At 38.2% G+C, this 72089-nt stretch overlaps 1 protein-coding gene and 2 long non-coding RNA genes across 4 annotated transcripts; 1 reads left to right on the forward strand and 2 right to left on the reverse strand.

The window, feature by feature from the left end:
- The first annotated feature begins 10430 nt into the window (after positions 1-10430).
- On the forward strand, positions 10431-41717 carry LOC140847922 (uncharacterized). Its single transcript, XR_012128199.1, has 3 exons — positions 10431-10610; positions 38199-40254; positions 41291-41717. It is a non-coding gene; the product is annotated as an uncharacterized lncRNA (long non-coding RNA).
- On the reverse strand, positions 21069-36688 carry LOC140847923 (uncharacterized). The gene is made up of 3 exons (XR_012128200.1): positions 36352-36688; positions 29158-29227; positions 21069-26987 (listed from the first exon to the last, which is right to left on the reverse strand). It is a non-coding gene; the product is annotated as an uncharacterized lncRNA (long non-coding RNA).
- On the reverse strand, positions 37149-46231 carry LOC140847921 (ankyrin repeat domain-containing protein 26-like). Of its 2 annotated transcripts, XR_012128198.1 has the most exons (3): positions 46153-46231; positions 43233-45467; positions 37149-37284 (listed from the first exon to the last, which is right to left on the reverse strand). XR_012128198.1 is itself a non-coding variant. In XM_073229553.1 (2 exons), the coding sequence occupies exons 1-2, from the start codon at positions 46201-46203 to the stop codon at positions 44601-44603; spliced, it is 918 nt and encodes a 305-aa protein (XP_073085654.1). In that variant the 5' UTR covers positions 46204-46231; the 3' UTR covers positions 41831-44600. The 2 variants fall into 2 exon arrangements, 1 of the variants encoding a protein (XP_073085654.1); XM_073229553.1 differs by lacking the exon at positions 37149-37284 and having other exon boundaries at positions 41831-45467.
- Between the last annotated feature and the right edge of the window lie 25858 nt (positions 46232-72089).

Below are 72089 nucleotides of genomic sequence, written 5' to 3' on the forward strand. Positions count from 1 at the left end.
GAGATCAACCACTGCTGTTAGATGGGAGTAAACGTGGCCCCACCCACAGCCCACCAACAGGAATTGCAGCTCCACCACAAATGAGAACCAAGCAGAAGTGAGCACAAAGCTTGAGCTCTGGGAACCACAGGATGCGTTCTTCATAAACTATTATTTTCTAGACCAGGAAGCATAGCAGATCTATCTGATACAAAGGAAAAAACACAGAAACCCAGATAAAATGAGGAGGCAGAGGAAGAAGCTCTAAACAAAAGAACAGAATAAGACACCAGAAAGAGGGTAAATGAAAAGGAAATCACCAATCTTCTGAAGAAAGATTTCAAAGTAACAGTTAGAAATATGCTCACTGATCTGTGGAAGAGTACTGACAGTGCTGAGGAGGACTTCAAAATAGAGATGGAAGAGTTGAAAAAGAGTCACTCAGAGCTGAAGAATACAGTAACTGAAATTAAAAATACAATGGAGGGAATGAATAATAGATGGAAGGAGAGGAGACAATCAATGAGATGGAAGTTAGACAAGAGGAACACTGAGAAGCTGAGGAACAGAAAGAAAAAAAGATCTCCAGAAATGAGAGGATGATAACAGAGCTGTGTGACAACTCCAAATGAAACAATATCCACAAAATATGGGTCCCAGAGAGAGAAGAGAGAGAGAGAGACAAAGGAATAGAAAGTCTCTTTAAAGAAATAATTGCTGAAAACTTCCCCAGTCTGGGGAAGAAAATAGATACCCAGACCTGAAAGTACAGAAAACCCCTAACAAAAGGAACCCCAAGAAAACAACAAGACATGTAATAACTAAAATGACAAAGATTAAAGATAAGGAGAGTACTGAAGGCAGCCAGAGAGAGGAAAAAAATTACATACAAGAGAAACCCGTCAGGCTACTAGCAGACTTTTCAGGATAAACTTTACAGGCAGAGGGAATGGCATGGAATAATTAATGTATTGAAAGGGAAGCACCTACACCCAAGAATCTTATCCCAGCATGGTTATCATTCAGAATTGAAGGAGAGGTTAAAGGTTTTCCAGATAAACAAAAGTTAAATGAATTCCCCACCACTGTACTGGACTTATGGGATAAATTAAAGGGGCTTTCTGTAAATGGAAATATTCATAAGGCTAAATATTTTTCATCAGTGAAAATAAACTCATAGTAAAGGTGGTAGGCCAATTACTTACAAGGAAGTATGAAGTTAAAAACGAAAGTAGTAAAATTAACTATACAAAAAGTACAGATTATGACATCTAATACATAAAGTGTAGAGGAGGAAGAAAAATATAAAAGAAGTACTTTCAGTTTGTGTTCGAAAAAGAGCAACCAAATATAGACTGTTGTATATTTAGGAAACTATAAACAAATCTTAAGGTAACCACAAGCCTCAAGCTTATAATAGATACCAAAAAAGTTTAACAAAAAAGAAATCCAATCACAACACTAAAGAAAACCATCAAATAACAAAAGAAGAGTGTAAGAGAAGAAGAAAAGAACAGAGAGGAACTAGGGAAACAACCAGTAAAATAGCAATAAAAACATATCTGTCAATAGCTACCTTAAATGTAAATGGACTGAATGCACCAATCAAAAGACACAGGATTACAGAATGGATAAAGAAGCAAGACCCATCTATATGCTGCCTACAAGAGACTCATTTCAGACCTAAAGACAAACACAGACTGAAAGTGAAGGGATGCTTCACTTGTGAACCTCAAGTGTAGAAAGTGCCATGAATCGTGGGTTCTTTTTAAGACAATTATTGTCACTGGACCTGGGCACCTGCATGCACAATATGCTACCAAAGGTCTATTTAGAAAAAAGTTGTGTGCTAGCATTGCGTTTTCACACTGCACATAGTGGTAGCCACAACCCAAAATGCTGTTCATTGAGCCAGACAGAACTTGGGAAGTGATATTAAACTTCAGGAAAGCATTATTTAACACATCAATCTGAATTTTATTTGTTTGATCATTTTACTTGTATTCTAGTTATAAAATAATAGTTTTGCTGTTATGGTTGTATAAAATTGGCAAGCATGAGGAGTTGTACACCACCTCTTTGATATCTGCTGACACTTTCATAAAACAGACATAAAGTTTGCTCAGCATATAGTTCAGGACTGATGTGGTTATCAAATATGATTGTCCAATAAAAAAAGGCATGCAAAGTATTTTGAAAACTGTATGTCACATGCAAATATAAGGTATCTTTCAATGATTATTGTTTCAACCAATACCTAATCTATAGCCTCACATAATTATCCCTTGATGCTGGGTCATTTCCTTAAACTTGACATGCCATTTCTGTGTTAATAAGAAACCAGCAAGTGTGTAGGTATTAAAGGAAGAAAAAGTAACAAGAAAACTGAGATCATATATATGTAAATATTCTTTCAGACAAATTCTAAAGTGTACAAATAGCATATAAGTTGTTCACAGATTCTTAAAAGCACATTAAATGTAACATGTTAACAGAAAATGTTTTTGGTAATATTAACTCTCACTTTTATGTCATGGTAATTTTGACTTCTTTAATGTTTCGTAGTTTTAGGGTAAATTAAGCTAACCTTTTTTATTATTCATTTGGTTTCAGTATTGTTTTATTTGATTTGGTACAAACAGGAAGATTTCCATAATTACTGGTCTGTGGCTCTGTTCTTGTGCAGTACCAAACTGTCTTGATTACTGTGGCTTTGTAGTAGAGCTTGAAGTTGGGGAGCAAGATCCACCCCATGTTATTCTTCCTTCTCAGGATTGCTTTGGCTATTTGGGGGTCTTTGGTGGTTCCATATGAATTTTAGAACTATTTGTTCCAGTTCGTTGAAGAATGCTGTTGGTAATTTGATAGGGATTGCATTGAATTGCTTTGGGCAGGGTGGCCATTTTGACTGTATTAATTCTTCGTAGCCATAGCATGGGATGAGTTTCCATTTGTTAGCGTCTTCTTTAATTTCTCTTGAGTGTCTTGTAGTTTTCAGGGTATAGGTCTTTCACTTCCTTGGTTAGGTTTATTCCTAAGTATTTTATTTTGTTTGATGCTATTGTGAATGGAATTGTTTTCCTGATTTCTCTTTCTTTAGTTCATTGTTAATGTATAGGAAAGCCACAGATTTCTGTGTATTAATTGTGTATCCTGCAAATTTGCTATATTCAGATATGAGTTCTCGTCGTTTTGGATTGGAGTCCTCAGAGTTTTTTTATGTACAATATCATATCATCTTCAAATAGTGACAGTTTGACGTCTTTTTTAACAATCTGGATGCCTTGTATTTCTCTGTTTTGTCTAATTACCGTGGCTGGGACATCCCGTACTATGTTGAATAACAGTGGGGAGAGTGGACATCCCTGTTTTGTACCCGATCTCAGAGGAAAAGCTTTCAACTTCTCGCTGTTAAGTATGATGTTGGCTGTGGGTTTATCAAACATGGCCTTTATTATGTTGAGGTACTTGCCCTCTATATCCATTTTGTTGAGAGTTGTTATCATGAATGGATGCTGAATTTTGTCAAATGCTTTTTCAGCATCTATGGAGATGAACATGTGGTTTTTGTCTTTCTTTTTGTTTATGTGGTGGATGATGTTGATGGATTTTCGAATGTTGTACCATCCTTGCATCCCTGGGATAAATCCCACTCGGTCATGGTGTATGGTCCTTTTGATGTATTTTTGAAATCAGTTGGCTAATATTTTGTTGAGTATTTTTGTATCTACATTCATCAGGGATATTTATTTTTGAATTCGGTTGGCTAATATTTTGTTGAGTATTTTTGTATCTACATTCATCAGGGATATTTTTCTGTAATTTTCTTTTTCAGTGGGGTCTTTGCCTGGTTTCGGTATTAAGGTGAAGTTGGCTTAATAGAATGAGTTTGGGAGTATTCCCTCCTCTTCTACTCTCTGGAAAACTTTAAGGATCATAGGTATTATGTCTTCTCTGTATGTCTGATAAAACTCTGAGGCAAATCCATCTGGCCCAGGGGTTTTGTTCTTGGGTAGTTTTTTGATTACAGATTCAATTTCTTTGGTGGTAATTGGTGTGTTTAGATTTTGTGTTTCTTCCTTGGTCAGTCTTGGATGGTTGTATTTTTCTCGGAAGTTGTCCTTTTCTTCTAGGTTTTCCAGCTTGGTAGCATATAGGTTTTCATAGTATTCTTTAATAATTCTTTGTATTTCTGTGGGGTCCATTGTAATTTTTCCTTTCTCGTTTCTGATTCTGTTGATGTGTGTTGATTCTCTTTTTCTCTTAATAAGTCTGGCTAGGGGCTTGTATATTTTGTTTATTTTCTCAAAGAACCAGCTCTTGGTTTCATTGATATTTTTTGTTGTTTTTTTCTTCTCAATTTTATTTATTTCTTCTCTGGTCTTTATTATGGCCCTCCTTCTGCCGACTTCAGGCCTCATTTGTTCTTCTTTTTCCAAGTTTGATAATTGTGTCTTTAGACTATTCATTTGGGATTGATCTTCCTTCTTTAAATATTCCTGGATTGCTATATACTGTCCTCTTAAGGCTGCTTTCGCTGTATCCCAGAGAAGTTGGGGCTTTGTATTTTTGTTCTCATTTGTTTCCATCTACTGCTTGATCTCTATTTTGATTTGTTCATCGATACATTGATTATTTCGGAGCAGGTTGTTAAGCCTCCATGTGTTTATGAGCCTTTTTCCTTTTTTGTACAATTTATTTCTAGTTTTATACCTTTGTGATGTGAGATGTTGGTTGATAGAATGTCAATCTTTTTGAACTTACTGAGGCTCTTTTTGTGGCCTAGTACATGGTCTATTCTGGAGAATGTTCCATGTGCACTTGAGAAGAATGTGCATCCTCTTGCTTTTGGGTATAGAGTTCTATAGATGTCTATTAGATCCATCTGTTCTAGTGCCTCTGTGTCCTTACTTATTTTCTGTCTGCTGGATCTGTCCTTTGGAGTGAGTTGTGTGTTGAAGTCTCCTAAAATGAATGCATTGCATTCTATTTCCTCCTTTAATTCTGTTAGTATTTGTTTCACATATGTTGTTGCTCCTGTATTGGGTGCATATATATTTATAATGGTTATATCCTCTTGTTGGATTGACCCCTTTATCATTATGTAATGTCCTTCTTTATCTCTTGTGACTTTCTTTGTTTGAAGTCTATTTTTTCTGATACTAGTACGGCAACACCTGTTTTTTTGTCCATGTTGTTTGCATGAAATATCTTTTTCTATCCATTGACTTTTAGTCTGTGCATGTCTTTGCATTTGAGGTGAGTCTCTTGTAAGCAGCATATAGATGGGTCTTGCTTTTTTATCCATTCCATTACTCTGTGTCTTTTGATTGGTGCCTTTAGTTCATTTACCTTTAGGGTGATTATTGAAAGATATGTACTTTTTGCCATTGCAGGCTTTAGGTTCGTGGTTAACAAAGGTTCAAGTTTAGTGTCTTAGTGTCTAACTTCACTCACTTATTGAGCTATTATAAACACCATCTGATGATTCTTTATTTGAGTCTCTTTTTGTGTGTATCCCTTCTTATTCCTCCTCCTTCATTCTTTGTATGTTAGGTGGTTGTGTGTGTGTGTGTGTGTGTGTGTGTGTGTGTGTGTGTGCTCTTTTAAGTTTCCTTTGACTGCTTTTGTGAGTAGTTGATTTCATTTTTTGCCTTTAGTTAGTATTGGATTGTTCCACTTTGTTTGCTGTGATTTTATTTTCTGTAGTGACATCTATTTAGCCTTAGGAGTGCTTCCATCTAGAGCAGTCCCTCTAAAATACCTTGTAGAGGTAGTTTGCGGGAGGCAAATTCCCTCAACTTTTACCTGTCTGTGGATTATTTAATTGCTCCTTCATATTTAAATGAAAATTTTGCTGTACTCAGTATCCTTTGTTCAAGGCCCTTCTGTTTCATTGCATTAGAGTATGCCATTCTCTTCTGTCCTGTTAGGTTTCTGTTAAGTCTGATGATAACCTGATGGATGTTCCTTTGTAGGTGACCTTTTTTCTCTCTTTGGCTGCCTTTAATACTCTGTCCCTGTCTTTGATTTTTGCCATTTTAATTATTATGTGTCTTGGTGTTGTCATCCTTGGGTCCCTTGTGTTGGGAGTTCTTTGTGCTTCTGTGGTCTGAGACGCTATTTCTTCCCCCAGTTTGGGGAAGTTTCAGCAATAATTTCTTCAAAGACACTCTCTATCCCTTTTTCTCTCTCTTCTTCTTCTGGTACCCCTATAATGTGGATATTGTTCCGTTTGGATTGGAGACACCAAGTTCTCTTAATGTTCTTTCATTCCTGGAGATCCTTTTATCTGTGTCTGCATCAGCTTGTCTGCATTCCTGTTCTCTGATTTCTATTCCATTAATGGCCTCTTGCACCTTGTCCATTCTGCTTTTACATCCTTCCAGAGATTGTTTTATTTCTGTATTCTCCCTCCTGAACTCTTGCATATTTCTCTGCTGCTCCATCAGCATGGTTATGACCTTTATTTTGAATATTTTTTCAGGAAAAGTGGCTTAATGTATCTCCTCTGATTCCCTCTCACGGGAGGATGTCTGGGTTAGTCTGGTCTGTATCAAATTCTTCTGCCTTTTCATGGCAATGGAGGTAGTCGTAGGCAGTTGGTGCATGTGTGGGCTGGGAAAACTGAGTCCCTTTACACTTGCTCCTGGCCTTCCTTTCCTGGGAGAATGGCAACCCGTAGCGGCTTGTGCTGGGCAGCTGCATACAGATGGGGTCTGATTCTTTCCCGGCCACTGTTGAGTAAGCTCTGTGGTTGCTGTGGGCATGGCTGCCTTCAGGCTGCTGCTCCGCTCTGGTGGTGCCGCGCCAGAGAGGAATGGTCAGAAGGCTGTTTATCGCCATTAGGGGCCTAAGAGCTGTGCTGCCGCCCAGGGTGTTAGGGCACCTGGAGTTCCCCGGGATTCCCAGCTGCTGGTCTGACTGTGCTGGGATGCTGCCATCCAGCTGTGAGGTCCCTGTCCCTTTAAGACTTTCAAAAAGCATTCATTTTTCTTTTTTCTGAGGTGCCCCAGCTGCGGGGACCTGCTCGCAGGTTTTACTGTCTTGTTCCCCTAGTATCCAGCAACCTACGCACTGTGTGTCTGCGCTCTGGTGCGGATGGCTGGGGCTGGGTATTTAGCAGCCCTGGACTCCCTCTCCCTCCCTGCTCCAACTCCTCTCCTCCTGCCGGGAGCTGGAGTGAGGGGCACTTAGGTCCTGCCGGGCCGCAGCTTGTATCTTACTCCCTTCATGAGGTCCTGAGTTCTCACATGTGTAGATGTAGCCTGGCTGTTGTCCTGTATCTTCTGGTCTCTCTTTTAGGAATAGTTGAATTTTTTGTATTTTCAAAAATATATATGTTTTTGGGAGGAGATTTCTTCTGTCCTACTCATGCTGCCATCTTGGCTCCTCCCCTCCCATACATAACCTTTTAACTGACATCCTTTGACACTGTTGTTACCTTTATTACAGCCAACAATCCTATTTTACTTTCCTTTTCTTCCCATTTATTCTTTTTTCATTCTTGCTACTTTAAATATGCAATGTTTATATACTGTTCTTCTACTCATGCTGTCATCTTGTTTTCACATCAAATCTAAAATTAAATATGTTAGATATTTGTCATTAGTTCTTTTGCTGATATTTCCCCATTGATCTCCCATTTGCATAAAACTCATCCACCTGTATATTCCTCAAGAAAGGCTCAGGTGTACAGTACAGGCACAGATCTTGCACATTCTAAGAAGTTTTTCTATAGTCTGGCCCCTTGAATGACAGCTTGACTGGATGCAAAATCCTTGGCTTACAGTTTTTTTTTTCCTTGACTTTCTTGAAAATATTATTCTGCTCTCGATATCTCTGGTGCAAGGCTATTTTCTTACCCTCATTTTTTTGCCTTGAAGCATTGACATATTTTCCATTGTTCGAGTTTTACTAGGATAATTCTCAAGGTTGATCATTTCTGGCTAATTTTTCTAGGTTTCTTCATATGTACACTTAACTTTTCTCATTTCTAGCAATAATTTTCTTGGATTGTGGTATTGGTTCTGTTCCATTGTTTTGTTTTCTTCAAGGATTCTAATTATATATTTAAATTCTGGTATATGTATAATCTTTCTTTGCTTATCTTCTGTTTCAGTTCCTTTCTCTCTCTCTCTTTGCTATTGTACCTACTTTGTTTTTATTCCTTCAGTTTTCTTGGTTTTACTCAGTATTTCTTATTAAATTTTCATTCAAATATATTTTCCTTGGACTCCTAATCATTTATTCTTCATTTATGAAATCTTTTCCCTTCCATTTCTGTTTTTATTTTTTAAATATCTGATTCTAGATTTTCTTTTTTAAAATTTATCCTAAGTGAGGTTAATGCTCGCAGTCCAGTGACTACCAGGAAGAAGAGTGCATTGAAAGTCATTGACTTGAAAGACAGGCGGCCAATGAACAAGGCCTTCTTCATCTGATGAAAAATCTAGATATTTCCCCATGTATTTACTGAATGTGGTTCGGCAACTTATGAATGATTGGTTAGGTGTTCATAAACCCAGAGAGATGGACACTCTGCAGGTTTGTAGGGGGGCAGAAATTTATTCATCTCACAGTGTAAGAATAACAAAGAGACAATGTTTTTCTTAATTTTGGTTCCAGATATTAGGTTGTGTATTTTAGGGCTGGAGCTGGACAGTAGGACTAATAATACCTTGTTCAGCCTTAGGTAGATAATTAAATAAGTGGTGATAAATCTTTTAGTAAAAAAGGGTTACACATGTTTATAACTTTAAGTGGGATGCTTTCTGTTAAAGTTGAATAGCAAAAGAACTCTAGAGCCATAGCTGTGGGTTTTTTCTCTGCACAGAGGTCTCATTTATGTTTCTTATATTGCATAATGTTTGAGAGTGATGACCTACTTGTCCTTGTGGTTAGGCAACACAGCCTGACCATTTAAAGTGTTAAAAGCAACTGTTATTAATAGCTTGTTTAGCCCATCAATGTTTTGTAGAATACAGTTGCTGCTTTCCAGAAATATTGGCAGGCCCATCGCTCTTACGTTCTCATCAATAACACAACAGGTTCTAATAAAAGCCTTTTCCTTTCTTTTTTAGGCTATTCTGCATAAAACTTGCAACTAAAACTGCTATACTTCACAGGCTAATAATTTTATTTAACCTGAGTATAAACACAGTTAATGTGCTATTGTCATACTTTTGAGGATTCAGTTGACATACAACATGAACTAGGAAATGCCCCCCACCTAGGGCAACCCATAAGTGAGGCTACTTGTACTTTAGCAGATGTGCGGGAGGTTGAAACAATAAGGGCATGGAGCAAAGTATGGGCTACGACTGAAAGGAGAAGTGCACAAGGCCCTGTGAAGGTCTCCAGGACCTGAAAGAAAAATTCAATGGGCAGCCCAATAGAATCTTGTTAGAACTGTGGCAATATTACAAGAGTTTTGGGGTCTTTTGGGCTACTGGAAAGGGTTTATCCAGCACTTGGTGCAAATTCTGAGGCCCTTATACCAGTTGGTACGGAAGGACATCAGGTGGGACTGGGATGAGACACATGCAGCTGCTTTTAGTGCTGCCAAGTGGGCAGTCAAGGTCGTACAGAACTTGAATGTAATGGACTCACCAAGGCCCTGTGAACTAGATGTTCATGTAACCGAAGATGGTTATGGATGGGTTCTTTGGCAGCAGCTTGAACGGACACGCCAACCTGTTGGATATGGTCACAACTATGGAAAGAAGCAGAGGTCCGGTACACCTCAGGGGAGGAAGAAGGGGACTGAGGGGTATTATGATTAGTACACATGGTGTGGGGGGATCATGGGGAAGACAGTGTAGCACAGAGAAGACAAGTAGTGACTGTGGCATCTTACTACACTGATGGACAGTGACTGCAATGGGGTATGAGGGGGACTTGATAGTATGGGTGAATGTTGAAACTAGGTTTTTCATGTGAAACCTTCATAAGAGTGTATATCAGTGACACCTGAATAATAATAATAAAAAAGGCTGCAGGCTTATGATGGGGATTATGTTGAATCTACAGCTGATCTAGGGAGAACCGAAATCCAGTCGAATTTTGGAATCCCTGAACATGCCACCTCTCTTCATTTATTCTTCTTTAATTTTTCTCAGGAATTAAAAAAATGTTTGTTATTAATAACAATGTTATGAAGGATTCACATAAGCAACATTGCGGTTACTACATTCACCCATGTTATCAAGTCCCCACAACAGACACACACACACCCCTTTACAGTCACTGTCCATCAGAGTAGTTAGATGCTGCAGTGTCACTACTTGTCTTCTCTGTGCTATGCTGTCTTCCCCGTAACCTCACTACATTATGTTGTGTTAATCGTGTTGCCCTTTAATTCCCTTCTCCCACCCTCCCCATCCACGCTTCCTCAGTAATGTTTTATGGTTGGTTCAAACCACCCTCTCCCTAGCAACAAGGTTCCGCCATAGAGCGAGCGGCTCTGGGTGTAAGGAAGGTGGTGCTGTAAAGCCGTGAGTGTCATTAGCCTGGGTTGGTGCGGAGAGAAGCGGAGGAAGTGGCTCGAACATTCGGGCGGCCGCAGGAGGAGCAGACGGATTCCCCCAGGTGTGAGCGCAGACTGCAGGCGAGCCCGCGGCGCAGTAACGGTGAGTAGCGGGAGGGACCGGGTAGCGGCGGAGTCCGGCAGCCGGGGCGACCCGGGGGTCATGGGGGCGAGGCGGCCGGAGCCGGGACGGCCAAGTGGGTCGTAGCGCTCTCTGCCCGCCTCCGCCGCCGCAGCTGCCCGACCCGCGCCGCGGCCCCTCCGCTCGTCCTGACCCGTTAAGTCTGACCTGGTTTCTCTCCCGCCGGCCGCTCCTGCCGCCGCTGCCGCCCGCCCCCTCACCCCCGGGACGGTTCGCCGCCGCCGCCGCATCCCCGGCGCTGGGCGGGCGGCCGGGACGCGGCCGGCCAGTTTTCTGGTCTGGGTGGAGCGGCTTGTTGCTTCTCTCCGCGCGTTTCCCCACTCTGCTGCCCCTCGGCGCCTCCTCGTCTCCTCATCCCCGTCCGTGTTAGCCTCCCTCAGCGCGGAGGCCCCCGGGAGCCGGGGAAGTAACTTGTGCTGGCGCGGACCCTGCAAAGTGCTTGCCGCGCGCCGCGGCCCCGGCCGTCGTGGTCGCTGTCACTCGGCCCCGCGTCTTGGGCCTGCCGGGGCTGCGGGCGCGCGGCGTGTGGCGGCGGATTGCGGGCTGCGTTTCGTCCGTGCGCGCGTGTGCGCGGGTCCCGGCCGAGTGTCAGTTAGGAACTGTAGCTATTGGTAGGAGACCGTAGAGTATGGAGGCGTGGGAAAAGCTTCAACGTCTGTTTTGCAGTACCAACTACATGTGTGCTGGAATTACTAGTTACAGATGCTTGTGACCACTTAATTCCCTCTCCCCGCCCTCTTTCCCCATCCATACTTAAAATTAAATGTGAATGGAAGATAAACGTGGGAATTAGGTCAATTTCCTATTTTTATTGCTGTATTCTAAGACTGTTCAAAGATCTTTGTCTTTTAAAGTATTCTAATTTCAAATTTTCAGATAAGTTTATTCCAATTTTGGTTTTTAGATATCTTAAATAATCCAGTTTCAAATTTCTTTTTGTAAAATGTGATACTGTTGTTATTTAGATAGCTCAGTTACTATTCGTGGTCATCAATGGACAATATATCCTAATTTTCCTAATCTAAGATCTTTATATCTATTCAGTCTACATTCTAATTGAATGTTTGGGTTTTTTGTTAAATGCTCAGTGTGAAGAGTTTTGATTAGAAAATTCATGATTCTCTTGGAATCTTACATTTTTAATATGGAAGGCATCCTCAGAGGTCCGTCCCTTTTTATCTGAAAACTGATACAGATAAGCTCAAATTTAGGGTCTTTCAAGTTAGAAGCTGCTTAAGAGGCTTTCACATGGCTTTGAGGAGGAGTCATAGTCACGTGTGGGACAGGGCACAGTGATACTCTTCAAAGAATAGATGGTGCTAACTTGGGCTCAGGATAAACTTACTCTGCCTTAGATCTTGAAAAGGCTGTACAAAATCACTGTTTCTCTTTAATCTTTTCTCCTTTCCACCCTAAAAAACTAAGTCGGAATTAGTTTTGTAATAAAGTTGCTATTACTGATGTAATAAACATTCGTTTTTTAACCTCCATCAAGGTTAAAATCTAGACATGCTCATACCATACTGAAGTTTCTTGTCAAAACTGATGTCCCGATAATGCTTCCTGTAGGAACTAAGTTCCTATTCCTTCATTTCTTTTTTAGCCCTCTTTTGATACTCTTGCTTTTTGCTTCTTTTTTTTGTGGGGGTTGCTGGGGGGATAGTTGGAGGAGAGAAAGTAATTGCATATTAATAAATATTGATTAAGAAAATTAATGAAATAATTTTGGAGCTGTAAGAATTTGGAGAATAAACCAAATCCATTTTTGCAGATAAGAAAACAGATTGAAGACATAAAAGGACTGCTCAAGTGCTAGTACTACTTAGTATATATAGTAAGTACTAGGTTATAGCTTTTCATACTCGGAGCTCAGTATTCCTCTTATTAGACTGTTTGTAACAGCTGAGAACTGGATGCCATGAATTTTCAAATTTATCATAGTTCAGACCAAGATGTTTAGAATGCTTAGTCATTTCAGGTAGAAGTATTTCTAACCACTTGCCAAAATTGTATAAAAATTTAGTAGTTGGTGTGACTAACAAAATATTTGAGTTGTAGAGAGTATTGCTTATAGGCATATTTCTATTTGGATTACAATTTTTACTTTTCCCATTCTCAACTGCCATTCACTCTGCCCATCCCAATCCTCACTTGTACCCCATCTAATGTGTTTTATATATGTTCTTGGTTATGTCTCTGTCCTTGTAAAATTATCTAGTTCTTTTGTGTGTTTTGCATCTGCAAAGCTGCCATTTTGCTATATATTTTACTTTGTTCACTCAGCATTCTTTGAGATCTGGTCATGTATGTACATCTAGGTCATTGCTACTAACTGCAATATTTCATGGTTTACTTTATCATAAATGCACAAATGGTCACAGTGACCTCTTTTTCCAAAGGTGAATTGATAGAATCATAAAATAAAGTCAAAGTTTAACAGTAGCAAGTAGAAGTTTTGGAAAGCAATCTTTGATTCAGGGATGTTGACATGACACTTTGGGGAAATTCTATAGACTGTGAGGAGAATGTTGGATAATTTTAAGTGATTTATGAAGAAGGTAGTAGTACTATTTAAGAGTAGGCACCAGGGGTAAAGAGAGAAGACTTAGATCCTTCAGAGCAGTTGTTCTTCATCCCCTGAGGACCACATTCTTTTGAGACTCTGATGTTAGCTTACAGAAATTTCCATATAAATTCTACAGTTTTACAACTACATGAAAGTCTTTCTATGTATGGGTCAACGCCTAACCCTATTCCCACTTAGAACCTGTACTTTAGAGGTTCTTGAGAGGTTTTATCCTGTAGCTGTATGCTCATGATAAATGTCTCTAAGATAATTTCAGCTGTTGTTTTATTAGCTACTTCAAGTAGTTTAACTTTCAGTGGCACTTGGTTTTATCAGGCAAAACAGAGGACTGTTACTGATTTTTACTTTAGAGCTGAAACTATGTATATGGCCTAATTTACTTTCAGGGATCCTTCAAAGAGACAGTATTCCGTCCTTAATTTACTTGAGTGGCCTGTTTTTCTTTTGTAAGACTAATAAGTACGTATGTTACTTGTTTTGTTTGTTTTGTGGTTGTTTTTGCACTTCTTAAAAATTTTGGTATCATTAATATAGAATTACATGAGCAACATTGTGGCTACTAGATTCTGCCCATTATCAAGTCCCCACCACATACCCCATTACAGTCACTGTCCGTCAACATAGTAAGATGTTATGGAGTCACTAGTTGTCTTCTCTGTGTTATGCTGCCTTCCTCATGCACCACCCTACGTTATGTGTGCTAATCGTAATGCCCCTTATTCCTCTTCTCCCTCCCTCCCTTCCCACCCACTCTCCCCAGTCCCTTTCCCTTTGGTAACTGTTAGTCCATTCTTGGGTTCTGTGAGTCTGCTGCTGTTTTGTTCCTTCATTTTTTTGCTTTCTTCTTATGGTCCACAGATGAGTGAAATCATTTGGTGCTTGTCTTTCTCCACCTGGCTTATTTCATGTATGTTACTTTTAAATAAGAAAAGCTCTTGCAGCTGAATAAAGACATTTATTTTTTAAGAATATGTATAAATGTATAGCAGTTTACAGCTTTGACCATCAGATAATTTGGGATGTTAACGAAGAATTCTGGGTAATTATGACAGGTCCCACCCACTTCTCTGCTAGGGAGACTAGGTCATGTAATATATGGTATTTTAAGTTGTTCTGGATTAATCCATCTCAACAGCACAGGAGAGTAAAGTATACTGTGGTAGATATTGTGGTATAACCTTCATAAAGTGTTTCACAGAAAATAAGTATTTCTTGATTATATTTTTGAAAATAATGCAAAATTGCTGTGTTACTATGTATTTCACTTGTGTGTGTTAGTGTGAGGACCGTAAGAATCTGAACTTTTTCCACTTCAAAATTGGGCCAAATGAGTCCTCTCGGGTGATTACATTATTTTATCTGTGTCTTGAAGTCTCCAAGTTGTTCCTCCCTTCCCCTACCAAGCATATCTTTCTTTCAGAAGTCAAAACAGGGGGATTCATTTTATGAATTATTAACTTATTCTTTTGGTACACACAGGAAACCATTTGTATGATAAACTATAGCAATTTAATGTTTGGTTTTTGTCGATGGAGCTGCAGCTAATCTTTAAGACCCACTGATAATGTTTTAGTAATAGCAGTTAACATTCCGAAAGGAACAGTAAATCACCTTACTTTTCATTTTCAGATTTGTATAATTTTACAATTTGGTACTCGATGACATTCTTTGTAGAAGATGAGATAGTATAATGTATCAAACATTAAATGATTGCCTAATGTGTTGTAGGACTCCTAATTGCTAGGGATACAATGGTGGAAAAAACTGGTTTTGCACATATGGAGCTCATGGTCAAATGGTGGATAGAGACATAGAGACAGATACTGTTAATACAGTACAGTCACTAAAATATAGAGAAATGGAAAGAATGGTCAAAGAAAGCATTACCTGGAGAGATAATGTCCAAACTGAACATTAAAGGATCAGAGAGAGAGAAGGTGTGTGTGTATGTGTATGTAAGAATCGAAGTGAGGGGCACAGGGGGATGGAAGCAGAGGACCAACCGAGAGGAGAACAGGAGCAAAAGCACATTGCAAATAAGGGGCAGAGAGTGATGGAGAGGTATGGAGGCAGATTGTGGAGGGTACTTTATGCCATGTTTAGGAACTTAGACTTCATCTCTGATTCTATGTTTTGGGAAGCCATCAAAGAGTTTTAAGCAGGAGCCTGATCTGATTGTAGTTAGGTTTAACAGATTACTCTGGTAGCTATTGTGGATTATAAATTTGAAGGGAAAAAGATTTGAGGCAGGGAAGCCATTTGGAAGATAGTGGACTTAATGAGAGCTGATGAGGGTTTAGATTGAGGCTCAGTTCATAGAAATGGAGAAGAGGGACAGACTTCAGATTCTTTACCTTTGTTGTTGGTAAGTAAGAAATTCAGTAGGACTTGATGCTTGCAAGTAGTCAGTGGAGAAGTAAACAAGCTTAACTCCAAACTGGGTTCTAGCTGGGGTGACCGCATGGAAGGTAATGACACCAAACTAAGAGAGAATTTGTAGGGATCAATTTAGAAGCTCAGGAAGTCAGTTTGGGATGTTGTGAGTTTGAGATGGTAGTGAAATATCCAGTGCAGGGTGTCTAACAGGGCAGTTGGCCTTTTGAATTTGATACTGTGGGATGTGACGGGCTCTGGGCTGGAAAAATCAGTGTCTGAAACCATGGGACCATATAGGGCGTGTATGTGGGCTCAGGAGAAAAAAGAGAGCAGAAGACAGCGTCTTGGGGACCATCAGTGTTTCAGAGTCAAGCAGAGGAAGGGAAGTCCCACAAAGGACAGAAAGTGCTAACCAAGGACAAGTGAAGTAATGAGTGATCACTATTGGATCAAAGTGAGAAGAGAAACTATGCATTGTTAATGAAACAGGTTGGTACAGTTGTGATTTCTTTAGTTGCCCTCTGTAGCCTAAATGAGTGATGGAGATCAGGAGGTAGCATTCATCTAAGGACTGAGGTTTTACCAGGCTGGTACAGTGAAAAATGATGTGTAGGGAAGCTAAGGTATTGATTTAGAGCAGTTTAGATGATCCATTGTAGCAAATGTTGCATATTATGTTCTGTGTATTATTCTGTATAAATATTAACCTATTTAATCCTCGCAACAACTGTAGTTGTCACAGAAGATTGTAGAATGTAAATTCCATGAGGGCAAGGAGGTATTTTTTTATTTGTGTATTCCCAGTGCCTGGCATAAAGAATGGGCTCAAATACTTGTTCAGTTAATGAGTAGATACGAAGTGTACATATTATCCCATTTTACAGGTGTGGAAGATGTAACTTATGCTACTTAATGGCAGAGCTAGTAGGGGGAAGGAAGTGAGTCTAGGAGAGGGAGCTGGGATTCTAGGACTGGAGATCTCTACGAGGTGTCCTAGAAATGGAAGGCAAGAGAGATAAGAGGAGGAAGTATGGTCAGAGAGTGCAGTGTTGGATTCTACCTTTTTGAGGTGGAGTTGTTCTGGGTGATGACAAAGGGACGAGTTTTAGGACTGGAGTAGAACAGAGGATATTTCATTGCTGAAGCTCAATGGGACAATACGTAGATGTTGAGAGATTCCTAGGGTTTAAAATAAAAGTTTAGGTAGAGAGGAAGATTATGAGCAGTCCTCAGTAAGTGGGGAGCTATTACATGGAAATGTATAGGTGAGGAACAATAGAGAATAGTTGTGGGATTTGCATATAAATCAAGTATAAAAATCAAATGAATAATTATATCTGACTTGATTGTTTATAGTTCATGATGCGTGATCAAAACCAAAAGATTCTATGATATGACTGCCCTTGCATTGTTCACCATGTAAGAACTCGTTCGTTATACTTCAGAAGATTGGAGACTGTTGAGAGTTAAGGTTTAGGGTTGATTAATGATTGTGTATTGAGTCCCCTATACAGAATTTTGTTGTTGTTAACAACCATTTGATCAATAAATATGAGAGGTGCACTCTCAGCACCACTCTTGCACAGTTAAGCCTCGAGTCCCCTGGTTTGTCCTTTCAGATCTTCGATATCTCGAGTCTCTTCCATTATCTGCGGGTCAGAGGCAGGGAGGGATTCAACAAATAGAATAGATGAATGTCTATTTCTTTGAATCCAGGTTTTTAACATAGGTTGGGCTTAGATCTGGTTTGCTGAAAAGACTGGAATAATCTGAGCTTGCTGAATATGATTTATTTTTCCCTCCTGGATATGGATTATCCTTTTGGAAGACTTCAAAACTACTCAGAATATAAATATGAAAGTTTATAAGTTTGCCTGATACTCCAGCCATACTTAAGGTATGAATTCTAAATGTTACATTTTCCCCTTCAAAAATCCTACCTCACTCTTTTTATATAGTAGTAGAGAGAATTTTGTGTCTGTAGCAGCAGCATGGCCCACCTCTGTGTTCGGAAACGGTTGGGTACACATCCCAAGGATAGTAAAAACAGAATACATGTGCTCTTCTAAATCTTCAGCCACTGCCCAGTGGATCCTCATTTGTTCCCTTGCTGACCCTTTTACCCTCCTTCTCCTCCAAGTATCTTTTTGAATCCTTTTGTTTCAAGAAGCTCTTGAGAGCTCTCTTTCTACATACATTGTGTGACAGAAGAAAAGTAAAAATTCAATTCAACAGTAACTGATACTTACACTTTCAGAATGTTTCAGTAAACCTAAGCAATTAATCCTGGTTCATTTTTAAGATTACTGAATCTCATATTTCATTTGCTCGGAAAGGCTCTCGTGTAATTTCATAGATTTCAATAGCATTGTAATTTCTGTCCTGATTTATTTCCTTTCAGAAAAATATGAAAACCCAGTGATTTATTATAGGTTTATATTAAACCTAATTTCACTATTTATTGTATTGATTTAAAGCACTGATTAAAGTACCTGATTTATGGAATTTATCATTTTGTGGTTGAATACTTATGCCTGCTTGTCCTTTTGTTTGTGTATGTATGTGTGTCTTTCCCACAAATGAGTGAGTGCTCTTAGGAAATCACAAGTTAATCAAATATGGTATGAAATATGTTTGTATAATTAAAAGTTTGGAGGAGATGATTTTCAAAGATGCCTTTTAGAGCAGATATACCATCATTTTGTGGTTCTCTGTGCTCTGTCCACTTTACTCTTCGTATGCAGCAGCTGCAATACTGCTAAAGGACCTTTGACACAGAGCCCATGAATACCCCAAGTATGATTTTACTTTCACCTCCCTCTTTGGAGACCTAAATGTTTGTCAAATCAGATGTGTGTTGAGGAGGAGAACAAATCATGGGGTCAACTTGGCATAATCCCCACATTTATCTTTATTATAGAGGTTTATTGGGGGATGGGGTGACAGTTCTTTCTGAGGAAAAAGTGCAAGTGAATGTAGGTGGACTTGCTGTCATCTTCATAATTTTCCCTGCAGCCTCGCCAGCCCGGTGATTTCCATACATTAACATAGAGTAGAGTAGGTGGTATCTGTAGTCTCCATTTGATCCAAGTACTGTTACAGGAATATTACTTGACAAATTAAGGCACTGTATTTGGAAGTATTTAGCTTTCCCCCTATCAGTAGACTAGATTAGATTATTTTTTTTATTTGTTCAGGTATGTGTATAGTATGTATTAAAATATTTTCTGTGTAAATTTTTGTGAGTCTGGTAACTTTACCAATTCTGAAGTATAAAATATTTAAATATAAACATACTTCAATAAGTACTTAATACCTAATGGGAATTAAATTTTATACTAATAAAAATGGAAAATTCTTGAACTTTCTTTTATCCTTTAAACTTTCTGAATTAGGTTCTGATAATCTGTTTGAAAATTAGGAATATGCTTAGACTCACATGACTTTTACTGGCAGAAGCTACTGTGTCTTTACTGATTATAATCGATTAGAAGCTGCAAACAACAATTGCTAATTGTTAAACTGTAAGAACATTGCAGAGAACCATATGACCAAAGTAGTTAGCTTTACAGTTTGTTCACTGTACCGTGTACTCTTTCTTTCAGAAGAAAGGCTCTATTCAGTGTCTTATGAGAAGAACCTTCTCCCTTTAGACAAGGATTGTGGGAAATTGGAACTAATTCATTTTTTTCTTGTTTTGCTGAATCAATAGTCTTGTGACTAAAACTTTTGCTGTTTTAACAGATTTAATAAAGAAATATTAATTTGAAACTCAATAAGTATTACATAGAGTCCAGTACTTTTGACTTTGGAGATCATAGAAATCAAGGTATTTAAATATTTGTTCAGATAGTAAGTTTGGACTAGAAGGAAATGTTTTCTACCAGAGGAACTGGTTTTGATATTAACAACTTGGGGTCGAGAGGAGTAAATTGGGGAGGTGGTTTAGCCCAGATTAACCACTAACATGCTAAAAACCCAAATTCATAGGCATTATACTATTTATATTTTCTACATTTTCATTGACTAGTCTTTTTTATTTCAGGCCTCCCAAGTTTATCCGTAACTCCATTTACAGCTTTATCCGTAACTACATTTAGCTGAAGATGAAGGCATAGATTTTGGGGGAGTTGTTTTATACAATGTAAAAATTCTTTCACAGCTATTTAAAATAGAAACATTAATTTCAGCTTCAGAATTTACTTAAAGGTCAACTGATAACCTAAAACTCATATTTTTTCCTCTAAGTTTGTCACATTTTTCAGTAAATGTGGTGACTGGAGATCCTATGTGCTATTGTCCAGCTGTACAAAACTACTTTCCAGAAGTCTTGATGTTTCCCATAAAGGTATATAGACAAATCAAAATCTTAACACTTTTTATGGGTTATGAGACTCATCTTGACTAAGCAGAATATCTTTGGGACCACGAGTCTAAAGGGAGAATGTTAGCAGAAAATGGAAGCTGTTACCACAGACAGTGTCATTAACTTTTAGGAATCATCATGCTACAAGGGAAATCACCTCCTCTATATTGTAAGGAGGGTTTTGAACATGCTGGAAGAGCTCAGAAATCTTTGCTGTGCGGGCTGTCAGAAAAAGACAGGCACATATTCTTTCACTCTTTAGTGCCCTAATCACTTTAGAAAGGGATTTGAAAAAGTCTGAGGGAAATGAAATAATAGATTTTTAGGTTGGAAACAAATTTTAAGGAATCAATCTGATCTGGTCATTTTATAGGTAGGAACTGAGAGCCTTAAAAAGTTGTGTGATTTGGTGAAGATTATAGAGCTAGTTTGAACTAAAAGCTGTAACTCCCCTACTATATTTGGTTGGTTAAAAGTGTGAAGTCACTTTTAAAATGTAAGGTTATGTGGGACCATATGACAGAACTACTAGCCAATTTTACAGTTTGTTCACTGTACCTCCTCATCTACTTTGTTTCAGAAGAAAAACTGTTCAGTGACTTGGGTGAAAGACTGTGACCTTCCCACAAACTAAAATTGCTGGAGAGTTCTTGCTAACTTGATATTTCAATTACTTCAGGGTTATTTCTAGGACCTAGATAGTTATACTTCAGAATCCTGGTTGAGGGGAGATGTAATAGCAAATGAGTTTAAGAGTCATTGATATATGGAGGCCATAGACCCAAATTAAAGAAATGTGAGTTTAGTACAATACTTTTTTGAGATGTTTTATCAGTTGCCCTTACCAATTTATCTTAAAACTAGATTGGTTTGAGGGTAATGATAATTCTTTTGGCAAGAAGTACATAAATGGATCTTATATAGGTATCCATTTTTTCTTTTTTTCATGTGGATAAGGCATTCTGATGTTCTTAGCAAGTATGTCTTGATAAGTCAGGCATAGACCACTTGTTGAAGAGAATAATGAGATGATAACTAAAGTAGAAAAAATCCCATTAGAAAAAATAAACATTCTTTTCACTGTGTTTTTATCTGGTTATTCTTTATTGTATAAAGGCAACTTAAACAATCTTGTCAACCTTCACATTTCTTCCTGCCTTAGAGATATAACCATACATGTTCAGTGATATCAGTTATCAGGTCTTCTGTCACTATCTGGCGGGAGCCATGCTACTCAGCTGTGTAGCAAAGCTCAGGCTGGAGGAAGACCCCTGCAAAGCAGGGGCCTTCGCAGCCGGCTCCCCCTATTACCACCTTGATTTTGTTACTCTCCATTATACTATTGGCTTTGCTTTTGCTCGCATTTTTGCCAAAGACGAAGCTAACCTTTGATAAGCAGCATGGAAAGGAGGAGAACATAAACTTCCCCAAAGCTTTTCAGGACAGTGCTCCTTTCAGGACAGATGGCTATCTTGGCATAGAATACCAAAACCTGCAGTTAGTCAGTCAAACATTGACTACCCCATCTCCACTTAAGTGGGAATGCCTCCCTCATTTGCAATGCTAGTGAAATTAGTGATGAAGAGTTTTATAGGAAAATTAGAGAAATAGAGTTATGAGAGATTACTGAATAGAATAACCCTGTCTGACACTTAATCCATCTTCTCATGTTTTCTTCTATTTGCTACTTCTACAACTTTTCTTCCTTTGTCATTACAGCCATTTACTAAAATTCATGCCTTATATATGAAATTACCAAGTACCATAATTTTCCAAGAAGTAAAGATACCTCAAGACAAGTGCAGGGCCGGGAAGCCACAGGGCATAAATCTTCAAAGAAGTAAAAAGCTAACATTTTCAAAGAACATTACTTCTCTCTCAGTCACCAGCTTTACATCTCCCTGTATGGCCCCGGAAGATGGCTGGTTAGCCAGAGACGGGTAAGATTCCTCAAGGGAGGAACAACCTAAGACACGCACAGTCGCAGGGGGCCATCAGGTGAGAAAATGGGGGCCAACAGAGGTGAGGCTTAGAGCCACACACCCCCAGTTTTGAGAGAAATTGTCTACACCCGTGGATGTTTTGTTGCCCTTGTCTGGCTTGGATTAATACCTAGTCTATAGGCACAGACCTGATCATCTACACTTGCCGTCTTACAGCACTAAATCATGCTTTCCATCTATATCTTGCATCTACCTACATCAACATTTTATTAGAAATGTAAAGGAGAAAATGTGAGATTCACATATAAAGTATAAAAATCAAATGAATAATGATACATGATATTTGACTTGATTGTTTATAGTTTAAGATTTGTAGTTAAAACAGAAACAGTTTCTATGACATGAATGCCCTTGCATTGTTCACCATGTAAAAACTTGTTTAGACCCTGCAGTAGTGGAGTCATGGAGACCTGTATATTATATGTCAGGGAGATTTTGGTATCCACACAGAAGAAAGAGAAATGTAGATAAGAAGGGGAAATTTAGTTTGCTGCTTACTGTGCCCTATAAAGGGGTGTATAATGAAGATATGAGTTTATGATTTTAGATTGATTATAAATTAATTAAAGCCTCTAAGAATATTTTTGTGGGAAAGAATCATAGCCAACTGTGGCAGTAGGCGACCTGTATTTCACCCTGAGCTGATAGAATCCATAGTCACTGCTACATACTGCACGCTCCTATGGTCACGTGCACTACTTACAAACTGTGTTGCATAGAAATGTAAACCATGAAAGAGTACATGTTGCTAGGAAAAGTTTTGGTCAAGGAACAGAAAATGATCACCTAACACTTGACCAACCATGAATAGATTAGAAAGAAGAGAGCTTGCCTATACCTATTAATGAACTGCCCATACCAATTAATCAACAGAACAATAAAAAATAATCATATCCTTGTGCAAAATGGTATAAATAAAGCTGTCATTGACACTTTGTTGAGAGATCACTTCCATCTGACTCTGTGTCCTGTCTCTCCATGCACCGACACCGTCTCATCCTTTTGGGTTTTATACACACCCCTGGACTCCGGCAACTATCGATTACAAAGTAAATAAATATTTAAATCTTAAATCTTTAAATGAAGAGACATGGCACTTTTTTTTGCACCACTTGATAATACTTGCACAAAATACTTGTCTATCCTCAGACAGTACTTCTGCTAACTCAGCCCTTTCCTTGGGGTTAAGATTAGACAGGATTTACACAGCTTTAAGAGTGTGATTTTTTAAGAAATTCAGATGACCAGCAGGCACATGAAAAGATGCTCCATATCGCCAATCATCAGAGAAATGCAAATTAAAACCACAATGGGATATCACCTCACACCAGTTAAGATGGCCAACAGCCAAAAGACAAACAACAAATGCTGGTGAGGATGTGGAAAAAGGGGAACCCACCTTCACTGCTGGTGGGAATGTATATTAGTTCAACCATTGTGGAAAGCAGTATGGAGGTTCCTCAAAAAAACTAAAAAAAGAAATATCATTTGACCCAGGAATGCCGCTTCTAGGAATTTATCCTAAGAAAACAGGCTCACAGTTTCAAGAAGACATATGCATCCCTATGTTTATTGCAGCACTGTTTACAATGGCGGAGCTATGGGCAACCTATGTGTCCATTAGTAGATGAATGGATAAGGATGTGGTACATATACACAATGGAATACTATTCAGCCATAAGAAGAAAACAAATCCTACCATTTGCAACAACATGGATGGAGCTAGGGGGAATTATGGTCAGTGAAATAAGCCAGGTGGAGAAAGACAAGTACCATATGATTTCCCTCATCTGTGGAGTACAACAACAAAGCAAAAACTGCAGGAACAAAAGAGCAGCAGACTCACAGAACCCAAGAATGGACTAGGTATGGTGGGTGGGAAGGGAGGGATAAGGGGATTAAGGGGCATCATGATTATTGTCACACAAAATAAAGGGGGGGCATGAGGAAGGCAGTATATATAGCACACAGAAGACAAGCAGTGACTCTATAGCATTTGACTATGCTGATGGACAGTGACTGTAATGGGGTATGTGGTGGGGACTTGATAATAAGGGGAAGGTAGTAACCACAATATTTCTCATGTGAAACCTGAGCATAAGATTGTATATCAGTGATACAATAAATACATAAATAAATAAATAATTTTTAAAAATGGCATAGAGGTCATAAAAGGCCTCAGGAAAAAAAAAAGTGTGCTTTTTGAAAGGCCTCTAGCTATTGAGGACCATTTGAAGCCTTGATAAGGGATATTTAGTGCTTTAAATGAAGAATTAAAAAAACTCTCTCAAAACGCTTGTAAGATCTTTATTCCAATTCTAAGTAAAACCCAATTCAGCTTTAGATAAGGAGCATTATGAAGTGTGGTTTGTTTTTTTTTCTTGGAATAATTTCTGGTTTCATACCTTTGTGGTCTGAGAAGATGGTTGGCATGTTTTTAATCTTCTCAATTTACTGAGGCTCTTTTTGTGGCCTAGTATGTGATCTGTTCTGGAAAGTGTTCCATGTGCACTTTAGAAAGCTGTGTATCCTGCTGCTTTTGGGTGGAGTGTCCTTAGATGTCTGTTAGGCCCATCTGTTAGGTCCATCTGTTCTGATGTGTTCAGTGCCTCTGTCTCCTCACTTATTTTCTGTCCGGTTGATCTGTCCTATGGAGTGAGTGGAGTGTTGAAATCTTCTAAAATGAATGCATTGCATTCTATTTCAGCCTCTAATTCTGTTAGGAACATCCAAATACATGAAACAAATACTATGTTGAGTACACAGATATCTGTAGTGGTTATATCTTATTGTTGGACTGACCTCTTTGTCATTACATAATGTCCTTCTTTGTCTCTTGTTACTTTTTTTGCTATTGAAGTCTATTTTTCTGATACAAGTACTGCAACTCATGCTTTTTTCTCCCTATTATTTTCGTGAAATATCTTTTTCCATCCCTTCACTTTTAGTCTGTGTGTGTCTTTGGGTTTGAAGCGAGTCTCTTGTAGGTAGCATATAGATGGGTCTTGCTTGTTCATCCATTCGGTAACTCTGTGTCTTTTGATTGGTGTAGTCAATTTACATTTAGGTTTATTATCAATAGATATGTACTTATTGACACTGCAGTTACCGAAGATTCAAGGGCAGCTTCTTTACTATCTAACAGTCTAAGTTTAACTTGCTCATTACAGTAGTTCAAACATAATCTAAGGGTTCTTTTTTTCCCCCTCTTTTTCTTCCTCCTCCACTCTGTTTATTTTAGGTGTCATATCCTGTATTCTTTGTGTATCCCTTGACTGACCTTTTGGGTAACTGATATAATTTTGCATTTGCTTAGTAATTACTTGGTCTACTACCTTTACTATGGTTTTATTTTCTCTCGTGACAGCTATTTAGCCTTTGGAGCAGTCCCTTTAAAATACTCTGTAGAGATGGTTTGTGGAAGGTAAATTCCCTCAACTTTTTCTTATCTGAATATTGTTTAATCCCTGCTTCAAATTTAAGTGATAATCTTTCCAAGGAGAGTATACTTGGTTGGAGGCCTTGTTTCATTTCATTAAATATGTCATGCCACTCCTTTCTGGCGTGTAAGTTTGCTGCTGAGATGTCTGCTGATATCCTGATGGGCCTTCCTTTGTATGTGATCTTTTTTCTCTCTCTGGCTTCTTTTAATACTCTGTCCATGTCCTTGATCTTTGCCATTTTAATTATTATATGGCTTGGTGGTGTCTTCCTAGGGTCCCTTGAGTTGGGAGATCTTTGCACTTGCATGGCTTGAGCGACTCTTTCCTTTCCTAGACTGGGAAAGTTTTCAGTATTTCCTCAAAGCTGAATTTTCTTCTTTTCTCTTCTTCTTCTTTTGATACCCCTGTAATGTGAATATTATTCCATTGGGATTGGTTGCAGAGTTGTCTTATTATTCTTTCATTCCTAGAACCTTTTTTCTCTCTGAGCCTCAACTTCTTTATATTCCTGTTCTCTAATTCCTGTTCCATTGACCATCTCCTCTTCTAAGCTGCTTTTAAATCCCTCAAGTGTGTGTTTTATTTCAGATACTGTATTTTTCAAATTTCTCTCTCTCTTGAAGTTGTCCCTGAGATCTTGAATATTTTTCTGTAGCTATGTGAGCATGTTTATGATTTTTATTTTGAAATCTTTATCAAGAAGATTGGTGACTTCAGTTTCACTGAGCCCTCTTTCAGGTGTTTGAGGTATCCTGGTTTGTACAAAATTCTTTTGCTGTTTCATCATTCTGATGATGACTATGGAACAATACCTTTGTGTAGGTGGCACCCTCTAGTGCCCAGCTCTACTCTCTGGAGCTATCCAACACCTGGAGGGTTGGTGGGGTCACAGGTGCGCAGCGCTGGTGCCTGCCAGGAGGAAAAGTTCTTTTGGTAGCATGAAAATGCTACCTGGCTGCAGTGTCTGTATCCACTGCCAGGTCCAGTAGGCCGAGAATGGAGGTAGGAACCTCTGTGTTATGCCCCTGTAGGTACCTTAGGTGGGGCTGCCCTCCACGTGACCTGGTGCAATGGTGGTAGCATCAGCTGTGCGGACTCATGCCTGCTGCGAAGAATGAGTGGCAGGCTGCATATCACAGTGAGGGGGGTCTCAGCACTGCACTGCCAGCCAGGGGAATGGAGCATCTGATGGTCCTGAATGATCCTAACCTGCTGGGCTGAGTTCGCTACTTTACCCTTTTTTTAAGGTCTTTTCTTTTCCCCAGATGTAGGCAGTGTGTTGCAGTCTTCTGGGTCACACTTTTAGGATTACTGGTATTTGCTGTATTTTCATTACATGTGGTTTTGGGAGGTGGTTTCTGCCTCAGTTCTCTCACTGTCAGCCATCTTTTCCCCCTCCATGAGACAAGTACATTTTACATTTCTTTCAGATCATATAGTTTTTCCTCAAAATCTGTGCATATTCCTGTGACGTCTTCAAAAGTAGAGCTTGAGTTGGAGTTAACCCATCCATAGATCCTAGAGGAGCAGCTATAGAGGATTCAAATTCAAATTTAGCAGCATCTGGAAAGAAACAGAAACAATTATACTCTTCAAATAAAATACTTTAGAGTTAACATGTATGAGTTAATAAAAAGAATTTGGGGCCTTTAAGAGTGTTAAAAATGAAAAAAATCTCTACACAACTGCGGTACAAAATACAAGACTACTAGGAAATATAACTTGCCCATAGTTACACACAATTAATTCCAATTGTGGCTAAGTATCAGAGCTTCTGGTTTTCTTATTACAAGATGGAACTATAGAAGATAAAGATGACACAGTTCACCGTGACAACCATATTCTGTAAACGGGAAAAACAGACCGACAGCCAGTTCCCACACAGTCAGGTATACCATGACAGGTATAAAACAGGGTGCTATTAGAAAACACAGAGGGGACATCCAAACTGATATTGCAGGAAAAGGGAAAGATGTGCCAGATAGAGGGAAGAAGCATCTGCAAAGAGCTAGAGGTGAGGAAGAACATTTGTGGAACTGTAAGTAGTCTAGTTCAGTGAAATGCTAGAGCAAATGTGCAGAGTAGGGTAAGTAGCAAGAGATGAGACTGAAGGACTTGGCAAGCACCAAATTTTATTTGGGTGTTTTTATTCCTTGCTAAGGTATTTGTAATTTTTCGTGAGAGTAGAAAGACAAAACCAATGACCAAGTCAATGGCTAGAGATTTAAATGTCATCCTTCAAGTGACACTTAAAATTGCCTATTAGTGGGTGTGTCTTGGTTTTTTGGCCTTAAATCACTGCCAGAAACATGAGAAGCTGACAAAGCCCATGTGTTCTGAGAAGTGCAGGATAAGAGTTCTAAAGGAATAGCAGAAGTAAAAGAAAAGGTATAGCCAAAAATAAGAACAGACTGATGGATGTGTTGAGATTTTAAAAAATCTATGGAACATGCTGAATAAATGAGGAAGAAGTATATTCTTCACTATGAATGGCTGTGCCCTCACATTTTCTTATTAGATATGTATAAGAAACAAATATTTACATAATACCTACTATCTGAACAATGGAAAGAGCTGCTATTTACTATTCAGAGTTCATTTCAGAAAGCAGTGACATCTAAATTTAATTAATACATTTTGGCAACATACCTTCTTTTTGTGCTCTGGTTATATTTTTGTCAAATTCTTGCTCCATCTGAAATAAGTCAAATATTATTTGTAATTTTTAAGTTAAGCAAGACATTATCATGTGAGTGACACATAGCTGATGAAGTATGGCTTTTAACTAATAGTTTTAGAGACTAGACTTACCTTAGGGATTTCATACAAAGAAAAATAATCACATGATTAAAATAAATTCTTATTTAATTTTAGATAAAATATCTACAATGTTATTTTGATTAATCTGATAAAAAGTACAATATTGGTGTGTGTTAAATACATGATTTCAGAAAGGTGATATTTGATCTTACTATTAAGAAGAAATTTAAACAATTCAAGTCATATTATACACTGACTGCATTACTTTGCCAGACTTAGAAAAACTATCCTGTATACAAGCTTTATCAGTTTTTTTACTCTAATGAATTTTTCCTTCAAAAGGGCTTTCTTTTTTTGTACTTTTAGATAAGGTATAATCTGTGCTATTAATTTTTCAGCACAGGATCTAAAATACATAAAATGAAGAAAGTGGGAGTGTCATAACAATGTCATGTAAAAATTCCTGCAAAAAGTTAAGTGAAATCATTTTTCTATCTGTACTATGACTACAAAATCTCTCTCTACTGCATATGGACACAAAGATTTCAGAATATCTGCTTGAAGACAGGAAAAATAGAGGCTAGAGCCAGTTTTCAAACTTAATTTCTGATTCATAACTTTCTAGAATTAGAAACAAGGCAAATAATACTCAATTCTTTAATGACGATTTTGTTGCCTTTCTGGAAAGTAGGAGTTTTGATGCATCTTTTTCAATATGCAGCTTTTCACGAAATTTAAAATGTGTCAGTTTAGTTTCACTTACTGAATAGAGTTAAGATTAGGTATCTCTTGAAAATGAGAAATCCAACAACTTTAAAAAATAAAATTTCTGTCTCCTTTCTCAGAAGCACAAAGAATTATGACTTTTAAATAGTGAGCACTAATCAGTTAAACAACTAGAATTTCAACAAATTAAGAACAAGAATTACATCACAAATTTGAAACCTGGGGGAAAAAGGATAGTATAACTAACCTTGGCAAAGAATGTGTCCATTTCCTTCTCTCTATGTTTGCTATTGATCTCTGCTAACTTCACAGTAATCCTGTGGAGAGTGGTGTAAACAAATGCTTATTATTTCATTTTTCCCTAAGTGATACCTAAATGCCTTGCATTAAAAAGTTACCACAATAGTAAATTGAATTTCTTACAAAACAGTGTTTCAGCATTGAAAATCTGCTGAAGATCTATTGTATACAATTAAGTACATGTTTTTCTAGGGTGACTAGTAGCTAACAAGTAATTCAAAGTAGGGAAGGGAGAGAAACGGCTATTCATGATATAGAGGGCTTACAAGTAGAACTTCCTGCCTTCTGGAATGGCTGTATTTACAAGATTCATGAGGAGACACTTAAACCTATTTAGTAAACCAGTTTAGAGATAAAAGATAAAGCATCCATCGAAGACATTTTCAAGCATTTGCTTTTACCACCCTTTATGTCTCACTCATTATCTCAGAGAAATTAGGCATTAGGCACTGAGGCATAATTGAGAGCAACAATCTGTAGGGGAGGAAAAAGGGTGTGGGTGACCAAAGAATAAAATAGCTCTGGAGGCAGTTAGCATGTAACATCGTCACCAAGGTATCCATCCTTTCTGTTTTCCACGTACTCCCTCAGGCAGACCACAGTGTTGTTATTATTTTTTTATTTTGGTATCATTAATCTGCAATTACATGAGGAACATTATGTTTACTAGGAACCCCCTGCACCAAGTACCCCCCACAAACCCCATTACAGTCACTGTCCATCAGCATAGTAAGATGCTGTAGAAACACTACTTTTCTTCTCTGTGATGCATAGCCCTCCTTGTGCGTCCCCTACATTATACATGCTAATTGTAATGTCCCCTTTCTTTTCCCGCTCCTTATCCCTCCCTTCCCACCCCTTCTCCCCAGTCCCTTTCCCTTTGGGACTGTTTGTCCATTCTTGGGTTCTGTGATTCTGTTGCTGTTTTTCTCCTTCAGATTTTTTTTTGTTCTTTTACTCCACATATGGGTGAAATCATTTGGTACTTGTCTTTCTCCACCTGGCTTATTTCTCTGAGCATAATACCCTCTAGCTCCATCCATGTTGCTGCAAATGGTAGGATTTTTTTTCTTCTTATGGCTGAATAATATTCCATTGTGTATACGCACCACATCTTCTTTATCCATTCATCTACTGATGGACAGTTAGGTTGTTTCCATTTCTTGGCTATTCTAAAGAGTGCTGTGAGAAACACAGGGGTGCATCTGTATTTTTCAAACTGGACTACTGTGTTTTAGGGTAAATTCCTAGGAGTGGAATTCTTGGGTCAAATGGTATTTCCATTTTGAGCATTTTGAGGAACCTCCATACTGCTTTCCACAATGGTTGAATTAATTTACATTCCCACCAACAGTGTAGGAGGGTTCCCCTTTTCTCCACAACCTTGCCAACATTTGTTGTTGTTTGTCTTTTGGATGGTGGAGATCCTTACTGGTGTGAGGTGATATCTCATAGTGGTTTTAATTTGCATTTCTCTGATGACTAGCGATGTGGAGCATCTTTTCATGTGTCTGTTGGTCATTTGAACTTCTTCTTTGGAGAAGTGTCTATTCAGCTCCTCTGCCCATTTTTTAATTGGATTATTTGCTTTTTGTTTGTAGAGGTGTGTGAGCTCTTTAGATATTTTGGATGTCAACCCTTTATCCGATCTGTCCTATATGAACTTCTCCCATACTGTAGGATGCCTTTTTGTTCTATTGATGGTGTCCTTTGCTGTACAGCAGCTATTCAGCTTTATATAGTCCCACTTTTTCATTTTTGCTTTAGTTTCCTTTGCCTGGGGACATATGTTCATGAAGACGTTGCTCATGTTTATATCCAAGAGATTTTTGCCTATGATTTTTTCTAAGAGCTTTATGGTTTCATGACTTACATTCGCGTCTGTGATCCATTTTGAATTTACTTTTGTGTATGGGGTTTGACAATGATCCGGTTTCATTTTCTTACATGTAGCTGTCCAGTTTTGCTAATACCAGGTGTTGAAGAGGCTGTCGTTTTCCCATTCTGTGTCCATGGCTCCTTTATCATATATTAATGGACCATATATGTTTATGTTAATATCTGGAGTTTCTATTCTGTTCCACTGGTCTGTGGCTCTGAACTTGTGCTGTTACCAAATTGTATTGTTTATGTGGCTTTGTAGTAGAGCTTGAAGTTGGGGAGTGAGATCCCCCCACACTTTATTTTTCCTCGTCAGTATTGCTTTGGCCATTTGGTGTCTTACGTGGCACCATATGTATTTTAGAACTATTTGTTCCAGTTTGTTGAAGAATGCTGTTGGTATTTTGATAGGGATTACATTGAATCTATAGATTGCTTTGGGCAGGATGGCCATTTTGACAATATTAATTCTTCCTAGCCAAGAGCATTGCACGAGTTTACATTTGTTAGTGTCTTCTTTAAGTTCTTGTAAGAGTGTCTTGTAGTTTTCAGGGTATAGGTCTTTTATACTTCCTTGGTTAGGTTTATTCTTAGGTATTTTATTCTGTTTGATGCAATTGTGAATGGAATTGTTTTCCTGATTTCTCTTTCTGTTAGTTCATTGTCAATGTATAGGAAAGCCACAGATTTCTGCATATTAATTTTGTATCCTGCAACTTTGCTGAATTGTGATATCAGTTCTTGTAGTTTTGGAGTGGAGTCTTTAGGGTTTTTTATGTACAGTATCATGTCATCTGCAAATAGTGACAGCTTAAGTTCTTCTTTACCAATTTGGATTGGTTGTATTTTGTTGTTTTGTCTAATTGCCATGCCTAGGACCTCCAGTACTATGTTGAATAACAGTGGGGAGAGTGGGCATCCCTGTCTTGTTCCTGATCTCAGAGGAAAAGCTTTCAGCTTCTTGCTTTTCAGTATGATGTTGGCTGTGGGCTTATCATATATGGCCTTTATTATGTTGAGGTACTTGCCCTCTATACCCATTTTGCTGAGAGTTGTTATCATGAATGGATGTTGAATTCTGTCAAATGCTTTTGCAGCATGTATGGTGATTATCATGTGGTTTTTGTCTTTCTTTTTATTTATGTGGTGGATTATGTTGATGGATTTTCAGATGTTGTACCATCCTTGCATCCCTGGGATGAATCCCACTTGGTCATGGTGTATGATCCTCTTGACATATTTCTGAATTCGATTTGCTAATATTTTGTTGAGTATTTTTGCATCTATGTTCCATCCCTTGATATTGGTGTGTAATTTTCTTTTTTGGTGGGGTCTTTTCCTGGTTTTGGTATTAGGGTGATGCTGGCTTCATAGAATGAGTTTGGGAGTATTCCTTCCACTCAATTTTTTTTAGAAATCTTTAAGGAGAATGGGTATTATATCTTCTCTGTATGGCTGATAAAATTCCGTGGTAAATCCATCTGGCCCGGGTGTTTTGCCCTTGGGTAGTTTTTTGATTACCACCTCAATTTTGTTGCTGGTAATAGGTCCGTTTAGATTTTCTGTTTCTTCCTTGGTCAGTCTTGGAAGGTTGTATTTTTCTAGGAAGTAGTCCATTTCCTCTAGGTTTTCCAGCTTGTTCGCATATTGGTTTTCACAGTATTCTCTAATAATTCTTTGTATTTCTGTGGGGGTCCGTTGTGATTTTTCCTTTCTCGTTTCTGATTCTGTTAATGGGTGTTGATTCTCTTTTTCTCTTAATAAGTCTGACTAGGGGCTTATCTATTTTGTTTATTTTCTCAGAGAATCAGCTCTTGGTTTCATTGATACTTTCTATTGTTTTATTCTTCTCAGTTTTATTGATTTCTTCTCTTACCTTTATTATGTCCCTCCTTCTACTGACCTTAGGCCTCATGTGTTCTTTTTTTTCCAATTTCAATAATTGTCACTTTACACTGTTAATTTGGGATTGTTCTTTACATATGCCTGGATTGCTATATACTTTCCTTTTAGAATTTATAATGGTTATATTCTCTTGTACTGACCCCTTTATCATTCTGTAATGTCCTTCTTTATCTCTTGTTACTTTGTTTTGAATTCTGTTTTGTCTGATACTAAAACTGCAATACCTGCTTTTTTCTCCCTGTTGTTTGCATGAAATGTCTTTTTCCATCCCTCTACTTTTAGTCTGTGCATGTCTTTGGGTTTGAGGCAAGTCTCTTGTAAGCAGCATATAGATGGGTCTTGCTTTTTTATCCATTGTATTACTCTGTTTCTTTTGATTGGTGCATTCAGTCCATTGACATTTAGGGGTGATTATTGAAATATATGTACTTATTGCCATTGCAGGCTTTAGATTCGTGGTTACCAAAGGTTCAAGGTTAGCTTCTTTACTATCTTACCATCTAACTTAACTCACTTATTGAGCTATTATAAACACTGTTTGATGTTTCTGTATTTTTCTACCTTCTTATTCCTCGTACTCCATTCTTTTTATGTTGGGTGTTTTATTCTGTGCTCTTTTGTGTTTCCTTTGATTGCTTTTGTGAGTAGTTGATTGTATTTTTTGCCTTTAGTTAGTATTTGGTTGGTCTGCTTTCTTCGCTGTGATTTTATTTTCTCTGGTGACATCTAATTAGTCTTTGGAGTGCTTCCATCTAGAGCAGTCCCTCTAAAATACCCTGTAGAGGTGGTTTGTGGGAAGCAAATTCCCTCAACTGTTGCTTGTCTGGGCATTGTTTAATCCCTCCTTCATATTTAAATGATAATCCTGCTGGATACAGTATTCTTGGTTCAAGGCCTTTCTGTTTAATTGCATTAAATATATCATGCCATTCTCTTCTGTCCTGTAAGGTTTCTGTTGAGGTCTGATGATAGCCTGCTGGGTTTTCCTTTGTAGGTGACCTTTTTTTCTCTCTCTGGCTGCCTTTAATAGTCTGTCCTTGTCCTTGATCTTTGCCATTTTAATTATTGTGTGTCTTGGTGTTGTCCTTCTTGGGTCCCTTCTGTCGGGTGTTCTGTGGGCTTCCGTCATCTGAGAGACTATTTCCTCCCCCAGTTTGAGGAAGTTTTCCGCAATTATTTCTTCAAAGATAGTTTCTATTCCTTTTTCTCTCTCTTCTTTTTCTGGTACCCTTCTAATGCGAATACTGTTCCATTTGTATTGGTCACACAGTTCTCTTCATTATCTTTCATTCCTGGAGATCCTTTTATCTCTCTCTGCATCAACTTCTCTGTGTTGCTGTTCTCTGATTCTGATTATATTAATGGCCTCTTGCACCTCATCCAGTCTGCTCTTAAGTCCTTCCAGAGATCGTTTTATTTCTGTATTCTCCTTCCCAACCTTATCCATTAGCTCCTGCACATTTCTCTGTAGCTCCATCAGCATGGTTATGACCTTTATTTTGAATTCTTTTTTAGGAAGATTGGTTAAATCTATGTCGACACGTTCCCTCTTGGGGGATGTCAGGGTTATTCTTGTCTGGATCAAATTCTTCTGCCTTTTCATGGCGATAGAAGTAGTCTTGGGCAGTTGGTGTGTATTTCAGCTGGGAGAACAAAGTCCTTTCACCTTCCTTTCCTGTGAGAACAGCGAACCCTAGCAGCTTGTGCTGGGCAGTTGTGCACAGATGGTGCCTCTGAGTCTTCCCCTGATGGCTGCAGAGTAGGCTCTGGGCAGTTGCTGTGGGTTTGGCCTCTCCCAAGCTACTCGCTGCCATGCCGGGGCTGCACCGGAGGGGGGATGGACGGGAGGCTGTTTATCGCCGAGAGAGGCCTTAGAGCAGTGCTGCCTTACAGGGGGTAGGGCACCCAGAGTTCTCTGGGGTTCCCAGCTGCTGATCTGAGTGTGCCAGGATCCTTCCATCCAGCTGTGAGGCCCCTGTCCCTTTAAGACTTTTGAAAAAGCACTCACTTTTCTTTTGTCCAACTGGTACTGTTTGCGGGGACCTGCTCGCGGATTTTACTGTTCCGTTTCCCTAATTTCCAGTGCACTAAGTACCGTGTGTTTTCACTCCTGGTGTGGATGACTAGGGCTGCATGTTTAGCAGTCCTGGGCTCCCACTCCTTCCCCGTTACAACTCCTTTTCTCCCACTCGGGAGCTGGGGTTGTGGGGGTGCTCGGGTCCCACCAGGCTGCAGCTTGTATCTTAACCCTCTTCGTGAGATGCTGAGTTCTCACAAATGTAGATGCAGCCTGGTGTTGTACTGTATCTTCTGGTCTCTCTTTTATGAATAGTTGTATTTGTTTTTATTTTAAAAAATATGTATGGTTTTGGGAGGAGATTTCCACTGCCTTACTCACGCTGTCATCTTCTCTCCTCCTCCCCCCACAGTGTTATTTTTAACCACTTTGTGAATTATAGTGCTGTTCATCCCTATGTCAGTCTTTATTTCACACGAATGCCTTTATGTAGAGTAGAAAAATTATGATAGTTTGTTCCATGAAGCCCTCTAGTGATAACACCAAAGATTACAATCAGGAAAACAAAACTTCCGTGCAGCGGATGTGCTAATGTGAGGAAAATGGAAGTTACTATTGCCAGGATCCTCACCAGAACCTAAACTGGTCAATTTAATTGTCCTGCTGCTAGGCCACTGCTTCCACACCCATAGGCAATAAGCTATTAATGGCTGAGTCATTATATAAAGAACCCTTCCCAGAGGCAGAGATGTGGATTACGGACCTGCAGAGTGTTGGGTGCATGTGATTCTAGTGTCCAACTACTGATGGGAGAATAAAGCCAGGTAGAAACCTTTTAACCCCAGGAACGTTCCCTTGTCATTTCTCCATCTCACTGAATTCATAGTGAACTTGCCTGGGGCTGAAGCCCTCAGGCAAGACAGCTGAGTAGTAGTACTTGGCCCTTTGAGTTTAAGATGTAATCTTCCAAAAAATAGTTAAACTCATTAATATTTCTATTTAGTGGAATTCTTTAGGAAGTCATTTTATAATAATATCACTGTCTAAGTTAGAAAGCTTCAAAAACAATGAGCTTCAAGACTAGTAGATCAGGTTAACTATGAAAATATTAAAAGGAAAAAATAAAGTCATTTAAAACCAAGAAAGGGGAGAGGGGTACAAAAACTGTCTTGAAGGAACATTTTAAATGTAAGTTCATTTACAAATATCATTTTCCAGAATATACTATCCAGTTAGCTTTCAGTCCTACTAATCTTATAAACCTGGCTCCATAGAAATAATGCTTTAGAGGCAAACTAATGAGCTTAATTTATTTTCTATGATTCTGTTTTGACTTACTTGTCTAGTTGCTTTGCCAATGACAGGGTGGTATTTACTTCTTCTTGGTGTAATTGTTTATATTTCTCCAATTCAGCTCTAATGGAATCTTCTTGAGAAATTTTTTTGGAGAGTTGAAGTTCCAGATCTTTAATTCTGAATTCCATTTGCATTCTAAATGAAGAATTATCCTTCTCTCTCCACTGCTGTAATCTCTTTTGTGATTCATCCTTTAAAACAAATTAAAAGAATGCGTTTTTTAAGTAAGTATAATCTGAATAATTATAGCATATTTGTTTCCCTTAGTTTTGACTCAGTGTTTCAGAAAGCAATTTTAAATGTGAAAAAAAAGACTTGAAGTTTAATATATTTACCTTAACCTCATCTGAATTAAATGTGCATTATAAAAATAAGGTTGAATCATTCTTATTTTAGTACTCATATAATCTGACATTTCAAAGAATAACAATCTATAGTTAAAATATTTAAACAATATAATCCAAGAATATGGTATACTTTTTAAATCACAATTTCCTTTTCCTCTTGTCAACCAGTCTTAAAAGTTCTAAGTGATTGTCTAATGAGAATGATTCTGAAAGATGGATTTTGTGATAATGATGGAAACTGAAATATTTAGGAGAAACACATGCTCCCATGCTCCCAGAAATCTATGAAACCAACTGGCATAAAAGTAGAGGAAACAGAGATAAATGTATACATCAAAAATGTAATCTGCAGGGAGATGTATTAAGGCACATTACAGATTAATAAATTAACCTGTAAAAAACAATCGACTTCTTTTAATTTTTCTACTGCTTTCTGTCTTGCTCTTTCTTCAGTGTCCCGTCTGTACTGTTCCATCTTACTGTGTTCTAGTGACATCCTTGCCATGTGAGTTTTAAGGTTTCTGACTTCTGAAGATGAAAGTTCCAGTTTTCTTGAAAGATCAACAACCTACATGAATGAAATAAGTGAGTTTTGTAATGAAGGTAGACTGAGAATGGCCCAAGTCAAAGCCAGTATCAATTAAAATAAATTATGTTATAATAAAATGTTACTCATACCATAGTAGAATCTTAGAACACTGAACCTTGAATTACTCAGACAATCAAGAACAAAATTAAAACTACCAGGAGTCAAAATAATACACCCTTTGCTGTCATTTTTGCCATTACAACATTTGCACTTGGTTTAATGCTCTTATTCCCATGTTGTTTCTCCATAAAGTTATTATACGCCACCTCTCAGTAGGAAAGGTCCTCCATCCTAACACTTCATAATTAAAAAAAAGTTTCAGAACTATCACATTGAGTTATTTAGCCCTAAGTCAATAAATGCCTCCCAAAATAAGACTCTAATGATCTATAAATATGTATTCTAATGCCATAAGCCTTTTTCTCAACTACAAATGTTTTATGCTAATTCAAATCAGTTTCCAAGGAAAGGGTTGTCACAGTTAAGGAGAATTCATATCTCGCAATATGGAATTTTAGTGAGATGATCCATACATTTTTCTGAACAATACCACAACTCCATAGTGCTATCTTGTCATCTTTTGTTTCTTACCACCAAATAAGAAAACATAATTAACAAAAAGAAAACCTGTTGTAATTTCAGCGATACCGAGCTGGGAAGAACTACTTTTGTTTAGATACAGTGGTTATTTGGTAAGACAAGGTGAGTGGATGTGGTTTTTACAAATTCTTACAAATTTTACATTTCCTGTGAAATTCCCTACTCTTTCATATGTGTGGCCTTACTACCTGGTTTCTAGTGAAGAGCATATGGTGGAACTGCTGTGTGAACCCATGGCTTGGTTAGAAAGTGTAAATACAGCTTCCATCTGATATTCTCTATTCTCTCTCTAGGGAGGCTTACCCTAGGAACCCAGCCCCCTTGCTGTGAAGCACCCAGGGCACCTAGTGAATCCTCACAGAGATGTGCCAACTGAGACTGATGTAGCTTCTGTGCCAGCCAAAAGCTGACTTCAACTGCCAAACAAGTGCATGTGGCACCTTTAGGTGATGCTAGTCCCCAGTGGTGTATCATCCCAGATGATGCCAAGTGGAGAAGAAAGAAGCTCGCCTCACTGAGCCTTGCCTAAACTGTAGATTTGTGAACAAAATAAGTACTGTTTTGAGCCACTAGGTTTTGAGGTGGTTCATCATGCAGCAATAAATAACTGGCACAGATACTGATATTAAAAATGGGGTGCTGCCATTAAAAAACAAAACAAAACAACTAAAACACAAAAAGAGTGCCTTTGAACAGGGCAATAGATGGAACCTCAAAGGAGGTGGAGAAGAGTCAGAATGAAAACCAGCAGGGCCTCCGGGAGCATGTTAGTGGAAGCCTGACGGCCCCTGAAGAGGCTGACAGCAAGGGCTTCTAGGCAGGGAAAGACAGTGACACTGGAACCTGGAGGAAAGGGGACTCTTGCTCCAAAGCAACTGGAAGTAAAGATCAGTGAGCAAGATAAGCTGAAGAATTTTACACATAAAGGAACTAGGGCTTACTTGGGTCAGATATCTGTTTCCCAATTACAGCCTTTCCTCATGTCTAATTGCCAAATAATTCTAAAAGAAATGACTTCTGAACTGAGATAAAATCCAGGGTGCTGCCAGGAGAAAACACAACCTAACATTGCAGCCAAGACTGTAAAATCCTTTGTTAGGATCTCAGAAAGATTTATGGTGGTGCCTCAAATTCTTCTAAGGATCTTCAGAGTTTATACACTTTAAGGCACCATCCTACAACAGCTTCACAGGAAGCCCAAAGTGAAGAGCTTATCTCAAAATGACTCATGAGGGTCCCTTTCCTATTGGCATGAACCCCAATAAAATTCACAGGAAACTGTTTAAAAACAGTATTAGCAAAAACACTGTCTGGTAGCCTGGACTGAAAGATGGAGAGAATACAAATGAAAAGAGGCCTTTGGGTCTTAGAAGTTCTACAGGGAGGAAGCAGGCTGAGAAAACAGATGCAAACACAGGTCCTCTCTTATGAACAAGACAGAACTGAGAGCTCAGAGGCACAGCAAAGGGCCACGGAGAGGCATTCCCATGATTAGGACTAAGTCTTCCTCAGAGAACTAGCAGCCTGCAGCAGGCTGCCTTTCAGAATTGCTATGGACTAATGTGTCTCCCATTTTCCATTCTGAATGAGAGTCTTGAGCAGGTCAGCAGAATGTTGGCTCTGTGGGTGGTGGTAGATGACTTGGCTCTTCAGTTCTCAATCTTTGTATTGAGAGGAATTGTACTCCAAGGGCTAAACTGTAGAAACCACAGCCCAGGCTCCTGTCCCATCTGCACCTGATGAAGATGTAAGATCTCAGACTCCAGCCTGAACTGGATGCCATCGTCACTGAGGCTTGGCATGCAGGTATAGGGTACGGGTGAGTGTGTGTTTTTTGCCTTTTCCTTTTTTATGGAAATGTTTTATATATCTTGACCAGTGTTTTGGCTACATGGATATATACTTTGTTGTTGTCTGTTTGGCTTTTTTATTGTAAGTATAGTTGACATATGATATTACACTGGTTTCAAGTATATAACATAGTGATTGGAGTGTGTTTTTCATGTGGGAGGGTAACTAAAAATTGTGCTTTTTAAATGTGTCTCTACTTTTAAAACATCCATTAATTTCTTTTAAAAAGGAAGGTTATGGGCCAACCTTACTGACTTGCTCCCAGTGAACAGAATATGGTGAAGGTGATGCTGTATGAATTCCAAGGCGGGTTGGCCTGGATAGGCCAGGTGTTCCAGCTGCCCAGCCCAACTAAAGTCCCAGCCAGGGCCTGGCACCAACAATCAGACATGTGAGTGAACTAGTCTCCAAATGACTCCAGCCTCAGCCTTCGAGCTGTCCCAGCTAAAGCTGAAGGAAGCAGAGACAAGCTGTCCTGGCCACACTTTCCTGATGGAGGTTTGTGAATAAGATAATGTTATTTAAGCTACTGAACCTGGGAGTTTATTAGGGTAAAACAGATAAGCAGAAAAGTGGTGAAAAAAGGGATAATATGAAAACTAACTTATTTGTGGTGAACTGATTTTCAACAAGGGTGCCAAACAGTAGAAATGAGTCCCCTTTAAAATGGGTTATAATAAATGTTGAGATTAATTTATTAATGGAAAACAATCCTAATGAGAAGAAGCAGATGACTAGAAGACCTAAGAAGTTTTTCTAGGGTTCCTTTCAATTACAAATTCTTACCCCTAGGCATACATGCCTCTTCAGAATTTTTCCTCAAGTTAGGAGATAGGGAAGACTGGTAAGCAAGGAGAGACATAGGATTTAAAGAATAACAACTGAAATACTTTCGTAGCCAAAAATGACGCCTTTTGTCCAATTTTAATTAACTGAAATTCTAATAGACAGCATGGAGTATTTAGCACTGAATCTTCATTTTACTTTCCTCAGTGAGGAAATAAAGAGAACATTAAGGAATCATTTTTAATCTCAGTAGTAAAATAAATGCAGTGTCCTTTGGACTATTTACACAATTTCTCCTTTATCTTACCTCAAGGTTGTCAGTATGGGGAGGTAAGACCATCTCATCTTTATGTTGCACCATAGTACTTCTGCCTATCATACAATTTAGCTTTGAAATTCTGATTAAGTCAATTGTTTATTCAATGACTTGGTTGAATAATTACCTCACTTTTAAGAATTGTACTCTTGACATTTTTTTTTCTTGGGATAGGAAGAAATAGGATTCTGTAAATTATGCACTGAGCTATAAAGTATAGCTATCCATCTCTTTCGATTTAAGTAAAAGGAGGTGGATACGGAGAACTGAGGTTTCTGAGAACATAGGATCAGCACCAAGAACAAGGTTGGCCTCAGGATTACACACAAGAACCAGGTCAAAAGAAGATTTAATTGTGAATTGCAAGATGACAGATTAGCAAGACTTCCAAAGAGAAAGCCAAAAGCCCAGACTTCATCTCTTCCTTCCTAGATGGTGAAATATATGGATCAGTCTATGGCCTATTGTGAGTCACTGAAACATAATGAACTACACAGACTGAGTCAGCAGATCCTGCGACCCAGACATGCAAATGGGAGTGAGGTGGAGGAACACTGGTGAGAGACTAAAGGTGTGAATGGAGAAAAGAAAGAGAATGGGCTCTACCTTTGTTGTTAGCCTGACTTCCCATCATGGCACAGCCAGCAGGGCACAAGCTGGACAAAGGCTCTCTGAAGCTGAAAGTGTCTGCATGAGCTGAGAGAAGCAAGTGGCAATATTCAAGATGACCGTGAAAGAGTCCTCACAATATTTGATTTGGTACTGGCATAAGGATAGACATGCTGCAACCGTATTAGAATTGGGAATACAAAATAAACTCTGGTGAACTGATTTTCAACGAGGGTGCCAAAAGGTTAAATGGGTCAAGAATAATCTTTTTAACCCATGGTACTGGGGCCACTGAATATCCACATACAGAAGAATAAAATCAGACCTCTACTTCGTAGCATATATACAAAGTCAACTCAACATGTAAGCGCAAAAAATTATAAAACCCAAAGGAAAAAGCAAAGGTGTGTATCTTTGTGACTGGATTTGGCAATGGTTACTTAGATGACACCAAAGGAGAAAAGCGGAGTAACTGGATTCATCAGGACAGTGAAAAGGCAAGCTATAGAATAGGAGAAAATACTTGAAAACCCTTTATCTGATAAGGGATCTGTATCTAGAATATAGAAATAACTCTTATAATTCACTTATAAGAAGACAGTCCAATATTAAAATAGGCAAAGGAATCGAACAGCCAGTTCTTCAAAGAAGATACCTGAATGGATAATAAGCATAGGAAAAGATGCTCAAAAACATTATTCATCAGAAAAATGCAAATCAAAACCACAGTGCGATGCCATTGCACACCCACTATAGGATGGCTACAATAAAAAAGACAGATGATGACAGATATGGTAAGAATGTAGAAAAGCATCAGAACCCTCAAGTACCACTTGGGAAAGAGTAAGATAAGAATCTTACTTAACTTCCTGCCTTTTACTATGCTGTTTACAGCTGGGCCTGCATGCTAAATTAGTTGCCTGGGTTGCAAGTTATTTGATTAGTGCTGAAGGAGAAAAAGACCAGCAGATAGGTAAAGTGAAAAAATAAATTGGGCCTGCATAATTAACACAATAAAGACATGGGCTATGCTGAGGTACCCTCCTTTATCTGGGGAATATTCAAACATTCCAGGCCAAGTTGTTCCTGGCTTTTTGAGCGTTAACTGACTAACTCTGGGTCTTTTTCAGTGGGCTTTTTCCTGTCCTTACTCTTTTTCCACCTCACTCATATCTATTTTTCTGACTAACAGCTGGATGTAGATAATTTTCTTAATTCTCTATGTTTGGATACATACTATACATGATCTGAATCTTTCCACATTTTTACAGAATATGTAAAGCGGAAGCAAATGAGGGAAGTATCTCATTTCAACTGGTTTATATAATGACCTTTTGTACAATTAACCTGAAATCCACAAAATAAATGTATTCTACATCTGCAACAGTGAAGGTAACAAAAATTACAACTTTCTGAAACATTCCATTAAACTTTATGCTGTGATTTTATTTGGATTGCCTCATCATGGCAAAAGAGAGATCTGTAAAAAAAAAACAACGGTTGGTACTAAAAAATAAAGTCTCAAGTGATGTGAAGAGTGATGCGTAATTCTGTTTTCCTAAGGATAAATATTGTAAGAAAAAATGCATAATATAAATGGCAGAACTAAAGTCAGAGTTTAATAGGTGCATTGTAAAGACAGAATTGTAATAAATTTGTTGTAATGAAAATATAAAAGCTGTCCACAGAAATTAATACTCTAAAACACTGTGTATTATTTCATTAGCTATAGATTAACTGTTGGTATGTTAAATTTTACACATACCTGACTTAGGGCTTGATTTAATTTCTTCTTTAAGTCCTGTCTCTCATTGGTATAGTAGGAGGCAGCTTCTAGCAAACTCTCTGACTCAAATCGTTGTATTTCCACGTCAGCCCATTCTTGTTGGAGTTTGTGTCTCACAAGTACCTAATAACATATTTGTTGTTAATATATAACTCTAACATACGTGTTTTGAAAAATGTTACTGCATTCATCAATTCACCTTTTCCTCATGCATACACATTCCTGTTTACTGAATTTTGTGTGATCCTCCTACCTAATCAGTATTGTATACTTAAGATAATGAATTCAGCCCCACTATCCACTCCCCCTAAGAATTTGCAGAGCTTTACCACCTAGGGAAGTCTCAAAAAAAAAAACCGTATACATGAGACTCGGAGGTGGTAAATTATATGTTGTGAAAGGTTTTCCCTCTTTTTTCCTAGTAACTTAAACTGACTTCAGAGTTCCTCACATACTGAATCCTCTGTGTGAGTCCTTGCAACAGATCCCCATCTGAGAATAAATGTGAAGTCATGTCAGTGGGACTCAGGCCCTAGGTAACCAGGCCTCTACCTGCCTCCCTGACCTTGGTTACTATAATGCACTCCATTCCTGCTATACACAAATCCTGCTGCCACTGTGCATTAGTCTGAAAAAGAGCTCCAATCACAGACAGTTACAGTTCTCTTTGTACTGGACACACTTATTATATTCAGTAAGTTTGTTATGTACTAACCTAGGTCTTATAACCTGTCAACTACATTTCTCCTTGAAATGAGAATTGTGAGCAAACTATTTGTAAATAAGTTTGAAGTAGATTTTAAATAGCAATGGGAAAAATCAAATATGTTTTTTTGCTATATGTCACCACGTTTGTCTTAAAATATGATGTTTTGGAGAGCAGATGCCTTTAAAAAGGTCATAATACACGATTTGAGACTAAAATGTTTCCAAATTTAATTCAAATTGACATGAATCACAATAAAATTACACCAACTGAAAATGTATAAAAGCTACTGAAGGAAAAGGACTGTGACATACAGCATCGGCCCTTCATCTCATCTGGGAAATCTGGAATAACTGTCAAGGTGATCCACTTGATTGAATCTAGAGGTTCATTTTAAGTATGAGCATTTCCACTTATCTGCTTCATCACGGTATTAAAATGTGATGACACAAAGACTAAAATTATTATTTAAGCAGTATAAGACTAAATTATAAATGAACATAGTCAACACAAATGTCTTTCTTCAAAATAAAGCACCTGCCAAATTAATTTTTTTGCTGGCTACAAGCATGCCTTTAAGATATTTATAGTCTATATCCTTTTTATATTCAATAGACTCAACACTTTTCCATAATCAAATATTACTTTGAATTTTCTTTCAGGAATTTTGAAAAATGTTTATTTTCCTGGATACTTACTTCTAGTTCTCTTTTCTCATTTTCACCTTGTTTCATTCTTTCTTTGAGACGATTAAAATCATCGAGTAATTCTTTATTCCTTCCTTCTAGGGTAAGACATTTTTCCCTTTCAGTTTGGAGTTCATTTTTAGCTTTGTTCTGAGCAGTATTCAGTTGCTGTCGGAGCAACTCATTTTCACTTTGTAGTTGAGATAATCTGTTTTCTAAGAACTCCTGCTTTCTGATGTATTTATTCAGTTTATCTTGTTTGTTCTCATACTTGTGTTCACTGTTCTTCTTTTGACGGGGTATGTGGCTTAGGTCTCTTTGCACACTTTCTAAGTCCAAAGTCTTTTCTCTAAGGGCATCTCTGGTGTGACTCAGCTCAATTTCCAGGCTACTGACTTTACGTTCAGCTTTAGAAAGCTGTTGAGAAAGAATGCTCATGTTTTCTTCCTGACTAGACAGAAACCACTCATTTCTTGCTCTAAGACTATGGAAAGCAAATCCTAGTTCTCTTTCTGATGCCTGACTTTGCTCATGATCACGGGTAGCAGTAGACAGTCTAGAATTGTCTGATACAACTTCTGTCTCCAATCTTTCTTTGCTTGCTTTTTCATTCTGCAACTTAGAATGTAGCATTGTATTCTCAGATGTCAGGAAGTCAAGCCGTCCACCATACTGGAACATTACTTTTGTAGATGTTTCCTTAATCACTGTTTTCTTTTGAAGATCATCTTTTTCTTTTATAATTTCAGTGTCCTCAAGATATTTCTTTTCTTTCTGATTTTTCATTGCTTGTGTTTCTGGTTTTAGCATGGCAATTTTATCCTGCAACATGTAGATTTTAAGCAATAGATGTTCGTGACTATCAGAAATCTAAGTAAAAGGAGACTTTCAGCTAGCACTCAATTAAAAGACTTATCATGATTTCCTCTGAAAATAGGGGACAAGCTGAATGTTTATACAATGAAAAATTTTGTGATGAATGGATATCCAACTGAAAAAAAACTAAGTTGGATCCAAATCTCAAACTTTACTCAAAATTTAACTGAAGAATTACGACTCAGAAGGCATAAACTAGAATAATAATGAATCTAGCTACACTGAAAAATTGACTTCAAAGTCTGAAATCTAACCAATTCAGTTACCCTAGAGTAAGAGCCTTAGATCGGCATATATTTGGGCATATTTTATTTCCTAAAATTCTTTTTCCTAAAGATCACCAAACTTCTGCTTTAACTCATTTGTGATGAGTTTTAAATTATTTTTTTTACTCAATTTGCCTAGTTTGATCCACATTTCCTCACACTTTTGCATGAGGGAAGACCTGAATATATAGATGTATTCTATGACATTTCTCATTCATTCTTGCAAGTAGTAAAATTGTAGACTTCCTATGAAGTGATCTATTGACTCTGAAGGACTAGTTGAAAAGGTAATTTCATTTAAACTATGTTACAACATTAAAGAATAGTCAACAATATTAAACCAGAAATTAAAATTTTTTATATACCTGTTGGTGGTTATAGTCACTTCCATCAGGCCGTTCTTTCTTTGACATCATTATGACGTCTTGTTCTGCTGACAAATTGATATATTCAGTTAAATTGAACTACAACAGAATGGTTCAATAAAAGCCATACTCTTAAACAAAGAGAAAATAACATTTTATCAATTGAGAGTTTAAATTAAGCTTCATCTTTATCTGAATACTTATTTAGGAAATATTTCTAACTTATGTACAACTTCAACAAACACTTGGGAAATACTAGAAATTGCCAGGATAAATGCATACAAACATGTAAAAGCCTCATTCAAAAATCCATCCATCTAACATCAAACAAAATAATCAGAAAAAAAAACAAAATTTAAAAATGCAGAAGAAACATATAAAGCCACAAGATACTCTATTTTCTACCTCAAAAGTGTATGATCTTAACAACATGCTAGGCTTCAGCTACATTATTCAGGAACCAAAATTATTACTTTCTATGACTTCATTGGGGTATACACCACCCCTCCTTTACCTGAAATGTTTGGCTGCACTATTATTGACAAACTCCTCTTCCTCTTACAAGATTCAGACTGCTGTACAAAGCCCTCCCTTACTATGGCTGTCTTTCCCCCTATGAATAGGTGTTTCTTTGGGCCTACCTTAGTGTTTTATACATTTCTCTTGTATGTCTTTACCATAAGAGCCATAAATTATCATCTACGTGTTTGTCCCTTTGCTCCGAAACTATAGGGGACAGTCTTGTAAATCATCTTTGTATAAATAGTCATTAGTTACTTTACTCAATTGTTATTTATTGAGTTCCAGCTAAATACTTAAAGGTTTAAAGAAGACTGTGGACAACAGGAATCAGGAATGGGTTTTTAGAGATAATACCTGTGCTGACTTAAACAGTGAGGTTAGCCAGAACCAAATGGGTAGAGGGCAGAAATGCGGAGAGCATGCAGGACCACTGCAAGACAGGCAGAGCAGCACATAATGGGGTGAGTATCTGACTGAAATACAGGGATTGGTTAGGCTGGCATGCCCAGCAGTTCAGAATGCCGGAGAAGAGGGTGGGCAGTAGAAAAGGCTGATGGTAGGGAGTTAGGTAGGACTCAGATTACCAAAGCCTTCCTTATATGTAATTTTGGATGCCTGGACGTAAATGTGTTTTAGGGTGCTTCATGGTTGTTACTTGTAGCTGAGATAGGTCACTCTAAGAACTGAGGGGAGGGATGAATATGGGTGGAGAGCAAGTGAATAAATGGAAGCAGACATATTATAAAGCAGTAATGTAAAATAAAGATGATACAGGCCTGAACTGAGAAGATTCTGGAAATATATTTAGGATACAAAATTACCAGGGCTCATCATAAAATTAAGGTCCCTGGAAAACTAACTCTGCTCATTACTTTGTAATAGGTATTAGCTAAGAAGAGCAATGGTCCACATGAACTGGTCTAAGTTGCTTATATTTAAATCTGTAGTATTTCTATCTCACATCTTCCAATGCAGCAGGAACTTGTGTAGCTGTTTTGTTTTAAATGTCCTGCTTTTTGGGTCTGCCCAACTTGCGAGGAAATAGAGCAAACGAGTCTGTTGTACAGGTAAATAACTGGGCTGACAGCTCAATGTCATCACTACTCTCAGATATAACTAAAAATCTTTTCTAAACTACATTGTTAATTCTAAAGGTAAAAAGAAAAAGAAGATAAAACTATAGGGGTAGGAAAAATATTATATAATATTTTAGTACATACCTGAGCCTATGACTGATAAAGAGCACTGAATTAACTGGTGCATAAAGTTAGAATACACATTACATGTGGTTAATCAGCACACACATTACATGTGGTTCATAACAGGCTGTTATCCTAGCAGTATTAAAATTGGTTTTCTGTATTTTAGTTTTAAATGATTCATTCCTCAAAATAACCAACACTCCTTGTGAATTATTTATTCATTAAAAAATTGTAAGACAAGTTGACAGACTATGTGTACATATCGGAGGCGGCACTGTGTAGTAAATTCCCAATAATTCCCATTACTCCTGGGAAAGCCAACTCTAAATTACATAAAGTCATAGAAAATACAAGGAATATTTTAATTTTTGGCTTTGAAAGGTGCTCTTTTAGTTACACTTAATGTAGCTGTAACTAATACTTGTGAATTCAGGGCTATAAAAATAAAGCTAGGAGACTACGTTTGGTCTGAGTAGCAATCTTTACCTATCTACCTAGTTTCCCAAACAGTCCCTAAACTCTAAACTCAATCCTGTTACACACTCTTAAGTATATGCTCAATAGTAGCCTAGAAGAAATTACTCTTTCTCCTAATTCTCTGTTATTTATATGTTGTTTTGGGAGAGAAAGAATGCCAATTTTTGCTAAAAGATATTCTGTTTGCTTGTAGGTTGCCACAAAGAGTTTGTCACAAAATGATTTTTGAAAAATCAAAACTACACGAAGCCATGCAGAGGTGATCAGGGGTTGAATTCCCTGTGCTTTTTTTCTTACCTTCTGTGCTTTCTCTGTCTTCTGGAAGCTGTGATTCACAAAGGTCAGAGTTTATAATCCTCTAACAGAAACACAGCTCCAATATTAATCTTTCCTTTATCTCTGTGAGTCATCTGTCCAAATTCTGTGGTTGCTGACTGATTTTTGTTCCTTGACAGTGACACAAATGGACACTTACCTTCAGTTTTCAGATCCCGAGGTGTTTGACTGGACACATCACTGACAGTGATACCAGGAGAGTTCGAACCTGAAAAATCGGAAAACAAGGTTTCCACGTGTTAGTCTGTAAGTAATGATACAAATTTGGCTAACTTATGCAACGTGTTTATCAGAGAAGCTCTCCCACATCCTCCCCTTCCCACTGAGACACACTGCTCACTCACCGCTTACATGGGCATTTTATATGCTCTGTATTGCCATTCACGAAGGCAAGCCTAATTAACCACGGTCCGTCATTTTTTCTACTTTTATGTTTTCTACTATCACTTTGACTTGCTCATCAATCTCTATTACCTATTCTATATTCTGTAGAGCTTTGTTTATCAGGAATTAAGACTCTTCAAGGTATGATTTTTGTTCGTATTAATGAAATTTATGGGTGACCACTTATTTTAAACATGCATAAAAGGTACTGGGTGCTCTTGAGACATAGATTTCAAAAAAGCTTCAGTGAATGGCATCACTTTAATTACATACAGTATGCACCAGTATTTTCAGAATTCACTTGTTAACCTGGGTAAACACAGTCAATTTATGTGAGAAAAGAGCCTTGAGTGACCTGTTTCCATGTTAAAAGAGGGCTAGTCGAGGCCAGAGTGCCATGAGATAGGAAATGAATAACAACACTTTCTTTTTAAGACAAAATCATCAAATTTAAACTTTTCTAAACAAGTGAGCAAAGAAAAAGAAATTTGGATGGAAACTTTGAAGCCCTTCCATCACAAGGACTGCTAAAAGTTTCATCCATAGGCCCAGCCAGGCTTAAAGTGGTGGTTGTGAAGCATCACCTGGGAGTCCCTGGAGTCCCAAAATCCATCTGCTCATGGGGTCCAAGAGGTCTGAGTATGTTTGCTCTAAAGTTCAATGTTACATGCCATTTCCATTCTCATTCTCTTTACAAGCACACAGTGTAATGCTCCAGAGAAATGGTATGGTATGTGAAACATCAGAGCTCTAATGGCTAATGTGATGTATGATCATGTACATTTGTATTTAAACATTTTCAGTTTTAACTTCTAATGTTGTTACTATCAATAGATACAACCCATTTAACTAAAAGTTCCTAGGAATTCTCAGTAATTTTTAATAATGCAGAGGAGTCCTAAGACCAAAACATTTCAGAATTACTGTTTTAAAAATCTACCAAATATTTATTAGGGTATAATTACACTGTCCATTTTTAATAATCAAAGACTTCTCGCTCTCTCACACACACACACATACTGCTAATTGGAACGTCTGGGTGGCTTAATATCATTAGTGTTAAGATGTGATAAAAACAATTGAGATGTAAGAAAGAAGTTTTACACTAGGTACATGAAGCATAGAATTCAAATAAGCTTTCTAAAACACTGGAAAACTCTCAGAGTCTAATAATTAACCTCTGGGAATTCCCTAAGATATACAGGGATTTTAAACTGGGAATGTCAGGGTATCAAAACATAAAAGTAGAAACTTCTGAATTAAAGGTTTTATTTTAGAGGCGCAGCCAGGATGGCGGCGTAAGTAAAGCAGTGGAAATCTACTCCCAAAAACACATAGATCTATGAAAATAGCAAAGAAAACTCTTCCTAAAATAGAGACCAGAGGACACAGGACAACATCCAGACCACATCCACACCTGCAAGACCCAGCGCCTTGCGAAGGGGGTAAGATACAAAGCCCCGGCCCGGCGGGATCCGAGAGCCCCTTCCCCCGGATACCTGTGGGTGGAAAGAAACTGGAGAGGTTTTTATTTTTGGCAAGTGCTTTTTGTAAGCCTTAAAGGGACAGGGACCCCGGTGCTAGGGAGGCAGGGCAACAGGACCGGTGAGCAGGTGTCTGGGACCGGCTCCTGAGGACAAAGAATGTCGTGCGTTTTTCCCTTTATTTTTTTTTGGCGAGTGCTTTTTGGAAGCCTTAAAGGGACGGGGACCCGGATGCCAGGGAGGCAGGGTGGCGGGACTGGTGGGCGGGTGACTGAGACTGGTGCCTGGGGACAAAGAAAATCGCGCGTTTTTCCCAATACTAGGTAGGCAGTGCGGCGGGACTGGTGGGTGGGGGCTGGGATCCGGCGCCTGAGGACAAAGAAAATCGCGCATTTCTCCCTTTTTTTTCTTTTTGGCGAGTGCTTTTTGGAGGCCTTAGTGGTACAGGGATCCCAGTGCCAGTGAGGCAGGGTGGCATGGCCGGTGAGCGGGTGCCTGGGACCAGCGCCTGGGGATGGAGATGGTCGCGCGATTTTTGCTTTTTTTTTTGGCGAGTGGTTTTTGTGGCGTTGCAGGGATGGGGACCCTGGTGCTAGGGAGGCAGGGCAGCAGGACCGGTGAGCGGGTGCCTGGGACCGGCGCCTGAGGACAAAGTAAATCGCGCATTTTTTTCCTTTTTTTTTTTTCTCTTTTCTTTTTCCTCTTTCGTTGTTGCTGTTGTTGTTTCGGTTTGGAGAGTGCTTTTTGGAAGACTTAAAGGGGCAGGACAGGACACTTAGACCAGAGGCAGGGAATCTGGGGATCTCTGGGCACTCTAACCCCCTGGGCAACAGGGAGCACAGAGGCCCCTTACGGAGATAAATAGCCTCCTGGCCGCTCCCTCTCCAACGGGGCTCCACCACTTTGGAGGAGCAGCCCCAGCCAGGACACACCCACAGCAACAGCGGAATAAACTCCATAGCAAACGGTCAGGTAGCAGAAGCCCTGTCTGCGCACAGCTGCCAAGCATAAGCCACTAGAGGTCGCTATTAACCCAGGAGAGGAAGGCCACAAACCAACAAGAAGGGAAGCTCTTCCAGCGGTCACTCGTACCAGCTCTGCAAACTATCTCTATCACCATGAAAAGGCAAAACTACAGGCAGACAAAGATCACAGAGACAACACCTGAGAAGGAGACAGACCTAACCAGTCCTCCTGAAAAAGAATTCAAAATAAAAATTATGAACATGCTGACAGAGATGCAGAGAAAAATGCAAGAGCAATGGGATGAGATGCAGAGAAAAATGCAAGAGCAATGGGATGAAGTCCAGAGGGAGAGCACAGATGTCTGGAAGGAGATCACAGAAGTGAAACAAGCCCTGGTAGGATTTATAAGCAGAATGGATAAGATGCAAGAGGCCATTGAAGGAAAAGAAACCAGAGAACAGGAACGTATAGAAGCTGACAAAGAGAGAGATAAAAGGACCTCCAGGAATGAAACAACACCAGGAGAACTATGTGACCAATCCAGAAGGAATAATATTCGTATTATATGGTTACCAGAAGAAGAAAAAAGAGGAAAAGGGATAGAAAGTCTCTTTGAAGAAATAGTTGCTGGAAACTTCCCCAAACTGGGAGAGGAAATAATCGAACAGACCACGGAATTACACAGAACCCTCAACAGAAAGGATCCAAGGAGGACAACACCAAGACACATAATAATTAAAATGGCAAGGATCAAGGACAAGGAAAGAGTTTTAAAGGCAGCTAGAGAGAAAAAGGACACCTATAGAAGAAAACCCATCAGGCCAACATCAGACTTCTCGACAGAAACCCTACAGGCCAGAAGAGAATGGCATGATTTATTTAATGCAATGAAACAGAAGGGCCTTGAACTAAGGATACTGTATCCAGCACGACTATCATTTAAATATGATGGCGGGATTAAACAATTCCCAGACAAGCAAAAGCTGAGGGAATTTGCTTCCCATAAATCACCTCTACAGGGCATCCTACAGGGACTGCTCTAGATGGGAGCACTCCTAAAAAGAGCACAGAACAAAACACACAACATATGAAGAATGGAGGAGGAGGAATAAGAAGGGAGAGAAGAAAAGAATCTCCAGACAGTGTATATAACAGCTCAATAAGCGAGCTAAGTTAGGCAGTAAGATACTAAAGAAGCTAACCTTGAACCTTTGGTAACCACGAATCTAAAGCCTGCAATGGCAATAAGTACATATCTCTCAATAGTCACCATAAATGTAAATGGACTTAATGCACCAATCAGAAGACACAGAGTAATAGAATGGATAAAAAAGCAAGACCCATCTATATGCTGCTTACAAGAAACTCACCTTAAACACAAAGACAAGCACAGACAAAAAGTCAAGGGATGGAAAAACATATTTCAGGCAAACAACAGTGAGAAGAAAGCAGGGGTTGCAGTACCAATATCAGACAAAATAGACTTCAAAACAAAAAAAGTAACAAGAGATAAAGAAGGACACTACATAATGATCAAGGGCTCAGTCCAACAAGAGGATATAACCATTCTAAATATATATACACCCAATACAGGAGCACCAGCATATGTGAAAAAAATACTAACAGAACTAAAGAGGGAAATAGACTGCAATGCATTCATTTTAGGAGACTTCAACACATCACTCAACCCAAAGGATAGATCCACTGGGCAGAAAATAAGTAAGGACACACAGGCACTGAACAACACACTAGAACAGGTGGACCTAATAGACATCTAGAGAACTCTACATCCAAAAGCAATAGGATATACATTCTTCTCAAGTGCACATTGAACCTTCTACAGAATAGACCACATACTAGCTCACAAAAAGAGCCTCAGTAAATTCCACAATATTGAAATTCTACCAACCAATTTTTCAGACCACAAAGGTATAAAAGTAGAAATAAATTCTACAAAGAAAACAAAAAGGCTCACAAACACATGGAGGCTTAACAACAAGCTACTAAATAATCAATGGATCAATGAACAAATCAAAATAGAGATCAAGGATCATATAGAAACAAATGACAACAACAACACAAAGGCCCAACTTCTGTGGGACGCAGCAAAAGCAGTCTTAAGAGGAAAGTATATAGCGATCCAGGCACACTTGAAGAAGGAAGAACAATCCCAAATGAATAGTCTAACATCACAATGATCGAAACTGGAAAAATAAGAACAAATGAGGCCTAAAGTCAGCAGAAGGAGGGACATAATAAAGATCAGAGAAGAAATAAACAAAATTGAGAAGAATAAAACAATAGCAAAAATCAACGAAACCAAGAGCTGGTTCATCGAGAAAATAAACAAAATAGGTAAGCCTCCAGCCAAACTTATTAAGAGAAAAAGAAAATCAACACAAATCAACATAATCAGAAATGAGAATGGAAAAATCACGACAGACTCCACAGAAATACAAAGAATTATTAAAGACTACTATGAAAACCTATATGCCAACAAGCTGGAAAACCTAGAAGAAATGGACAACTTCCTAGAAAAATACAACCTCCCAAGACTGACCAAGGAAGAAACACAAAAGTTAAACAAACCAATTATGAGCAAAGAAATTGAAACGGTAATCAAAAAACTACCCAAGAACAAAACCCCGGGGCCGGACGGATTTACCTCGGAATTTTATCAGACACACAGAGAAGACATAATACCCATTCTCCTTAAAGTGTTCCAAAAAATAGAAGAGGACGGAATACTCCCAAACTCATTCTATGAAGCCAACATCACCCTAATACCAAAACCCGGCAAACACCCCACCAAAAAAGAAAATTACAGACCAATATCCCTGATGAATGTAGATGCAAAAATACTCAATAAAATATTAGCAAACAGAATTCAACAGTATATCAAAAGGATCATACACCATGACGAAGTGGGATTCATCCCAGGGATGCAAGGATGGTACAACATTCGAAAATCCATCAACATCATCCACCACATCAACAAAAAGAAAGACAAGAACCACATGATCATCTCCATAGATGCTGAAAAAGCATTTGACAAAATTCAACATCCATTCATGATAAAAACTCTCAGCAAAATGGGAATAGAGGGCAGGTACCTCAACATAATAAAGGCCATATATGATAAACCCAGAGCCAGCATTATACTGAACAGCGAGAAGCTGAAAGCATTTCCTCTGAGATCGGAAACCAGACAGGGATGCCCACTCTACCCACTGTTATTTAACATAGTACTGGAGGTCCTAGCCACGGCAATCAGACAAAACAAAGAAATACAAGGAATCCAGATTGGTAAAGAAGAAGTTAAACTGTCACTATTTGCAGATGATATGATACTGTACATAAAAAACCCTAACGACTCCACTCCAAAACTACTAGAACTGATATCGGAATACAGCAAAGTTGCAGGATACAAAATTAACACACAGAAATCTGTAGCTTTCCTATACACTAATAATGAACCAATAGAAAGGGAAATCAGGAAAACAATTCCATTCACCATTGCATCAAAAAGAATAAAATACCTAGGAATAAACCTAACCAAAGTGAAAGACTTATACTCTGAAAACTACAAGTCACTCTTAAGAGAAATTAAAGGGGACACTAATAAATGGAAACTCAACCTATGCTCATGGCTAGGAAGAATTAATATCGTCAAAATGGCCATCCTGCCCAAAGCAATATACAAATTTGATGCAATCCCTCTAAAATTACCAGCAACATTTTTCAATGAATAGGATCAAATAATTCAAAAATTCATATGGAAACACCAAAGACCCCGAATAGCCAAAGCAATCCTGAAAATGAAGAATAAAGTGGGGGGATCTCACTCCCCAACTTCAAGCTCTACTACAAAGCCATACTAATCAAGACAACTTGGTACTGGCACAAGAACAGAGCCACAGTCCAGTGGAACCGATTAGAGACTCCAGAAATTAACCCAAACATATATGGTCAATTAATATTTGATAAAGGAGCTATGGACATACAATGGCAAAATGACAGTCTCTTCAACAGATGGTTCTGGCAAAACTGGACAGCTACATGTAGGAGAATGAAACTGGACCATTGTCTAACCCCATATACAAAGGTAAACTCAAAATGGATCAAAGACCTGAATATAAGTCATGAAACCATTAAACTCTTGGAAAAAAACATAGGCAAAAACCTCTTAGACATAAACATGAGTGACCTCTTCTTGAACATATCTCCCCGGGCAAGGAAAACAACAGCAAAAATGAGCAAGTGGGACTACATTAAGCTGAAAAGCTTCTGTATAGCGTAGGACACCATCAATAGAACAAAAAGGAACCCTACAGTATGGGAGAATATATTTGAAAATGACAGATCCGATAAAGGCTTGACATCCAGAATATATAAAGAGCTCACACACCTCAACAAAGAAAAAACAAATAACCCAATTAAAAAATGGGCAGAGGAACTGAACAGACAGTTCTCTAAAAAAGAAATACAGATGGCCAACAGACACATGAAAAGATGCTCCACATCGCTAATTATCAGAGAAATGCAAATTAAAACTACAATGAGGTATCACCTCACTCCAGTAAGGATAGCTGCCATCCAAAAGACAAACAACAACAAATGTTGGCGAGGCTGTGGAGAAAGGGGAACCCTCCTACACTGCTGGTGGGAATATAAATTAGTCCAACCATTGTGGAAAGCAGTATGGAGGTTCATTAAAATGCTCAAAATGGACCTACCATTTGACCCAGGAATTCCACTCCTAGGAATTTATCCTAAAAATGCAGCAATTAAGTCTGAGAAAGACCGATGCACCCCTATGTTTATCGCAGCACTATTTACAATAGCCAAGAATTGGAAGCAACCTAAATGTCCATCAGTAGATGAATGGATAAAGAAGATGTGGTACATATACACAATGGACTACTACTCAGCCATAAGAAGTGGAAAAATCCAACCATTTGCAGCAACATGGATGGAGCTGGAGAGTATTATGCTCAGTGAAATAAGCCAAGTGGAGAAAGAGAAATACCAAATGATTTCACTCAGCTGAGAAGTATAAGAACAAAGGAAAAACTGAAGGAAGAAAACAGCAGCGGAATTACAGAACCGAAAAATGGACAAACAGGTACCAAAGGGAAAGGAACTGGGGAGGATGGGTGGGCAGGGAGGGATAAGGGGTGGAAGAAGAAAGGGGGTATTAAGATTAGCATGCATGGGGGGGTAGGGAGAAAGGGGAGCGTGGGCTGTACAACACAGAGAGGACAAGTAGTGATTCTACAACATTTTGCTAAGCTGATGGACAGTAACCGTAATGTGGTTTTTAGGGGGGACCTGATATAGGGGAGAGCATAGTAAACATAGTATTCTTCATGTAAGTGTAGATTAAAGATTTTTAGAAAAATTTAAAAAAATAAAGAAAAAAGAAAGAAAGAAAAGGGGGATTACTCCTTGATAGGATAAAACTATTGGCAAATCAAAGATCAACGCATGCTTCAAATATCCTTAATGTTGATCACTTAAAGGGTGTCAGATGATCAGCTATGGAGGTACTCTTTTCTGATAATATTCCTTTCTCTTAATTAAAAAAAAAAAAAGCAGTTCCTGTGTGCTGACCTCCAATGATTTGTACACAGTGGTATAGAGGGCATGTCAAAGTGTGGGCAAAGGGTCTGTTTGTTTCTATGCAGAAGATCTAGGCCTAGCTTGGCTACCCAGGAAATGAACTAAGATACGATATGAGGAGGAGCTTTCGGCATCAGCACTCTCTGGAGGACTTGTACCGGGGGATGATCATCAAAAAGCCTCCACAGGGATCCGGGCGATGCTGCGGTTGTGGCTGCGCCCACCCCACCGTTTCCTGGACTTGCCATTGGAATGAGGAGGGAGATGTCTAGGCTGGCATGTGCATACAGTAAGACAACGAATTTGACCGGATCTGTACTGTTGGAACTCAACCAGGAGTTGGGAGGGGTGCAAGTTGTAGCACTCCAAAATCTTATGACTATAGACTATCTACGGTTAAAAGAACATATGGGATGTGAACAGATCCCAGAAATGGGTTGCTTTAATTTGTCTGATTTCTCTCAGACTGTTCAAGTACAGTTGGACAATATCCATCATATCATAGACAAATTTTCACAAATGCCTAGGGTGCCAAAATGGTTTTCTTGGCTTCACTGGAGATGGATGGTAATTATAGATATGCTTTGTTTATGTCACCGTATTCCTATTATGTTAATATGTGAGCGCAAGTTAGGTAGTAGTTTAAAACCTATACATGCTTAAGGTACTCTACAAGAAGATATGTCAAAGAATCAATCCTCCCATGTTTTCTTCCATATGCTACCTCTATAGCTTTTCTTCTTCCTTCCAAATTACACCCTTAAATAGAATTCTTGCCTCATATCGAATTTACCGAGTATCATAATTCCTCCAGGTGGTAAAGATACCTCGAGACAAGTGCTTGGCCTAGAAGCCACAGGGCATAAATCTGCAAAGAAGTAAAAAGCTAACCTTTTCAAACAATATGGCTTCTCTCTTACTTACCAACTTTACATTTCCCTGTATGGCCCCGGAAGATGACTGGTTAGCCAGAGACGGGTAAGATTCCTCAAGGGAGGAACAACCTAAGACAGGCACAGTCGCAGGGGTGCCATCAGGTGAGAAATTGGGGATCAACAGAGGTGAGGCTCAGAACCTCACCCCCCCCCCCCCTGTTTTGAGAGAAATCTTCTGCATCCGTGGATGTTTTGCTGCCCTTGTCTAGCTTGGATTAATACTTAGTCCATAGGCACACACCTGATCATCTACATTTGCCCTCTTACAGCACTAAACTATGTTTTCTACCTTTATCTTGCATCTACCTACCACTTCAGTATTTTATTAAAAATAATAATAATAATAAAGGGAGAAATGTGGGATCTACATATAAATCAAGTATAAAAATCAAACGAATATTCATATTTGACCTGATTGTTTATAGTTCATAATGCGTGATCAAACCCGAAAGTTTCTGTGATGAATGCCCTTGTACTGTTCACCATGTAAGAATTTATTCACTATGTAAGAATTCGTTCACCATATAAAAACTTGTTCGTTATGCTTCAGAAGATTGGAGACTGATGAGAATTAGGCTTGAGATGGATTAATGATTGTGCATTGAGCTTTGACCCCCCTATACAGAATTTTATTGTTGTTAACAACTATTTGATCAATAAATATGAGAGATGCCCTCTCAAAAAAAAAATTTCCTTTTCAAATGGTTAGAAGCCTTTTTTTTTAAACACGGATACGAACAATAACATCTGCCATATTTATGTACAGCCCTTCAATTAAACTTAAAAAAAAAAGAAACAATTAGGAATAAGAACACTGTGAGCATTCAATTATTTTAGTGTACTTCTTTTCAGAGTTAAACATGTATTACAAACTTTACCTGCTGTGGATGTTTGTGTTGCCTTCTCTGCTCCTCTTTTATGGCCGACAGAGTCTTTTGCTTCCGTGGCAGGCTGAATGGGTTTTGAAACAAGGTGAATAATAAATAACTTACTTTTCATACAATCTGTGGTTATTAAATCAAGATAAAAATATGTAAATTTTACCTCGATGTGATATTTTTCATGAGAACCTAAAAAGCAAAAGGGATATGTAATCAATGATACATTAACAAGAAAGCCAACTATATATTCATGGCAGATATAGTGCTAAGCTGAATCATCATGCTTGGCTATGAAAATTATTACATTAGGATTTGGTGCTTTGTGCTATTTGAGTGTTTAGGACAGAAATAAGATAGAAATATGAATCCAGTGTAAATGCTGAAGAAAAACATAGGACTATATAGGTTTAACAAAACATGCAGTTAAGATTTCAAAAGTAAAACTATGTTTCACATGAGTATAACTAACACAGAAAAATGCACATACGTGAAAGTGAACATGCTGACTGATGGAAATAAAAGTGATCATTAGTCAGAGGAACAAATCATGACCCTGAGGGGATAAATGTGAAAAGCTGATGGTAGAATGCAATGATGTGTCTTTAATGCAATATAGCTGAATCATTTGTAGGGTTATGATCCAAGTATTTGTAAATTTCTTCCATTTGTTCTGAAATTCAGGAAGTACAGAGTTGTGATGGAAATTCAGGGATTGGATGTCTTTCTCATCAGAGAGAGTGTTATGAATTGATCAGTTGGATATGCAGGTTGTAGTGTAATAGTTTAAAAAATACTCTCTTTTTTTAAAAATACCTGTGTGGCCTACTGATATGCCTACATTTCTTGCATCCTCTAGTTTAGCCATCTTTAAATTTCTTGATCCGCTCATGTGAGAAGGTATATAAAAAACACTTCTAAGAGATAATGTATAATGTATAATAAGGTCTCAATATGAAATATGGCTACTGAAAAGGAAGAAAGAAATTTAATTGCCACTGAATTTTTAGATATCAAAAATTTTTATATTTCAAAATCAGTGTAACATTTGCTAAAAATCAGAATTTTAGTATTTAGAGAATGAACTCCCTCATTTCTCATTTCCCAAGTTAGTTTGGCTTGGTGTACAATGATAGCCCTTAAAGAATTTTTGTGAAGCAACTATCTTACCAAAAAGATTATCTTAAGAAAAGACAGCCAGTGCTTCCCTTTCAAATTACATAAATAACCTGATTAAAAAATGGGCAGAGGATCTGAACAGACCCTTCTCCAAAGAAGAAATTTAGATGGCCAATAGGCACATGAAAAGATGCTACACACCGCTAATTATCAGGGAAGTGCAAATTAAAACCACAATGAGATATCACCTTATGCCAGTTAGGATGGCCCACATCGAAAAGACAAGGAACAACAAATGCTGGAGGATGCGGAGAAAGGGGAACCCTCCTACACTGCTGGTGGAAATGTACATTTGTTCAACCATTGTGGAATGCAATATCGAGGTTCCTCAAAAAACAAAAAATAGAAATATCATTTGACCCAGGGATTCCACTCCTAGGAATTTACCCAAAGAAAACGGGTTTTTGGATTCAAAAAGACATATGCACCCCTATGTTTTTCGCAACACTGTTTACAATAGGCAAGATACAGAAGCAACATAAGTGTCCATCAGTAGGTGGATGGATAAAGAAGATGCGGTACTTATACACAATGGAACGGTACTCAGCCATAAGAAGAGGACAAATCCTAACCATTTGCAACAACATGGATGGAGCCAGAGGGAATTATTCTCAGTGAAATAAGCCAGGTGGAGAAAGACAAGTTCCAAATGATTTCACTCATTTGTGGAGTATAACAATGAAGCAAAACTGAAGGAACAAAACAGCAGCAGGCTCACAGACTCCAAGAAAGGACTAGTAGTTACCAAAGGGGAGGGGTGGGTAGGAGTGGAGAGGGAGGGAGAAGGGGATTGAGGGGTATTATGATTAGCACATATGGTGTGTGTGGAGTCACGGGAAACAGCACAGCACAGAGAAGACTAGCAACTCAGTGGCATCTTACTACACTGATGGACAGTGACTTCAATGCGGTATTGGGGGGAACTTGATAATATGGGTGAATGTAGTAACCACATTGTTTTTCATGTGAAACCTTCAGAAGAGTGTATATCAATGAAAACAGAAAAAGGGGACACATGTGGAGGGGGGAGGTAAAGGATTCAGACTGCTATGTAAAGTACTCCCTTAGTATGGCTGTCTTTCCTCCCCAGATGATTAGGTGTCTCTTTCTTTGGGCCTACCTTAGTGCTTTAAAGATTTTTCTTGTATGTCTTTACCATACGAGCTATGAATCATCATCAACGTGTTTATCCCCTTTTGCTCCAAAACTAGGCGACAGTCTCCTATATCATCTTTGTAAAAATATTCTTTATTTACTTTACTCAATTGTTATTTATTGAGTTCCAGCTAAATACTTAAAGTTTTAAAGAAGACCGTGGACAACAGGAATCAGGAACGGGTTTTTAGAGACAATGCCTGTGCTGACTTAAACAGTGAGGTTAGCCAGAACCAAATCGGTAGTGGGCAGGAATGTGGAGGGCATGCAGTACCATTGCAAGACAGGCAGAGCAGCACATGATGGGGTGACTATCTGACTGAACTACACGGATTGGTTAGGCTGGCATGCCCAGCAGTTCAGAATGCCAGAGAAGAGGGTGGGCAGTAGAAAAGGCTGATGGTAGGGAGTTAGGTAGGAGTCAGATTACCAAAGCCTTCCTTATATGTAATTTTGGATGCCTGGACATAAATGTGTTTTAGGGTGCTTCATGGTTGTTATTTATAGCTGCAATAGGTCACTCTAAGTCCTGAGGGGAAGGATGAATATGGGTTGGAGAGCAAGCAAATAAATGGAAGCAGACATATTATAAAGCAGTAATGTAAAATAGAGATGATACAGGCTTGAACTGAGAAGATTCTGGAAATATATTTAGGATACAAATTTACCACGGCTCATCATAAAATTAAGGATCCTGGAAAACTAACTCTGCTCATTACTTTGTAAAAGGTGTTAGCTAAGAAGAGCAATGGTCCACATGAACTGGTCTAAGTTGCTTATATGTAATTCTGTAGTATTTCGATCTCACATCTTCCCGTGCAGCAGGAACTTCTGTAGCTGTTTTGTTTTAAATGTCCTGCTCTTTGGGTCTGCCCAACTTGTGAGGAAACAGAGCAAACAAGTCAGTTGTACAGGTAAATAACTGGGCTGACAGCTCAAAGTTATCACTGCTCTAGGATATTACTGAAAACCTTTTGTGAACCTCATTGCTAATTGTAAAGGTAAAAAGAAAAAGAAGATAAAACTAAAGGGTGTGAAAAATATTATATAACATTTTAGTGGATACCTGAGCCTATGACTTATAAAGGGCTCTGAATTAACTGGTGCATAAAGTTAGAATACACATTACGTGTGGTTAATCAGCAGACATATTACATGTGGTTAATAACAGACTGTTATCCTAGCAGTATTAAAATTGGTTTTCTGTATTTTAGTTTTAAATGATTCAATCCTCAAAATAACCAACACTCCTTGTGTATTATTTGTTCGTTAAAAAATTGTAAGACAAGTTCACAGACTCTGTGTACATATCAGAGGCAGCACTGTGTAGTAAATTCCCAATAATTCCTATTACTCCTGGGAAAGCCAACTCTAAATTACATAAAGTCATAGAAAATACAAGGAATATTTTAATTTTTGGCTTTGGAAGGTGCTCTTTTAGTTACACGTAATGTAGCTGCAACTAATACTTGTGAATTCAGGGCTATAAAAATAAAGATAGGAGACTACGTTTGGTCTCAGTAGGCAATCTTTACCTATCTACCTAGTTTCTCAAACAGTCCCTAAAGTCTAAACTCAATCCTGTTACACACTCTTAAGTATATTCTCAATACTAGCCTAGAAGAAATTACTCTTTCTCCTACTTCTGTTGTTTATATATTGTTTAGGGAGAGACAGAATGCCAATCATTGCTAAAAGGTATTATGTTTGCTTGTAGGTTGCATAGAAAGAGTAACCACAAAGATTTTGTCACAAAATGATTTTTGAAAAATCAAAACTACATGAAGCCATGCAGAGGTGATCAGGGGTTGAATTCCCTATGCTTTTTTTCTTACCTTCTGTGCTCTCTCTGTCCTCTGGAAGCTGTGATTCACAAAGGTCAGAGTTTATAATCCTCTAACAGAAACACAGCTCCAATATTAATCTTTCCTTTATCTCTGTGGGTCATCTGTCCAAATTCTGTGGATGCTGACTGATTTTTGTTCATTGACAGTGACACAAATGGACACTTACCTTCAGTTTTCAGTTCCCCAGGTGTCTGATTGGACACATCACTGACCGTGATACCAGGAGAGACCGAACCTGAAAAATTGGATAACAAGATTTCCATGTATTAGTCTGTAAGTAATGATACAAATTTGGCTAACTTATGCAACGTGTTTATCAGAGAAGCACTCCCACGTCCTCCCCTCCCCACTGAGACACACTGCTCCCTCACCGCTTAAATGCCCTGTACTGCCATTCACGTAGGGAAGCCTAATTAACTAACCCCGTCTTCGCACAGTTGTCCAGCACAAGCCACTAGTGGTTGCCATTCTCCCAGGAGACGAAGGCCACCTACCAGCAAGAAGGGATGTTCTCGCAGCCACCACATGTGCCAGTTCCCCACAACTACCTCTATCGCCATGAAAAGGCAGAAGAATTTGACACAGGTAAGTCCAACCCAGACATCCTCCCCTGAGAAGGAATCTGGGGAGATAGACCTAACCAATCTCTCTGAAAAAGAATTCAAAATAAAGTTTATAACCGTGATAATGGAGCTGCAGAGAAACATGCAGGAGCTAAGGGATGATGTCTGGAAGGAGATAACACAAATGAAACAATCTCTGGAAGGATTTATTAGCAGAATGGAAGAGATGCAAGAGGCCATTGATGGAATACAAACCAGAGAACAGGAATGCATAGAAGCTGATGCAGAGAGAGATAAAATGATCTCCAGGAATGAAACAATATTAAGAGAGCTGTGTAACCAATCCAAAAGGAACAATATCCGCATTATTTGGATACCAGAAGAAGAGAGAAAAATGGATAGAAAGTGTATTTGAAGAAATAATTGCTGATAACTTACCCAAACTGGGGGAGGAAATAATCATTCAGAGCACAGAAGTACCCAGAACGTCCAACAGAAGGCACCCAAGGAGGACAACACCAAGACACATAATAATTAAAATGGCAAAGATGAAGGACAAGGACAGAGTTTTAAAAGCAGCTAGAGAGAGGAAAAAGGTCACCTACAAAGGAAAAACCATCAGGTTAACATCAGACTTCTCAACAGAAACCTTACAGTCCAGAAGAGAACGGCACAACATATTTAACGCAATGAAACAGAAGGGCTTTGAACCAAGGGTACTGTATCCAGCAAGATTTTCATTTAAATATGAAGGTGGGATTAAAAAATTCCCAAACAAGCAAAAGTTTAGAGAATTTGCCTCACACAAACCACCTCTAAAGGGTATTTTAGAGGGACTGCTCTAGAAGGAAGCACTCCTAAGGCTAAACAGATGTCACCAGAGAAAATAAAATCAGACCTAAGAAAGCAGAACTATCAAATATTAACTAAAGGCAAAAAATGAAATCAACTACCCCCAAAAGCAGTCAAATGAAACAAAAAAGAGCACACAAATAAACCACCTAACGTACAAAGAATGGAGGAGGAGGAATAAGAAGGGAGAGAAATAAAGAATCATTAGACTGTGTTTATAATAGCTCAATAAGTGAGTGAAGTTAGACAGTAAGATAGTAAAGAACGTAACCATGAACCCGTGGTAACCACGAACCTAAAGCCTGCAATAGCAGTAAGTACATATCTTTCAATAATCACCATACATGCAAATGGAATGAATGGACCAATCAAAAGACACAGAGTAATAGAATGGATAAAAAAGCAAGACCCATCTACATGTTGCTTACAAGAGACTCACCTCAAACCCAAACACATGCACAGACTAAAAGTCAAGGGATGGAAAAAGGTATTTCATGCAAACAACACAGAGAAAAAAGTAGGTGTTGCAGTACTAGTATCAGAAAAAATAGACTTCAAAACATGGAAAGTCACAAGAGATAAAGAAGGACATTATATAATGATAAATGGGTCATTCCAACAAGAGGACATAACCATTATAAATATATATGCAACCAATACAGGAGCACCAGCATATGAGAAACAAATATAGAATTAAAGGAGGAAATAGAATGCAATGCATTTATTTTAAGAGACTTCAACACACCACTGACTCCCAAGGACAGATCTACCAGAGAGAAATTAAGTAAGGACACAGAGGCATTGAACAACACACTAGAAAAGATGGACTGAATAGACATCTATAGAACTCAACACCCAAAAAGGACAGGATACACATTCTTCTCAAGTGCACATGGAACATTCTCCAAAATAGACCATATACTAGGCCACAAAAAGAGCCTCAGTAAATTAAAAATGATTGAAATTCTACCAACCAACTTCTCAGACCCAAAGGTATAAAACTAGAAATAAATTGTACAAAGAAAGCAAAACAGCTCATAAACACATGGAGGCTAAACAACAAGCTCCTAAATAATCAGTGGATCAATGACCAAATCAAAATACAGATCAAGAAATATATGGGAAGAATTGACAACAACACAAAGCCCCAACTTCTGTGGGAAAGCAGTTTTAAGAGGAAATTATATAGCAACCTAGGCATATTTAAAGAAGGAAGAACAATCCCAAATGAATAGTCTAAGGACACAATTATCGAAATTGGATAAAGAGGAAGAGATGAGACCTAAGGTTAGCAGAAGGAGGGACATACTAAAGATCAGAGAAGAAATAAATAAAATTGAGAAGAATAAAACAATAGCAAAAGTCAATGAAACCAAGAGCTGGTTCTTTGAGAAAATAAACAAAATAGATACACCTCTAGCCAGACTTATTAAGAGAAAAAGAGAATCAACACACATCAACAGAATCAGAAACGAGAAAGGAAAAATCACGACTGAGCCCACAGAAATACAAAGAATTATTAGAGAATACTATGAAAATGTATGCGCTAAGAAGCTGGAAAACCTAGGACAAATGGACAATTTCCTAGAGATACACAACCTTCCAAGAGTGACCAAGGAAGAAACACCAAATCTAAACAAACCAATTACCAGCAATTTAATTGAAGTGGTAATCAAAAAACTACCCAGGAACAAAACCCCCAGCCCAGATGGATTTACCTCGGAATTTTATCAGACATACAGAGAAGACATAATACCTCTTCTCCTTAAAGTTTTCCAGAAAACAGAAGAGGAGTGAATACTTCCAAACTCATTCTATGAAGCCAAAGACCCTACCAAAAAAAAAATTACAGACCAATATCCCTGATGAGCATAGATGCAAAAATACTCAACAAAATATTTGCAAACCGAATTGAAAAATACATCAAAAGGATCATACACCATGACTAAGTGGGATTCATCCCAGAGATGCAAGGATGGTACAACATCTGAAAATCCATCAACATTATCCACCACATAAATAAAAAGAAAGACAAAAACCACATGATCATCTCCATAGGTACTGTAAAAGCATTCGACATAATTCAACATCCATTTATGATAAAAACTCTCAGCAAAATGGGTATAGAGGGCAAGTACCTCAACACAATAAAGGCCATATATGATAAGCCCACAGCCAACATCATACTGAACAGCGAGAAGCTGAAAGCTTTTCCTCTGAGATCGGGAACAAGAAAGGTATGCCCACTCTCCCCACTGTTATTCAACATAGCAGTGGAGGTTCCAGCCACGGCAATTAGACAAAACAACGAAATACAACCAATCCAAATTGGTAAAGAAGAACTTAAGCTGTCACTATTTGCAGATAACATGATACTGTATATAAAAATCCCTAACGACTCCACTCCAAAATTAACACACAGAAATCTGTAGCTTTCCTATACAGTAACAATGAACTAATAGAAAGAGAAATCAGGAAAACATTTCCATTTACAATTGCATCAAAAAAAATAAAATACCTAGGAATAAACCTAACCAAGTAAGTGAAAGACCTATACCTTGAAAACTACAAGACACTCTTAAGAGAAATTAAAGGGGACACTAACAAATTGAAACTCATCCCATGCTCTTGGCTAGGAAGAAATAATATCATCAAAATGGCCATCCTGCACAAAGCAATATACAGATTTGATGCAATCCCTATCAAATTACCAAAAGCATACTTCAACGAACTGGACCAAATAGTTCAAAAATTCATATGGAATACCCAAAGACCCCGAATAGCCAAAGCAATCCTGAGAAGGAAGAATGAATTGGGGGGGCAGCTCACTCCCCAACTTCAAGCTCTACTACAAAGCCACAGTAATCAACATAATTTGGTACTGGCACAAGAACAGAGCCACAGACCAGTGGAACAGAATAGAGACTCCAGACATTAACCCAAACTTATATGGTCAATTAATATATGATAAAGGAGCCATGGACATACAATGGGGAAATGGCATTCTCTTCAAAAGATGGTGCTGGCAAAACTGGACAACTAGATGTAAGAGAATGAAACTGGTCACTGTCTAACCCCATACACACAAGTAAATTAGAAATGGATCAAAGACCTGAATGTAAGTCATGAAATCATAAAACTCCTAGAAAAAAACATTGGCAAAAATCTCTTGGACATAAACATGAGCAACATCTTCATGGACATATCTCCCCAGGGAAGGGAAACAAAAGTAAAAATGAATTAGTGGGACTATATTAAGCTGAAAAGCTTCTGTACAGCAAAGGACACCATCAATAGAACAAAAAGGTACCCTACAGTATGGGAAAATATATTCATAAATGACAGTTCCAATAAAGGGTTGACATCCAAAATATATAAAGAGCTCAGGCACCTCAACAAAAAAAAAGCAAATAATTCAATTAACAATTGGTCAGAAGAGCTGAATAGACAGTTCTCCAAAGAAATTCAGATGGCCAACAGAAACATGAAAAGGTGCTCCACATCGCTAGTGATCAGAGAAATGCGAATTAAAACCACAATGAGATATCACCTCACACCAGTAAGGATCGTCACCATCCAAAAGACAAACAACAACAAATGTTGGCAAGGTTGTGGAGAAAGATGAACCCTCCTACACTGCAGGTGGAAATGTAAATTAGTACAACCATTGTGGAAAGCAGTATGGAGGTTCCTCAAAAAGCTCAAAATAGACATACCACTTGACCCAGGAATTCCACTTCTAGGAATTTACCCTAAGAATGCAGTAGACCAGTTTGAAAAAGACAGATGCACCCCTGTGTTTATCGCAGCACTATTTAGAATAGCCAAGAAATGGAAACAACCTAACTGTCCATCAGTAGATGAATGGATAAGGAAGATGTGGTACACAATGGAATATTATTCAGCCATAAGAAGAAAACAACTCCTTTCATTTGGAATAACATGGATGGAACTAGAGCATATTATTCCCAGTGAAATAAGCCAGGTGGAGAAAGACAAGTATCAAATGATTTCACTCATATGTGGAGTATAAGAACAAAGAAAAACTGAAGGAACAAAACAGCAGCAGAATCACAGAACCCAAGAATGGACTAACAGTTACCAAAGGGAAAGGGATTAGGAAGGATGTGTGGGAAGGGAGGGATAAGTGTGGGGATAAAGAAAGGGGGCCTTACGATTAGCATGTATAATGTAGGGCGGGCATGGGGACGGCTGTGCAACACAGTGAAGACCAGTAGTGATTCTATAGCATCTTACTATGCTGGTGGACTGACTGTAATGGGGTATGGGGAGGGGTGTCTTGGTGAAGGGGGGCGCCTAGTAAACATAATGTTCTTCACGTAATTGTAGATTAATGATAAGAAAAAAAGTGTAAGACAAGTTGATAGACTGTGTACATATCAGAGGCGGCACTGTGTAGTCAATCCCAATATTTTCCATTACTCCTGGTCGAGCCAACTCTAAATTACATAAAGTCATAGAAAATACAAGGAATATTTTAATTTTTGGCTTTGGAAGGTGCTCTTTTAGTTACACTTAATGTAGCTGTAACTAATACTTGTGAATTCAGGGGTATAAAAAATAAAACTAGGAGACTAAGTTTGGTCTTTGGCTATCTACCTAGTTTCCCAAACAGTCTCTAAACTCTAAACACAATCCTGCTATACACTCTTAGGTATATTCTCAATAGTAGCCTAGAAGAAATTACTCTTTCTCCTAATTCCCATTTTACATGCCCTGTACTGCTATCCACGTAGGGAAGCCTAATTAACCACGGTCCCTCATTTTTTCTACTTTTATATTTTCTACTATCACTTACTTTGACTTGCTCATCAATCTCTGTTACCTATTCTATATTCTGTAGAGCTTAATGAGGAATTAAGATTCTTCAAGGTATGAATTTTATTATTAATGACATTTATGGGTAACCACTTATTTTATGTTTAAGCGTGCATACTGGTTATTGGGTGCTGTAAAGACATAGGTTTCATAAAAGTTGTCAGTGAGTGGCATCACTTTAATTACAGTATGCACCAGGATCTTCAGAATTCACTTGTTAAACCTGGAATAAGCACAGTCAGTTATGTGAGAAAAGACAGCCTTGAGTGGCCTGTTTTCCAAGTTAAAAGAGGGCAAGTTGACTCCAGAGTATAGAGTGCCATGAGTTAGGAAATGAATATATAACAAAATTATTTTCTTTAAGACAAAATCATCAGATTTAAACTCTAAATTTTAAGCAAGTGAGCAAAAAAAAAAACCCAAAATTTGGATGGAAACTTTGAAGCCCTTCCATCACAAGAACTGCTAAAAGTTTCATCCATGAGCCCCGCCTGGCTTAAAGTGGTGGTTGTGAAACATCACCTGGGAGTCCCTGGAGTCCCAAGATCCATCTGCTCATGGGGTCCAAGAGGTCCAAGTATTTTTGCTATAAAGCTCAATGTTACTTGCCATTTCCATTCTCATTCTCTTTACAAGCATACAGTGTAATGTTCCAGAGATATGGTATGTGATAACATCAGAGCTCTAATAGTTAATGCGATGTATGATCATGTACATTTGTATTTAGAATGTTTCAGTTTTAACTTCTAATGTCATGACTATCAATAGATACAATCCATTTAACTAAAACTTCCTAGGAATTCTCAGTAATTTTTAATAATACAGAGGAATCCTAAGACCAAAACATTTCAGAATTACTGTTTTAAAAGTCTCCCAATATTTATCAGGGTATAATTACTTTTCGCCGTTTTAATAATGAAAGAGCTCTCTCCCTCTCTCTCTCTGTCACAAATGGCCAACATTGGAAGTTGAATAAATTGAGCACCCGGACTGTGTTCATTTCAGTACCATTGGGTGAACACCTCAAGATGGGCTGATATGAGTCCAAAGAAACAAAAACTTCCTTTGGCTGTGTCACCTTCTGTGTTTTCCTTCACTGTGTCCTCTATATGAAGGGTCATCAACTGTGGCCCGCAGGCCAAATCCAGTCTACCATCTGGCTTCGGAACAGTCGTCTGGGAGCAGTCATGCTTATTCACTTATGTCTTGTCTACGACTGCTTTCAAACTATTATGGCCCCACTTAGCAGATGTGACAGCACCTGGCCTCTCTCATTCAGGTTTGACTTAATGAGGTATGAAGCTGGTAACAGGCCATGTTAGTGTAACAGTATGTAAAATAAGCTGTGTTTCTCAACGAGGCATGGCTTTTCTGACTCCTGTACTTCCAGCAGGAGTCTTTAAGAGCCTGTCTCAGCAGTACTGCTGCACACCAGTGAAGTTCTGAGTGTCTGCCATTTATGTATGGTTCTTCCAGGAAGGTATTGCTGTGTTCCCAGTTTTAAAGACAGTTATTATTATTAGTGAGATAAATCAGTATGTAATAAGAAACATTCATGTACTAAATGTAATTCACTGTTATAAAATATTCTATTTTTATTTATCATATTTTACCTTATTTTCTACTTTATTATGACAAGTTCAATTTGTTATAATGTGATTACAGAGGAAAGATACAACATTTAACTTAAAAATCTTTTATGTACACAAAGATATATGGGATTTTAGGGGTCAGGACTAAATGAATTCCTTTTCAGACTATTGAAATAAACACCATCTCAAATTTTAAGTTACTTACATTAGCTTTAAGAATAATTCTGAATATTGAACTATTAAGAAAGAAATTAAGAAAGAACAAATATACATGTAACTTATACACCGTTTTTCTTCATTGGTCTTTCATTATCAAAACTCCCTTATTCTTACTTTATCTGTGGTAGACCACCAAGGGCAATTCAGTATCTCAACTCTTACCTGGAGAAGAGTTTCGATTATTTTGAGAAGAATTTTTAATTCCCTTGTCCACTTTGTAAACATCAATTAGTTGGGAAATGCTATGTGTAAAGAAAGGTTACAAATAATATTACTACTTTAGTACTGATTTGAAAAACATTTATCAAATAACATTCCTAAGAATATTTTGGATAATAACAGCTAATACAAAGCCTTAATTAGCCCATATACTCCAAATTTCTAAGTGTTACAAACTTTTTATCAAGCAAATAATTAAATATGACAAGCGGTAAGATAGTAAGGTGGACCAGTCATGAACTGAGGGCACTATAGCTCAGTAAATGAGTCAGACTTAGCGTGCCATAATGGATGGATGTGTCTTGAACTCAGAAGGCCTAGCTCTATAACCAACAGCTTTTTGTTATTGGACAAGCTGCTTCTCTTCAATTCAAAGTCTTGCTCTAGAAATTAGGGATCTTGCTCTAGAAAGTAGGGATCTTGCCGCCTCATTTTACAAAGTTGTTGCAAGGGTTTCATAAGCTACTATACCCCCAAAATGCTCACAGGAACACTCAAGGAATGGAATGATTTGCTCTTCAACTTGAAACTATTTTGGAATACCAAATAAAACCCAGTGGGTTTTCACATGTTCTAACAAGTTAGCTGCCGTGTTCAGAAGACGTAATTATTTTCGGTTAACTGTTCTTTCTTTTTGGTAATTTAGGTGATAAGTAACTTATAAAT

This window comes from Manis javanica, chromosome 2 (genome assembly GCF_040802235.1).
Source record: "Manis javanica isolate MJ-LG chromosome 2, MJ_LKY, whole genome shotgun sequence".
In the NCBI taxonomy this organism is placed as follows: domain Eukaryota; kingdom Metazoa; phylum Chordata; class Mammalia; order Pholidota; family Manidae; genus Manis; species Manis javanica.

Bases quoted from the DNA above. Each gene is read 5' to 3' on its own strand.
- LOC140847921 (XM_073229553.1), bottom strand. From the start codon at position 46,203: ATGATGTCAAAGAAAGAACGGCCTGATGGAAGTGACTATAACCACCAA. The intron at 45,468-46,152 runs GTATATAAAAAA...TACATGTTGCAG, and splicing joins GTGACTATAACCACCAACAG to GATAAAATTGCCATGCTAAA.